The 72,089-nt window shown below is 39.6% G+C and overlaps 2 protein-coding genes across 2 annotated transcripts in view; one reads left to right on the top strand and one right to left on the bottom strand.

The window, feature by feature from the left end:
* The window catches only part of gas8 (growth arrest-specific 8), a 33,403-nt gene extending 4,760 nt beyond the window's left edge, over positions 1-28,643 (top strand). The window contains exons 4-11 of the mRNA XM_060837645.1: positions 4,133-4,339; positions 5,357-5,411; positions 12,379-12,584; positions 14,307-14,474; positions 17,981-18,067; positions 21,010-21,219; positions 22,831-22,896; positions 27,991-28,643. Of these exons, the coding sequence (XP_060693628.1) occupies positions 4,133-4,339; positions 5,357-5,411; positions 12,379-12,584; positions 14,307-14,474; positions 17,981-18,067; positions 21,010-21,219; positions 22,831-22,896; positions 27,991-28,140 (1,149 nt within the window). The 3' untranslated portion in view covers positions 28,141-28,643. The remainder of the gene's footprint in view (positions 1-4,132; positions 4,340-5,356; positions 5,412-12,378; positions 12,585-14,306; positions 14,475-17,980; positions 18,068-21,009; positions 21,220-22,830; positions 22,897-27,990) is intronic.
* Positions 28,644-31,470: 2,827 nt separating this feature from the next.
* On the bottom strand, positions 31,471-64,018 carry uraha (urate (5-hydroxyiso-) hydrolase a). Its single transcript, XM_060837644.1, has 5 exons — positions 64,005-64,018; positions 46,906-47,147; positions 40,639-40,778; positions 32,156-32,291; positions 31,471-31,626 (listed from the first exon to the last, which is right to left on the bottom strand). The coding sequence occupies exons 2-5, from the start codon at positions 46,954-46,956 to the stop codon at positions 31,537-31,539; spliced, it is 417 nt and encodes a 138-aa protein (XP_060693627.1). The 5' UTR covers positions 46,957-47,147; positions 64,005-64,018; the 3' UTR covers positions 31,471-31,536.
* Positions 64,019-72,089: the final 8,071 nt, after the last annotated feature.

Here is a 72,089-nt window from a genome sequence, read left to right as displayed (position 1 = left end):
GTAGGTATCAGTTATATGTTGTAACAGTGATGCCATTAGGAAATGAAGGGAAAGATTAAAATTAAACTAAACTGTTTGTGAGAGGTTTTTTTAATTCCAGACTACTAAAGGTACAATCTTCGAGTAAAAAGTGAGGTCTGCAGATGCTGGAAATCAGAGCTGAAAATGTGTTGCTGGTTAAAGCGCAGCAGGTCAGGCAGCATCCAAGGTACATGAAATTCGACATTTCGGGCATAAGCCCTTCAGGAACAATCTCAGGAATGAACCAAGAGAGGCTAACAGGTTGAGTTCATAAGGAATTTTCTGGGCCGTCTCAAGTCTGTACTTTATCACATCCAGAAATGAAACTGCATTAGAATGTTATTTCCAACAAGCCACCACACACTGCAGCACAGAGAAACTGCAAAGAACAGAGGAAAATCACCTATACAGTGTATCCAATGAATATAGTACACCGATTTCTCAACAACAAACGCAAACAAGCAGACAAAACGCATCCAGAAACCCAGCTACTCTTCGCTACATCAAGGACATCTCGGAACTGATGTCTCAGACCTCTTGGCATCATGTCATCATCACAGGAAATGGTGTCACCGAACCAAGGAAACCTAAACACATACCACCAGTACTTCACATACCACTGATGATGTTACCTAGTATGGTGACAAAATGCCTGAATACAAACCTTCCAGCTCAGCAAGCAAACTTACATCCAGAACCTCAACCTGAGCTACAAATCTTCTCAAAATGCACTCTATAACATCTGCTTTCATATGTTCGTAGCCCCATTTTTTTCCTCTTGATGTAGTTTTATAGTTTCATACCCTTTGCAGGTGTCTTTTTCAAATTATATTTTGAACCTCTTACTTTCTTTGTACCTCTTTTCAGAATTACAAAAAAAATTGTCCATTTGGTTTCACTTTTCAAATTTAAAGTTAATTAAGCTATTATTTGCTACCATTATTAGCATTTCTACACACCTGACAGGTGTAGCAGTCCTGCCCAAACTACTCATGAATTGGTGTTACCAGGAGGGCTGTATACAGCTCATACCAAAATCTGACATTCGTTGCTGTAATTAAACTCAACCCAATTTGGTTTCTGAGCTCAATCTTTGTTGCTAACACCTTCGCAGACATCTCCTCCTACTGCCCCCTCAATCACGACCTCACCTCCCATCACGGAACCATTATCTCCTAGACCATCCACAATCTCATCACCTCTGGGGATCTTCCATCCACAGCCTCCAGCCTCATTGTCCGTGAGCCCCGCACTGCCAATTTCTACCTCTACCAAAGATTCACAAGCCTGATTTCCCTGGTTGACCCATTGTCTCAGCCTGCTCCTGTTCCAGTGAACTCACCTCTTGACACCGTCCTGTTCCCCTTAGTCCAGAAACTCCCCACCTCCTCCAAGATGTTCATTTCTCCAGCCCCCAATGCTTCATCTTCACCATGGACATCCAGTCCGTGTACACATCCATTCGCCATGACAAAGACCTCTAAGCCCTCTGTTTATTCCTCTCACACCCTTCAACCACTACCCTTCCACTGACACTCTCATCCACCTGGCTGAACTGGTCCTCACCCTCCTTCCAATCCTCCCACTTCCTCCAAACCAAAGGCGTAGCCATGGACACCTACATGGCACCCAGCTATGCCTTCCTCTTTGTTGGGTACATGGAACAGTCCATCTTCTGCAGTTATACCGGCACCTCCCCCCCACCTGTTCCCCTGCTACATTGATGACTGTATCGGCGCTACCTCATGCTCCCACGAGGAGGTTGAACAGTTCATCAACTTCACCAATACGTTTCACCCCCAATGTCAAATTCACCTGGACCATCTTGGATACCTCCCACCGCTTCCTGGACTTTTCCATCTCCATCTTCACCACAGACATCTACTACAAACTCACTGACTCCCACACCTGCCTAGACTACAACTCCTCCCACCCTACCTTCTGTAAAGATGCCATCCCTTATTCCAAATTCCTCCACCTCTGCTGCACCTGTTCCCAGGATGACCAATTCCACCTTAGAAATCCCAGATGGCCTCCTTCTTCCAAGATTGCAACTTCCCTTCCCATGTGGTCGACGATGCCCTCAAGCGTATCTCCTCCATTTTCCACACCACCACCCTTGAACCCCATGCCCCCAACTCAAGGACAGAACCCTCAGGTCCTCGGCTTCCATTCCACCAACCTCCACATACATTGCATTATCCTCCGTCACTTCCGACACCTACAAATGGACCTCATCACCAGATATATTTTTCCCTCCCCACCCCATCAGCATTCCCTCCGTGACTCCCTTGTCAGATTCTACCTCCCCCCAACTCCCACCAGCCTACATCCCACTCCTGGCACCTTTCCCTGCCACCACAGGAAGTGCAAAACCTGTGCCACATCACTCCTCTCACTTCCATCCAAGGCCCCAAAGGATCCTTCCACATCTGACAGAAATTTACCTGTACCTCCACCAATGTTATCTACTTTATCCATTATACCGGATGTGGTCTCCTCTACATTGAGTAGACAGGATGCCTACTTGCGGATCGCTTTAGAGAACACCTCTCGGACACCCACACCAACCAATCCCACTGCCCTGTGGCTGAACACTTCAACCCCCGCTCCCACCCAGTGAAGGACATACAAGTCATAGGCCTCCTCCATTGCCCAACCCTTACCACCCGATGCCTGAAGGAAGAACGTCTCATATTCCTAATTCGGACCCTGCAACCACACAGCATTAATGTGAATTTCAACAGTTTACTTATTTCCCCTGCCCCCCATTAGTCCCAAGCCTCCAACTCGGCACTGCCCTCCTGACCTGTCCATCATCTTTCCCATCTATCTGCTCCACCCTCCTCTCTGACCTGTCACCTTCTCCCTCACATTCATCTACCTATGATTTGGGGATGCCGGTGTTGGACTGGGGTTAACAAAGTTAAAAATCACACAACACCAGGTTATAGTCCAACAGGTTTAATCGGAAGCACACTAGCTTTCGGAGCGACGCTCCTTCATCAGGTGATAGTGGAGGGCTCGATCGTAACACAGAATTCATAGCAAAAATTTGCAGTGTGATGTAACTGAAATTATACATTGAAAAACTGATTGTCTGTTAAGCCTTTCATCTGTTAGAATACAGTGATAGTTTACTTCTTTCACGTGTAAATCACAAAACTTTTTTTTAAAGTTGCATTCTCGGGTTAGCTGTTAACAATGGTGATAGCTAGTCAATATGTTGAAGGTGTTAGCCTCCGTGTTCTCTGTCTATGACCTAATGTTTAGATTGATTCTAATCTTAAAAAGTGAGATAACAGAGCTTTACATAAATTCATGCAGTTTTTGAGCTCAGAGTTCTACATGAATGTATGCAGTTTTTGAGCAAAGTGCAATGTAACTCTGCAAGTACAAATTCACCCCACAAAATATATGTGCGCATGTGTGCGTCTACCTATCGCATTCTCAGCTACCTTCCCCCAATTCCACCCCCTCCCATTTATCTCTTAGCCCCCAGGCCCAAAAGTCTAATTCCTGATGAAGGGCCTATGCATGAAACATCGATTCTCCTGCTATTCGGATGCTGCCTGACCTGCTGTGCTTTTCCAGCACCACACTCTTGACTCTGATCTCCAGTATCTGCAGTCCTTACTTTCTCCTAAAACACCATTTAGCCACCCTCCCTGCATTTTGAATAAGTTATCTTGCATTGGCTGTTGCAAATCTTTACAAGTCTGCCAAATCAATATTCATACTTTATTATTCACATACGATGTTCACTAGTTGCATAGTGGTCGTTGGGTTTTACTGTCTATAACATTTTCATTAATAATTTGAGTTTTTGATAAAAGTCGCCAAAAGATGATTAAATAGACTACAAGCATTTAGTTTGAAAAAAATAAGCAGTTTATTAGAAATTTCATTTTTAACCTTTTCCACATTTTTCAACACATGAACAATGTTGGACAGTCAGTATAGTTCAGGATGTTTATCAAAGATGGAGGAAAGCATTATTTCTTGAGAAATATTGTCAGTTCACGAGGAAGAAAATATTTCCGCTAATATTTTAAATTGTAAATTGTTTTATAGTTCCCTTAGCCTAGTTTATATTTTCTTCATCCCACAGGTCTATAAGCAGAAAGTCAAACATTTATTATATGAACATCAGAACAACCTTGCTGAGTTGAAGGCAGAGAATACAGTAGCCATGAAACTGGAGCAAAAAGAACATCATGACCAAGAACATGATATACTAAACGATATCAGAAACTTAAAGGTGCAGCTGAAGGAACAAGAACTCTCCAATCAAAACATGGTGAAAACATTGAAACTGGTATGCTTCAATTAACTTTGTTATTTATCCATAATTATCCTCAAGAATGTGAAAAAAAATTGTGCCAATGGCTAAATGGTAGGATCTTATGCTGGACTCATGTTGGGAGGCAACAGAGTGGAACTTATCTGAACTTGGGGTTCCTTAGGGGACAATATTGGGGTCATTGTTGGTTTGATTATTTTTGAATGACTTTGAAGACAAAGTATTGTCCAAGGGGTCTAGTTTAAAATTTTGCAAGTATTGAGAAATTAAATTTTTGAAACTTCTTTTGTTAAGCTGAATATTTAAAACAAACTTGGTACCCAGCTTAAATCTAATGATATCAAAAGAAAATGAAGTTTAGGAAATACTTGATGCATTAAGAAGTTGATAGGACGATGGACTATGGACTGAGGTGTAGCAGAATAAAATGCCATGGTAGATTTCAAGATTCACAAAATGAATTTCTGTTTAAAGTTAAGAGTCAGAGCTATTAGTTCTAGAATCAACCAAAGAAAACTATTTGGAAATTTGGACAAGTATCCATAATGGAGCAATGATCTCCTTTCCAAAGCACTAGTGTTACTCTCTTTAAATTGAGAGAGATGGAAGACATTTCTTCTTTATTTTAGTTATTTTTGTGCTCAGTACTATTTCATCAAAAATCTACAATTGCTGGTAAGTACTGTTATTTTATTTTAATAACACTCCAAAATGTTGTACTACTAGTTAACGGACATGGGTAGAACAAGTGAAGGGATTATATGAAAAGCTTTGCAAAAATAAAGCAGTTTGGCAAGAGCAAGCCTTCATAAGATAAAGTGAAAGGTGAATTGTTCTAATTCAAAAATAAAATGGGAAATTAAAAATTCTGAAAATTCGAGTTAAAAGGATAAAATGCTGGAAAACTCCCATAAGAAGATCATTAGTATATGTAAATTCTTCACTTGGACACATAGAAAAGGCATCAGCAGCAGTACGTTATGAAACTTCTGTGAGCTTTTAATTAAGATTTCTTTTCATATTCAATAATAGAAAAATGATGAAGAGATTACAAGATTGTGGAATGACTTTGAGAAACAATCACAAGGTTAGTCTGAATTTTGTCAGTCAGAAACTCTTAAAAGCTCATATTGTTATGATCAAAGCTTCAATTCTGATTCCCACTGAATACAAAAGCTTGTATGAAGAACTTGGGTTTGAATTTTAAATTGCCAAGAATTTTCTCAGCCTAGTAAAAGTTGCCATAGTTAAAAGCAAGAGTACACAGAAGGGATACCTAGAAATAGAGTATCCAAACAGAAACCTTGTACATGTTGGTGTCTGTTCCACTTCTGCCAGTTGTGTCAACAAAGCCATCTTCCTAAATGTTGATTGCTAGACAACTGAAGTGTCATCTGAGTCAAGCTGAATATTGTTTCAGTTTCCATATTGATGTCTGAAGGTAAACTCAAGACTCCTATTTCCTTAGAACTTAATTGGGTGACCAAACATAGCGCATGCTGCACAGTTTCAGCTGTAGAGTAGCCTAGAGTGTAAACTTTAATGTACTCCACAAAACTGTGTGGAATTGCTGCTGGATCATTCCCATGAGAATGGACTACCTTAAATCTAAATTAATGCTTTTATCATAAAGTCATAGAGATGTACAACACAGAAACAGACCCTTCAGTCCAACTCACCCATACGGCCCATATCCCTCCAAACCCTTCCTATTCATACACCAATCCAGATGCCTTTTAAATGTTGCAATTGTACCAGCCTCCACCAGTTCCTTTGGCAGCTCATTCCAGACATGTACCACTCTCTGCGTGAAAACGTTGCCGCTTATGTCTCTTTTATATTTCTCCCCTCTCACCCTAAACCTATGCCCTCTAGTTCTGGACTCCCCCACACCAGGGAAGAGACTTTGTCTATTTATCCTATCTATGCCCCTCATGATTTTGTAAACCTCTATACGGTCACCTCTCAGCCTCCAACACTCCAGAGAAAACAGCCCCAGCCTACTCAACCTCTCCCTGTAGCTCAAATCCTCCAACCCTAGCAACATTCTTGTAAATCTTTTCTGAACCCTTTCAAGTTTCAGAACATCCTCTGATAGGATGGAGACCTGAATTGCACACTATATTCCAAACATGACCTAACCAATGTCCTGTACAGCCGCAACATGATATCCCAACTCCTGTACTCAATACTCTGACCAATAAAGGAAAGCATACCAAATGCCTTCTTCACTATCCTATCTACCTGCGACTCCACTTTCAAAGAGCTAAGAACCTGCATTCCAAGGTCTCATTGTTCAGCAACACTCCCTAGGACCTTACCATTAAGTGTATATGTCCTGCTAAGATTTGCTTTCCCAAAATGCAGCACCCTGCATTTATCTAAATTAAACTTGATCTGCCTCTTCTCAGATCATTGGCCCTTCTGATCAAGATTCAGTTATGATCTGAGGTAACCTTCTTCGCTATCCACTACATCTCCAATTTTGGTGTCATCTGCAATTTTACTAATTATACCTCTTATGCTCACATCCAAATTGTTTATATAAATGACGAAAAGTTGTGGACCCAGCACTGATCCTTGTGGCACTCCATTGGTCACAGGCCTCCAATCTGAAAAACAACCCTCCACCATCATGCTCTGTCTTCTACCTTTGAACCAATTCTGTATCCAAATGGCTAGTTCTCCCTGTTTTCCATGAGATCTAAACTTGCTTACCAGTTTCCCTTGGGGAACCTTGTCGAGCATCTTACTGAAGTCCATATAGATCTCGTCACCGCTCTACCCTCATCAATCTTCTTTGTTACTTCTTCAAAAAACTCAATCAAGTTTGTGAGACATGATTTCCTACGCATAAAGCCATGTTGACTATCCCTAATCTGTCCTTGCCTTTTCAAATACACGTATATTCTGTCCCTCGGGACTCCCTCCAACAACTTGCCCACCAGGAACGTAAGGCTCACTGTCTATAGTTACCTGGCTTGTCCTTACCACCCTTCTTGAACAGTGGCACTATGTTAGCCAACCTCCAGTCTTCCGGCATCTCACTGTGACTATCGTTGATACAAATATCTCAACAAGAGGCCCAGCAATCACTTCCATAGCTTCCCACAAAGTTCTAGGGTACACCAGATCAGGTCCTGGGGAAGTATCCACGTTTATGCATTTCAAGACATCAGCACTTCCTCCTCTGTAATTTGGGCGCTTTTCAAGATGTCACCATCTATTTCCCGACATTCTATATCTTCCATGTCCTTTTCCACAGTAAACACTTGTGCAAAATTCTCGGTTAGTATCTCCCCCATCTCTTGCGGCTCCATACAAAGGCTGCCTTGCTGATCTTTGAGGGGCCGTATTCTCTCTCTTGTTACCGTTCTGTCCTTAATCTATTTGTAAAAACCCTTCGGATTCTCCTTAACTCTATCTGCCAAAGCTATCTCATGTCCCCTTTTTGCCCTCCTGATTTCCCTCCTAAGCATACTCCATGGTGGCACAGTGGTTAGCACTGCTGCCTCACAGCGCCTGAGACCCGGGTTCAATTCCCGACTCAGGCGACTGACTGTGTGGAGTTTGCACGTTCTCCCTGTGTCTGCGTAGGTTTCCTCCGGATGCTCCGGTTTCCTCCCACAGTCCAAAGATGTGCGGGTCAGGTGAATTGGCCATGCTAAATTGCCCGTAGTGTTAGGTAAGGGGTAAATGTAGGGGTATGGGTGGGTTGCGCTTCGGCGGGTCGGTGTGGACTTGTTGGGCCGAAGGGCCTGTTTCCACACTGTAAGTAATCTAATCTAATCTACTGCCTTTATACTATTTTGAGGATGTATTCAATCTCTTTTGTGTATACCTGACATATGCATCCTTCTTTTCCTTAACCAAACACTCAATTTCTTTTGTCATCCAGAATTCCCTACATCTACAAGCTTTTCCTTTCACTCTAACTGGAATATAATGTCTCTGGACTCTTACTACCTCTGTAGGTAGTATTTTTGAAGACTTCCCATTTTCCAGCTGTACCTTTACCTGCGAACATCTGCCCCAGTCAGCTTTTGAAAGTTGTTGCCTAATACTGTCAAATAACCTCCGTCCAATTTAGAACTTCAGCTTTTAGACTTGGTCTATCCTTTTTCATCACTATTTTAAAACTAATTGAATTATGGTCACTGGCCCCAAAGTGCTCCCCCACTGACACCTCAATCAGCTGCCCTGCCTTATTTCTCATTACTAAGTAAAAGTTTGCACCTTCTGTAGTAGGTACATCCACATACTGAATCAGAAAATTTTCTTGTACACACTTAATAAATTCCTCTCCATCTAAACCCGTAACACTATAGTAGTCTCAGTCTATGTTTGGAAAGTTAAAATCCCCTACCATAACCATCATATTATTCTTACAGGTAACTGAGATCTTCTTACAAATTTGTTTCTCAATTTCCCTCTGACTATTAAGGGGTCTATAATACAATCCCAATAAGGTGATCATCCCTTTCTTGTTTCTCAGTTCAACTCAAATAAGTTCCCTGAATGTATTTCTGGAAATATCTCCATCAGTACGGCAGTAATGCTATCCCTGTCAAAAATGCCGTGCTCCCATCTTTCCTCTCTCCCTTTCTGTCCTTCCTGTAGCATTTGTATTCTGAAACATTAAGCTGCCAGTCCTGTCCATCTCTGAGCCATGTTTCTGTAATTGATATGATATTCCAGTCACATGTTCCAAACCATGCCCTGAGTTCATCTGCCTTCCCTGTTAGGCCTCTTGCATTGAAATAAATGCAGTTTAATTTATCAGGACTACCTTGTTCTGTGCTTTGTACCTGCCTGCCATGGCTGTTTGACTTGCTTATTTTCTCAACTGTATCAGTCTCAAGGTTGATCTCTTTCCTCACTATCTCCCTGGGAACCCCCCATCTTACTAGTTTAAATCCTCCTGAGCAGCTCTAGCAAATCTCTCTGCCAGTATATTTATCCCCTTCCAATTCAGGTTCAATCCGTCCTTCTTGTACAGGTCATTTCTACCCCAGGAGAGGTTCCAATGATCCAAAAATGTAAATCATTCTCCATACAGCAGATGCTCAGCCTTGCATTCATCTGCTCTAACTCTGTATATTCTCCCTTCAATCCTTTTCCCTTCCTATGTCATTGGTTCCCTTTGAGAACATTCTGCACCCTCTCTGAGACATCCTTGATTCTGGCACCAGGGAGGTAACACACCGTTCAGGTTTTTCACTGCTGACCACAGAAAAGTCTGTCTGTGCCTCAGACTAGAGAGTCCCCTAACACAACTGTTTGTTCTCACTTTTTCAATAAAATCCATAGAAAGAATAAGAATATGAAAATTGATGTTAAATTTGTTTGTTCTTTGTAACATTTTCTAATTAATTTTGATATGTCATTTCTACGCACTGCTGTTGGAAACTTAGTAGGACAGGTATTCATTCTACTGACATGTTAGGCATTTGATCCTGTCCCCACATTCCAAGCTTGATATCATGGAAATATGTCTGAGATTGTGGAGGCACTTTCTCCAATGAAGAAGTGGAAAATTGGAATGTCAACTTTTTCACATTTGTTAAGTGTGTATAAGAACATTTTCTGATTCAGTATGTGGATGTACCTACTAGAGAAGGTGCAAAACTTGACCTAATCTTGTGAAATAAGGCAGGGCAGGTGACTGAGGTTGTCAGTGGGGGAGCGCTTTGGGGCCAACGACAATAATTCTATTTGATTTAAAATAGTGATGGAAAAGGATAGACCAGATCTAAAAGTTGAAGTTCTAAATTGGAGAAAGGCCAATTTTGACGGTATTAGGCACGAACTTTCGATAGCTGACTGGGGGCAGATGTTCACAGGTGAAGGGAAGGCTGAAAAGTGAGAAGCCTTCAGAAATGAGACAACAAGAATCCAGAGAAAGTTTATTCCTGTTAGGATGAAAGGAAAGGCTGGTAGGTATAGAGAATGCTAGATGACTAAAGAAATTGAGGGTTTGGTTAAGAAAAAGAAGAAAGCATATGTAAAGTATAGACAGGATAGATCGAGTGAATCCTTAGAATAGTGTAAAGGCAGTAGGAGTATACTTAAGAGGGAAATCAGGAGTGCAAAAAGGGGACATGGGATAGATTTGGCAAATAGAGTTTAGGAGAATCTGAAGGATTTTTACGAATACATTAAGGACAAAAGAGTAACAAGGAAGAGAATAGGGCCCCTCAGTGATCAGCAAGGCAACCTTAGTGTGGAGCCGCAGGACATGGAGGAGATACTAAACGAGTATTTTACATCAGTATTTACTGTGGAAAAGGATATGGAAGATACAGACTAGAGAAATAGATGGTGACACCTTGCAAAGTGTCCAGATTACATAAGAGGAAGTGCTCGATGTCTTGAAATGCATAAAAGTGGATAAATCCCCAGGACCTGATCAGGTGTACCCTAGAACTCTGTAGGAAGCTACGGAAGTGATTGCTGGGCCTCTTGCTGTGATATTTGTATCATTGATAGTCACAAGTGAGGTGCCGGAAGACTGGAGGTTGGCTAATGTGGTGCCACTCTTTACGAAGGGTGGTAAGGACAAGCCAGGGAACTATAGACCAATGAGCCTGACGTCGGTGGTGGGCAAGTTGTTGGAGGGAATCCTGAGGGACTGGATGTACATGTATTTAGAAAGGCAAGGACTGATTAGGGATAATCAACATGGCTTTGTGTGTGGGAAATCGTGTCTCACAAATGTGATTGATTTTTTTTGAAGATGTAACAAAGAAGATTGATGAGGGCAGAGCAGTAGATGTAATGTATATGGACTTCAGTAAGGTGTTCAACAAGGTTCCCCATGGGAGACTGATTAGCAAGGTTAGATCTCACGGAATACAGGGAGAACTCGCCATTTGGATACAGAACTGGCTCAAAGGTAGAAGACAGAGGATGGTGGTGGAGAGTTGTTTTTCAGACTGGAGGCCTGTGACCAGTGGAGTGCCACAAGGATCAGTGCTGGGTCCTCTACATTTTGTCATTTTCATAAATGATTTGGATGCAAGCATAAGAGGTACAGTTAGTAAGTTTGCAGATGACACCAAAATTGGAGGTGTAGTGGACAGTGAAGTGTGTTACCTCGGATTACAACAGGATCATGACCAGATGGGCCAATGGGCTGAGAAGTGGCAGATGGACTTTAATTCATCTAAATGTGAGGTGCTGCAGTTTGGGAAAGCGAATCTTAGCAGGACTTACACATTTAATGGTAAGGTCCTAAGGAGTGTTGCTGAACAAAGAGACCTTGGTGTGCAGGTTCATAGCTCCTTGAAAGTGGAGTCGCAGGTAGATAGGATAGTGAAGAAGGCATTTGGTATGCTTTCTTTTATTGGTCAGAATATTGAGTACAGGAGTTTGGAGGTCATGTTGTGGCTGTACAGAACATTGGTTAGGCCACTGTTAGAATATTGCATTTCCTTCCTATCAGAAAGATGTTGTGAAACTTGAAAGGGTTCAGAAAAGATTTACAAGGATGTTGCCAGGGTTGGAGGATTTGAGCTATAGGGAGAGGCTGAATAGGCTGGGGCTGTTTTCCCTGGAGCGTCGAAAGCTGAGGGGTGACCTTATAGAGCTTTACAAAATTATGAGGGGCATGGATAGGATAAATAGACAAAGTCTTTTCCCTGGGGTGGGGGAGTCCAGGAGTAGAGGGCATAGATTTAGGGTGAGAGGGGAAAGATACGAAAGAGACCTAAGGAGCAACTTTTTCACACAGAGGGTGGTACATGTATGGAATGAGCTGCCAGAGGAAGTGGTGGAGACTGGTACAATTGCAACATTTAAGAGGCATTTGGATGGGTATATGAATAGGAAGGGTTTGGAGGGTATGGGATGGTGCTGGCAGGTGGGACTAGATTGGGTTGTGATGTTTGGTCGGCATGGACAGGTTGGACCGAAGGGTCTGTTTCTGTATTGTGCATCTCTATGGTTCTGACTAGGCATTATTTCCTTTTGCTCTGGATAATGCAATGTATTTGTGATTGATTTCTGTCACTTTCTGTAAGAAAATCTTCTAATTGGACCTTCACCACTCCCAGATATCGAAGTCAAGTATCAAAAGAAGATGGATGTGCTGCGTGATGAGATGGAATTGAAAAGAAAAACAGAAATTCATGAAATTGAAGAAAGAAAGAATGGTCAGATCAATGCCTTGATGAAAAACCATGAAAAAGCATTCAGTGATATCAAAAATTACTACAATGATATTACTCTTAACAACCTTGCACTAATTAACTCATTGAAGGTTAGATGTTCCACGTTATTAGATAATTACATTCTAGATATTTGTACATGGGTGCAAGTAAAATCACAGGTGTTTCATACTTTGTTGAAAGAATAATAACAAAGTTTTTATAAGGAGACATTCAACCATAGTGGATTTGCACACTGTCCTATCAGCTCTGATATTTCATTTTAAATCAAACTAGGTGTTTCCTCATCTTGATGGTTCTCAGCATCTATGAGAAATAGATGTGGAGATTCTGGCCCGGTAAGTAGGAATGTCATTTCTGAGTATAAAGCTGCTCATAATTGGTGCCACATTCGGTACAAAGGTGCCTAGGTACAAAATAGAAAAATAAAGTTAAAATTCAACATTGCAGTCTTTCTTAAGTATTTAGCCGTGCTGGGCTCACACTCCCCACAAGGGTGCGATCTCCCCCTGCCCAATGCTGCTGCAGATGCCAGGAGATCTTCGGCTGCCTGCTATCCTTGCCGCGGATGCCAGGGGACCTCTATTGCAGCCACGCTGGGCTCATTGTCTCACTATCCCCATGCTGGTTTGCTTTCTTCCCCAATGGGCTCAATCACTCTCTCCCCTGCGCTCTCTCACTATCCCCTACACTGACTCAATTTGTCCAAAGAAGGTAAGTAAAGTACGAAAAAAAAGCTGTTAAGGAAGAAAGTAATGTGAAAGTGGACAATCTGCTTGGGGCAGGAGCCCACATACTGTGCTGCGAATTCTGATACCATCTTGGAGGTCAGAACTGAAATGAGTTAGTTGTAGTTACTTGTGATGTCACTCTACCACTGGTCACTCTGCAAGTAGGCCTCTAAATTAGTTTTTCTGGAGCGCCCAAAATAGTACTGGTTGCTTTCAAGTGGTTGAGGCACTTTTTGCAAAGGACACTTCTGTGGTCATGAGTTGGTTTTGGGGCCCCTGATCAGTTTGCAGTGCTCAGACCTTGCATATGGGATGCAGAAACATTCCCCATAATATTTCTTCATCCTACATGGTTCTTTTAGATAAGTAGCTGGAAAAAATTAACTCTGGTCAGCAGAGGAGCGGGAGTAGATAAGCTGCTCTTGTAGACAGGCTGCCTGAAATGGTAGTCTGAATAATCTCTTATATTTCTAGTACTGTAGTATACTGGCTTCACAAATCAGTTCCTAGAGTATACCTTATTCATTTGATTGGATTGCCACCACAAAACTTACTTTACTCTGCAATGGTAGTCCATCTGGCAGACTGACATATGAAACAATAAGCTGGCAAAGCCTTTTAATATCATGCGTTTTTCTCTTGCTGCATGGATTCTGGAAGTGAAAGCCGTGCAATAGCATGGCAGTTGACATGAGTGTGGCAAAGGAACATGTGCAGTCTGTGAGATCAGCTATCAAAAATCATGTAATTAATCAGTTAGTGGTCTGTGTGTTACTGCACTGGAAACATTGTGACTGTTCTTTAAGGGAGGTGAATTGGCTGATAGCTTCATATCCGAAGATGTTGCTTCTGCAAACGTTTTTGTGATCTTTGTATTAAGTAAAATGCTCAAGTGATGTCATTTTCTGAACAAAGGTTTAGTACATTGTTACTTTGTCACATAATAGATATTAACAACCATCTTTATGTACATATTAAAGTTTTTATTTCTTGTGGTTGATTTACTGTATATTTACTCTTGATTTTGTAAACATAGTTTGTAATGGTAAGCTACGATCATCAGATTTTGCTCTAATTCCTTAGGAACAAATGGAGGAAATGAAGTTAAAAGAAGAACGATTAGAAAAGGAAATGTGGGAGGTTCAGTTTCAAAATAAGCGACTGACAGAGCCACTGCACAAGGCAAAGGATGAGGTGACAAGACTTAATAAACTATTGGCCAACTATGAACAAGACAAAGGTTTTCTTTCTGTAAGTATGGTAGTTACAAGTTGATCTGTAAAATTACATTTTACTTTGCTCAAAAACTGCATGAATCCATGTAAGAATCTGTAAATCCAATTTTTGGATTAGAATCAGTCTGACCATTGTGGCACAGACAGCCTCATACAGAGAAGCTAACACCTTCAATACATTATCTGGGCAGACTTGACATCAATTGTTAAAGTTCACTTGAAAATGTAACATTTGCAATTTACATATGAAAGAACTTAAACCATCATGGTCATCCTAAAAGATGAGAGACTTAACAAACAATCCAGTTACATCACACTATAAACCTTTGCAATAAATTCTGTGTTTTACAATCTTATTCTCCACAACTATCTGATGAAGGAGCAGCTCTGAAAGCTAGTGCTTCCAAATAAACCTGTTGGACTGTAACCAATTAATCTTGTCCATCAATCTCACTTTTTGTTCCACCTAAATTGATGACTACTTAATGTCTCTCCCTGATCATTTACTAACTGAATTCTAAATATTTGCCTTTCTCGGGAACTGTCCGTCCTACTCTCAGATCTTCTGTTAATTCCCAATTTCTTAGAACCCCATTCTCCAAACAACTATATAACTCCAACATCCCTTTAGTCCATGCAGTCCTTAAATGTATTCATGTCTACCATTTTGGTCTTCATTGTTGCTACAACTCCATCTTTAAACCACTCAAATCAGAATTCTTACCTGCCACCACACTGAAATGATTCCCAATTAGTCATAAATGACAATCTGTGATTGTGAGCCTGGTTCACTATCATTCCTTATTCTTCTCAATCCATCTGCAAGTTTCAACATGATTGATTACACCACTTTCCTCTGATGCCCACCTTCAGCTGTGCAACTGATCTAACTAGGTTTCATTCTATTTATCTATTTAAATATTTTATCTATTTAGTCATGACCTCCATCCCAGGCTTGCTCTTTTTCCTGTGGTTGTTCTTGATTTCCACAATGTCACATCTGCATGCTACCCCTGAGCAGCATTATCTGAAGTCAAGCTGTAGTTCCCCTATACATTACACATGCATTCTGCATCATCTCCACTTCATCTGGTGTGTCAGTTTTGAATTGAACCAAACTACACAGCCTGATAAGTTTCTTCAGAATTTTATTTTTTTTTTCAGATTTCATGGATTTGCAGTTTTTTGCTTTAATTTTTTTAACAGATTAGATTACCTACAGAATGGAAACAGGCCCTTTGACCCAACAAGTCCACACTGACCCTCCGAAGAGTAACCCACCCAGACCCATTCCTCTACCCTACCTAATACACCTAACACTATGGGCAATTTAGCATTGCCAATTCACCTGACCTGCACATCTTTGGATTTTGGGAGGAAACTGGAGCACCCGGAGGAAATCCACTCAGACACGTGGAGATGTGCAAACTCCATTTTATTCACAATCTTTGATATTTGACCCAGATATTTGCTGTTTGTCAATTGATAGCACTCTCACTTGAGTCAGAAAATAGTAGATTCAAGCTCCACTCAGCATTTAGGCCCAAAAGTGAAGGTGACCTTCTGTTTATTCTTGAAGGTGCTGGCCTTCAGTTGAGATGTTAAACTGCAGTCCCATCTGCTTACTTGGGTGAACAAAAAGATTCCATGGCGTTATTTTGAAGAAAAGCAGAAGTAATTTCCAATGTCATGGCCAATATTTATACCCCAGTCAATATTACAAAAACAGATTACTTGGTCATTATTAGTATCTGAGCAGATTGCTGTGCCTAAGTTAGCTGGTGAATTCCTGTATTACAACAGTGACTATACTTCATTAGTTATAAAGTGCTTGGGGACATCCTTCAGCCATAAAAGGTATCGTATAAATGCAAGTCTTTTTCAACTTCTCTTGTTGAGGTTTATCTCAAATCTTTTATCCTCAACAGCACAAAGACCTTCAATTCCCATTAATTGTTATGGCTCATCTGTTAACACCATCATTCATGTTATCATCATGTTTAACTGGTCGAATGCTTTCCTCATTGATTTCCCATTTTCCATATTCCGCCATCTTGAAGTCATTCAAAATTCTACTCGCTGCAGATATGGTCTGACCACTCCTTGCCCACTGCCATTGTGCTTGTGGAGCTAATTTGGTTCTCAACCCACTAACTTCAAAATTTTAAACCTTGTTTGCAAATTACTCCATGACTTTCAGCCCTTCTTGATCTCTTTAACCTCTTGAAAAATAACAAACCTTCAACTCTTGTGTCCTGAGCCTCTTGACTGCCTTTGCTCTTAACTTGCCATCAGCCACATATGACAAAGCCTTGGAGCGTTTTTCCCTACTGAATCATTTCTTTCATCCTTCAAAAATTCCCCTGAAAACCAATCACTTCATCTAGTGGCCAAATGGCTGCCTTGGCAAAAGGCCTTGTCATGCTTTCCCTGGCCCACCTACCTGCCTCCCATATGATTAAATTTTTCCAGTCAACTAAGGGATTTTCCACTCTCAAATACACCACTCCTTTCCTCCATTCAGTCTATTCTAAGAATGTGAACCAAGTCAGGGTGGTAGACTACTTGGAGGCATTCGTGTTCGTATATATTTGTTGATTTGTTCCTCATTAGTACTGGATGTTATGGGATTTGGAGATTCTGTGAAATCTTTGTAATCAATGTATGGTTAGCTCACTTGGCTGGGTGGCTGATTCGAAATGCAGAGTGATGCTAACAGTGTGGGTTCAATTCCCACACTATCTGATGTTATCATGAAGGGCTGTCTTTCTTAATTGCTCCCTTGCCTAAGGTGTGTGATCCTCAGGTTAAACTCCCCAACTCTCTGTAATGAGAGAACAGGCCTATGGTACAGCAGAATTATTCCAACTTTATCATCAGTGCTAGATGAAATTGATTTTACGCTACCATTCAAATTAACTATAAGTCAAATATGATGCCAAGTCTTTAGTGTTGGTGTTGCTGCAGACAGACAAATGGAGAATGTTCAATCACGCTATTACTTGTATTTGTGCCAGGCTAGCCACTTTCCTTTTAAGTACTTGATTACTAGAACTATAAGATTATGGTTGGTTTGGTAGATTCAGGTCTGATAGCCTTCATGATGAAGCACTGCCCCATCTTGTTGTGGAAAAACAGATACGTTGTATAATTCTGCCAGTTAATCAAGAAGGTATGAGGAGTGCCTAAATAATAAAAGGTTTGTGGCTTGGATGGCCCATTGTTTGTGTTAATGGCAACAGAGTAAAAAATGAGGTCTGCAGATGCTGGAGATCACAGCTGAAAATGTGTTGCTGGTCAAAGCACAGCAGGCCAGGCAGCATCTCAGGAATAGGGAATTCGACATTTCGAGCATAAGCCCTTCATCTTTCCTGAATTCCCTATTCCTGAGATGCTGCCTGGCCTGCTGTGCTTTGACCAGCAACACATTTTCAGTTAATGGCAACAGGCCTTCTGAAAATAATTCAACAGTCAGTGTGAAAGCCATTATTGTGACATACAGCATGATCTTTCGTTTCACAGAGAGCTAGAGCAAAGCTTAACCTTATGGACAAAGAAATGAAGCAGTTCAGGTGGGAGCACGAAGTATTGGAACAGCGTTTTTGCAAGGTAGGTTACAGTAACAATATTCACTAAATTGCAGCTTCTCAAATATGCAGGAGTCACCCTGCTTCTAAAGCTATGGTGGAAAGTTGGAATGACTGGTTGTGAGACAAGTTGTGAACTAAAATCAGACCACAGGAACAGAAGTAGCTTGCTCTTTGCTGTAGTTTGGATGATCTGTACCTCAACTCACATTAACTGCTTTAACTCAATACTCCATGACATGCTTACCTAACAAAATAAGTCAATTCATCTCAGCCTTGAATTTTAATTGTGGAACATAGCATAAGAAAAATGATGACATCATTATGTTACAAGTTTACAAGGATTTGCAATTTAGCATCCCGAAGATCTGGCAGTTGTGGAATTTAAATCCAATGTATTTAAGAAAAAGTGTTAGCAAGTTAATTTTAATAATGGTGACCATATGACTACAGAATTGTCATCTAATTCTTTAATATCCTTTTTAGGGAAATCAATCTGTAGTCTTGTTCTTACCTCATCCACATGGGTTTCCATACACAGAGCGATGTGATTGACTGTCTCTTAACTGCCCTCTAGACTAGCAAGTCATTCATTTGTATCAATCTATTGACACTGCTCTAATAAGAATAATATTGATTCAATATTGTCCTTGATATTGGATTTGACCACAACAAGTCAAAGGCATGTCCAGCCCAACTGAAAGTATAAAGTTTTCCTGATGAACATCTGGGAACATATCAAAATTGGGAGAGCTGTCCCACACACCAGTAAGCAACAGTACCGTACTCAGAAATTTTCTGAAAATGGCATCCTTTCCCACTGGTGACACAATAGCCTAATGTCAGAAGGGAGTTTTCCTTGGAGCCCTTAACATTGACTCCAGATTCCAAGCAATTTATGGCATCAGATAAAATTTGGACAAGGTGCATTCCTACCGATTATTGCTTACTGACTTCCCTCAGCTGATGAGTTAGTGTAGTCTGGCTGGCATGCTTAAATGTTGATTGCAAAGATTGGTTCAGTTGCATTATAATTGTCAGAGTTGACTGAGTCCTGAATGACATAGCTATTAAACTGGGCTTATAGAAGATGGAGAGAGAATCAACATAAAGGAGAAACCTACTTGGCCTCATCCTCTCCAATCTACCGGTCCCAAATCCCACTGTTCATGACGATAATGGTGGGAATGATAATCACTGCATCTTTGTGGAGATGAAATCCCACTTTTATACTGAGGATACCTTTCATCATATAAAGTAACATGGAGTAGATTAAGAGCAGATCCAGTTAAAATTGGAGATCCATGAGGCTGTAAATGTTTAGCGACAATAGAATTAACTATAATCTCTAAATTTATGGCCTTGCATATCTCTTATTCTACCATTACATCAAGTTTTTTGAAAACACTTCAAATGAGAAATATGAAACAGGAAGGACCAATGTAATGTCAGAGTTCGTATTCACCAATCCAATGGATCAAGTTGTAACTCTTGTCTTGCAATTTTCAGCCCTAGAGGATGATGGACAATTAAACAACTAATGGGAAGAGGTGGATCAATGAACATGTCCATGCCCAATAATGGTGGGGCACTGCATGAGTGCAGAAGTCCAAGCTGAAGTGTTTGCAACCATTTTAGGAACAGAAATGCCATATGGATAATCCATCCAGACATCCATGGAAAACCCAATCACAACAGAGGCCCTACTTCAGCCAAATGAATTCACGCCACATAATATCTAGAAATGCCTTGTGTGCACTGGATATGGCACAGGCTTCTGCCATAACAGGAACAAAAAACTAGCTGCATTTCCAGCCAGGCTGTTCCAATGCTGCAAAAATATGTAGCTACCTAACAAAGTAAAAATTATCTCAGTATGTCTCTTGCATATCCTCAGAATCATTGGCAAAGTGTTGAAAGTGTCATTTATGCTACTACCAAGTGACACTTAATCATCAATAACCCATTCACTAATTCTCAGTTTGGGTTTTACCAGAACAACAGTCCGATACTTCATTACAGTTTTAGGCCAAATGTGGACAAAAGAGCTTCATCTCAGAGGTGAGGAATGAACGACTGCCCTTGATGTCAAGACAGGACTTGATCAAGCATAGTTTTGAGCTGTAATAAAATTGTAGTCAGCAGGAATTGCAGGAAAAATCTCCACTGGCTGGAATTATAATATTTACAGAATGCGCCAAATCAGTAATGCCCCTGCCATCTGGTGCTGTGCCATCTTATCTCACCTCACTTACTATTTGAAAGAAAGCATCTAAACACAACCCCCAGTAAGTTCCAGTAATATGTTTTTAATTAGTGCAGCAATTCCTTCCCTAGTCCTTTTTACGTTTAGTTTGCAAAGAAAAGGAAAAATTAAAAAGATGCAGTCTTGACTTTCCCAGCATGATCCACAAACATCCTGTACCTAAGTTCCTAAAGCAAAGCCACAAGAAGTATTTTCACAATGATGGCAATGGTAAATCAAAATAAACTGAGTGAAATAGACAGCAAGATGATTGCAAATGATAAATTTTAATAACAAGCATGGAATTAAGACAGATGAAGTATGTTCAAGAATAATTTCAAGAGACTAAAAACGAAATTGGAAAAAGATGACTACCAGTTTTATAATATAAAAACAATTATTTAGCTCTTCTGAAACTATGACCATTCACACAGCCATCTATAGATAGTTAATATGTCGATTCATATGAACTTTACAAAATATATAGATAACAGGTGATTTGGTATATGTGCAACATTCCCTATGATACTTTTACAAAAAAAAACAATCTATATTCAGAATGGTGAGAAAAGCAAGATTTCATCATCATAATTTCAAATAATGCCTTCCAACATCCATCAACATCAACATGTGAATGAGTCGTAATATAATTAACTGGGTTTATTTGTTTTTGCCTAACTTTACACATATCTAATAACTTAGATTTTCTTTTTATTGAGGTTCAAGAAGAACGGGATGACCTGTATAACAAATTTGACAAAGCCATTCAGGAGGTTCAACAGAAAACTGGCTTGAAGAATATAATCCTTGAGCAGAAACTTACTGTCCTGTCTGAATGCCTAGAGAAGAAAGAAGCACAACTGAATGAGGTCCTCGCTGCTTCCAACCTTGACCCCACTGCACTCAGTATGATCAGTCACAAACTGGAGGTATTGTCAGAAAGCTTTGCCTTTCTATTTCTCTCTCCTTGTCATAGTGCATTGACTACTTGTAGTTTGAAGGTTGAGCTACAATTGGGAAACTTCAGTGTGAGGTTATGAGGATGATTGGGCGGTATAGTCTTCAGGGCACTGGTCCAGACTCAGTGGGCGAAATGGCCTTTTCTGGCACTGTTTGGATTCCATGATCCATTCTTTAAGGAGCTATAAATACAAACTTTTCAAATTTATACATATTTGCATGCAAGAGGTTAAACAAAATAATTTGAGAGATGACAGCAAATACAATCACATCATATTGGCGTACAAAGTTTCTAAAAAAAAAGGTGAGATTTATCATTTTAATCCTCAAACATTATTCTGATTGACTGGAATATTGGTGACATGGTTAATGAAAGTTGTCATCTATCCATGGCTGAACAATTTGATTTTTCCCCCAAACAAACATGAAGTACACAGACCAGCTGCAATGCCTGCCAATTTTGCCAATGAGGTCAAACCAAATTCAGGTTCTGATCTGATAAATACTGTCGGTGTGTTTTAAGAACCAAATATGCACCGTCAACATAGATCTGAGGGGTTAGAAGGTCACATTTCCCTTCTATAAAGCAGGATTATAGATCAGTTTGAGAGGGAAAGTGAGTACTGGTATCAAGTGGGTGTGTTAAATATGAAAGAGAGCCACTTTTAGTCTTCCCGAACACTCAAATAAAATCTTAAAATCTCATAGCGCTTTAAGGCTGCTCAACATCTGGTACAACTGGTTTGAATGTGTTGCTGTCAGAATATTTGCTGTCATGGCATGTCACAAACATCCATCTTGTTCCATTCTCATACATTCAATATTGCTCTTTTGCAACCACTCTGTGATGTTTTCATCCGACTCTACCCATGTTGATTCTCTTTCTGGAGTGTGCAAAGTATACTTTTTGTTGTATGTCCTGAGGGCACAGGAAACATATATGCAATTTTCGCTTATTGGACAAGATGTATGTTGAACTAAGAAACTGTAACTGTCTGAAATATATGGATGACCTTTCTTTAAAGGTGAAGTGAAACTGCTTTGGGGATGGTAACATAGAGGTAATGGTACTGGAACTTGTGATCCAGAGACTTTGATGAATGTTCTACTGACATGAGTTCAAATCTGACCACAGTTGTGAGAGGGATTTAAATTTAATTATAAAAACCAGAATAAAATTCCAGCCTCAGTAATGGTGACCATGAAACTACCAGGTTGCCTTAAAAACCCAACTGATTTACTCATGTTGTGTGAAGGAAATCTGCAATCCTTTCCTGAACCAGCTTACTGCAGATGCACTGCAGTGTGGTTGCCATCTGAAATGATATTGCATAGTTGTGTCAAACCCACTAGAGAGAAAAAACAATAGATGTAGTTACATATGAACAATAGAAAGTTGCTCAGCTTAAGGGCAATAATTGTTGGAGAATTAATGCTGGTCTTACTGGAATACTTGCATCTCAAGAATGAATTGAAAGAAGTTGCTTCTAAAATTTTGAACTACAAACATAAATTATGTAAAACTCTTATTACAATATGTAGAATATCGCAGTAGCCTTACTTGTTTGGTTATTTTTCAGGATGTCCTGGACTCCAAGAACAATGTTATAAAGGACTTGCAGTATGAACTGGCTCGGGTTTGTAAGGTATGAGTGAAATGTGTAATTGACTTCTACTACTGCATTAAGTTAATATTCTAACGGATTTGCATTTTCTGTCTTGAATTAGTAGGTTTCACTCATTGTATTACATAAAAATAACTTTTCCTCTCATATTGAATATCTACTAAGCATCTTATATTTTTGTACTCTGGGTATCAACTTTCCAATCATTGGAAGCCATTTTACTTGGTCTTAAAAATCTCTACTAAGTACAGTATATTTTTAGCCTTTTATACCTGTTATAACAAAAACAAACCCTGGGCTCTCCAATAGAGGACAACTTCCTTTACCTTTTAGAGGTTTCTTTTGATGATGCAGAAATCGTCCAAGCATTTTGGAAATTATTCAATTTACTTGAATTCCTGGAAACTATAATATTCTTCTTGTGTTACTAAAGAACATTTAGCCTCAAAGTAAAGAAAACAACATCTTGTCATTAGGCTGCAAAACCATATGACACTGAATCATTTCCTGTGATGCAAATAGTCTTATTGGCATATCACACAGTTCGGCTTAACCCCATCACTATCTCCCCCTGACTATTTTTTCCTACAGGGTTGCCTAATGTGGTACCTTGGCTAGTATATCTGAACATGTTCTTAACTCCTTTGGAGGAGGTTGGGAATTAAAATTGCAATGATTGTAATGAGGTCAGCCGGCCATACGATGGGGTTGTTAACCTGGTCCAATGAGGGAGTCCTGGCTGACCAATAGAAACATGAGTGTCAAAGGTTCTGTTCACTCTGAGAAAGCCAGACCAATGTCTAACTACAATCAGTTCTGCTATAACGTGTTACCTCAACGCGAATTGGCTTTAATGCAATTGAAGAATTTAGACCTTATTCGTAGAACGCAAACTCTCCTTACCTTAATGGCTATTAAACGATTCCGGCCCCATGACTTTACATGGCATAGCTATTGCATGATCTTCTTATAATGCGAGATTGCATGAGAACAGAACTATCATATTGTGTCAGAACTGACTGTGCTATGCATATTGTAAATAAAGGGTGACTTGGTGATGGGATACCAGCTTTGGTGAAGTTATTTCACAAGTCCTGTGTTGGACATTGCTGGACAGAAGGAGAATTGCCTGATTCAGCAATTGAATTATCACTTGGATCTCTTGATAAACATATCATCTGTGCTCTGTTTGACTGTTTTGATGACTGCTTCGACTATGGAGAAAGTAGTACATGTCTATTCTGTTGCAGTGTTTCATTTTCAATTGTGTGAGTTCGTACTGTGGATCCTTGAGTTCTATACCACCTGGCCCATTTAGTTTTATGTGTGACTGCACAGAATGTTTATATTTTCCAATCATAGTCAGTATCAGGATTATAAACTGCTGTCCTAAAAGATCTCTTAAAGGAAAGGTGTCACAATATCATCAATATTTTCTGTTTCATGGATCTTGCCACTTGTTGAAGACTTCTTTTACTCATTCCATACGAGCTTGTTGCTATGATGCACAATCTGAAAGCGACCCTTTTTAAAAAAAAGATACTTTTGTGCTGTTTTGTACAGCAATTTTTGTGGCTGTTTTTTTCTACCAGATTGTTTTCAGTTGGTAAGGGCAGTTTATAAATTCTCTTTGTGTCATCTCTGCTTTTGTATCCCATAAGGTGGCTCTGTCCCTTTCCCAAATCAGATTTGTTTTGCTTCCTGACTACAGCTAGTCTGCTCAGTTAAATTGCCTTTGTTAATGTTAAATAGTGCGCTAATTGCAGGGGATCAGATAAAACTTCATCCAATAATTTGCTGCCTGATTAGTTCATCCTTTTAGCTGTCCTCTGTATGTCCGTACAGACCATTGCCAGAAGTATCAATGCTTTTCCCTTTCCTCTGGGTATGCTTCTAAGTCCACTGAACAAAATCTGTTTCTGTAGATTGACGTGAATATCTAATGTTTTTATTACTGCTTCGCACATAGCTTTATTTTTGTCAGTGTCTTTCTTGAGCACAGTGACTCAATGGTTAGGACTGCTGCCTCACAGCGCCAGAGACTCAGGTTCAATTCCACCCTTCGGTGACTGTCCGTGTGGAGTTTGCACATTATCTCCGTGTCTGCTTAGATTTCGTCCAGTTGCTCTGTTTTCCTCCGATAGTCCAACGATGTGCAAATAAGGTGGATTTGCCATACCAAATTGTCCATAGAGCCAAGGGATGTGTAGACTAACGTAGGAGTGTGGGTCTGGGTGGGATGCTCTTCAGAGGGCTGGTGTGGACTCAATGGGCTGAATGGCCTGCTTCAAAACTGTGTGGATTCTGTGATTCTCTAAATATCATTTGCTCAACTATATATTGCTCAATATGTACTGATCTGCTCACTTCATCTTCAGAGCAAGAACAGATATAGTTCAATAGTTGGGTAAACTCTCAACACCAATATAGCTGCACTTTTGGATTGGAAGCCTTGAAGCTTCCCAGTAAAGATGAAGGTAACTCCATATTGTTCTTTCACTCACTGTCACCATATATTTCTGCTCCAGTTGTGCTGTTAAAGAACATATACAGTTTTTGCTGAAGTTAGGGAGATCCTAACTTAAAAAAACATGGCTTTATCTTGCCATGAGGCTTCAAGGGAGATACTGTATCATGTGCTGTTATGATATATTCTGTCTCATTAGTATACCAACAATCAAATTTAAACTTTATACTACAAAGGCCACACATACCTTTGGCGGTTGACCATTTTTCTGAATATTCCCCAATGTTTTGAAGATTGTCCAATTGTCTTTGTCTTTAAAGGAAGATAGCTGGAAGTGGATGGAACTTGAAAAGAAATAGTTCCATATTGTAGGCTGAACTAAAGTAAATATTGGAATATTCTACTTCAGTTAGGAAGAAACATGCCAGTGTCATACCAACAGATTGTTCTAAGTCTGTTATGTTTTGACAAAAGCCACCCTGGCTATTAATAGCTTTATTCTTTGAGATTTATAGACTCTTAAATGGTTATTCTTTGCACAAAGTATATTTCAAAAGGAAACATGTCAAAGTCCGATGGCATCAGCTAATGTTGGTCTCTAACAAAACAAATTGGCCCAGATTTTCTGCTGACCAGACATTAATTAGAGATGGGACTTATACATGTGGACTTTGCGGAATCTCTATCATAGCATACAGTGAATGAACTGCGTAGGAAATACCTCTTAATCCTGAGATACTATTGATTGACCCTGTACTCAGATACCTGCAACTAAACCTCCCCCATCTACTTAAATGCCCACACTGAAACTTGGCACCATCCTCAGATCTGACATCTCCTCTCACGTTTCCCCTTGACCTTACAGGGGCCAACCTGACCCAATCCCTCCTATTAGACTTGATTTCTCCACCACTGGGCCTGAATGACTTTGACCCAATACCAGCCTTCACTGGACCTGATTTCTCCCACATATCCCGACCTACCCTAAAACTGCATCACTTATCTTGCCACCTGGCACCCTGTCCACTTGACATCTTGCCCTGGTTCCCACTTGGCATCCTACCCATTTGACATCTTATTATCTCCTTATCTGGCACCCTGCTCCCTACCTGACAGTTTACTTTAGTGGCACCCAACACTCTACCAATCTGGTATCCTATCCTGGCATCTTATAGCTCCCCAACTAAATCCCTATGCTACTGGTAAGTCTACTCACCTAGCACATTACCCAGCTGACATCCTACTAACCTGACACTCTACCCACTACTCATCTGGTATCCTACCATCATTAACACATTTCCCAGCTGCCATCTTTTATCCCTGACACTCTATCCCCACTACCCTCCCAGCATCGTACCAACACACTTGCCTTGTGTCCTTATGGCTTGACAGAAACTGTCAAAGTGGCTGTCAGGACCTTGACATTTCAGAATACAGCAAGTGAGTGCTGTGAACAGGAGATGTAGTTTGCCCTCCTCTGACATTACTGTATTACAAAGAAATTGTCAGAATTGAAACATAGGTGTGCATTTCTGAGAGAGTCCAGAGCGAAATGGCCCCTAAAAAAATTTTGGAGCTCCTTTCTTTCCTAAAAAAAAACTATGTGGCATTGCCACTCCTCAGAAAATTCATCTGAGAAATTACTGAAAACTTATCGATGGACAATATGTTCGAAAGAGCAAGTTGAATGCCTACCTTCTGTGTTACATTAAGCTGTCATTCTGTACCAAGTCTAATATTGTGATTTCTTCCCTTTCTGTCTCTTTAACCCAGAATCACCATTAATTTGTTGGAATAACAACTACCAAACCGCAATACACTTGATTTTGTGGGCACTTGTTGAAAATTAAGTCTTGTTTTAAATAAGCTTTAGGACTTTTGAATGGAAGTTAATTATTTTCTAACTTGTAGGAAACAACTTGCTTTGCATATGCTGTACCACTGTGATTCATTAATTACCAGCAAAAAACAGTTTGTAATGATGACCCATATCTCAGTGGGTCCTGAATATTAATTGATAGTTAAACCTAAAGTAAAGAAACATTAGCTTTTTAAATTTGAAAATTCTCAAGAGATACAGGAATTACACAACCTTTGGCAGATCATATATCCAAACAAATATCTCAGCTAGAAATACTCTCACCTTGATGTGCTTGTCTTGATCAAAGGCCTGAGTTTATATATTCTAGACTATTAAGTGCCAGTAATTAATTAATAAATGTTCATTGTACTGGGGACAGTGCCAGCTTTTGAATGAGGTAAAATCCATGACATATTCTGATTATTCAGGTAAATTTTAAAAATTTCAAGGTAGGATTTGAATAATGAGAAGATCAGTGTTGTGGCCAAAATTCCTCTCCCAAAAAGCATCACCCATATTAATTTCACACCTGTTTGTGAGAGTCTTCTTTTACATGAGCAATATGGCAGCTATTTTAATAACAGTTGCTGTTAATTCATTCATTAATTTGAGGCATTAATTAGAAATCTGAGGTGGCACCATCCAAATACGGTCTGTTTGCCACTTTTTCATAAAGGTTCTTTATATTTGTATGGTTGTAATATGGAGAAGATAATTTTAATGTAAAATTATAAGCACATTTTCTGTGGGATTACGGAATAAAATTGACAGTCTAATTCTTACACAGGCTCACAATGATTTGCTGCGAACATATGAAGCAAAACTCACTGCATTTGGAATTCCAGTAGATGAACTTGGATTCAAACCACTAGAGACTGCCTTTTGTGGACAGAAGATCGGTCAGGGCCCAGCTGGGCTGGTTGCTGCTTCAACATAGGTCTGAGTTATAAATTACACATCCTAAAGACATGTGGAATACTTGGTTATCAATAAATAAGTTTGGTAACATTCCTAATTATGATGTGATACAAACTGCTCTGGCAAAACCTGTTAGGGGATTTCTTGTAGAAATATATAGAAACTAGAAATTAATGAAGTGAAGTTTGTAAGTACTTCATGGCTTTAAGACCTGCAAATTTTAAAAAATAAGAATGAATATTTAATTATACATTTAGGACCGAGCACTTGCCTCATCGTAGTAAAATCAGCTTGGATTCCTGTATACCAGAATAAACATTCAATTAATTTGAGCAATACAGAATACAACATTTTTACTGTTAACATCAAGATTTCGCTGATTACTTAATTGTGTACAGAAATGTGATAATTTCCCGCTATCTTACCTACCTCAGTTCCATTCAATGCAGCTGAAACATTCAAATATTCTATGCGCACTTATCATGTTTTATATGCATAGCTCTAACATTCTGTAAAAATATAATTAGGGTGGATTAAGTCTAATTTGATTCCAGACTTCTTAAAAACTAAACTCTAGTTATCTTTTGAAATCTCAAACTACGATCTTCTCTCTTTAAGCAACTACTTACCTATGTATTGTTAACAATCTTGCATGTTTAGCGTAAACCTTACTTCCTGTACTGTTCATTTATTCACAAGCTGTTCCGTCAATATTTTTCATTAATTTTGTTATGACAACTATTATAATGAAGTGCATATTCTGATTATTTGGTGACTTCCTGGAGCAAGCACCTAAATTGGTCTCTCAATTCTATTACCAATTTTTTGAAGATAATCATGTTCCACAATTAATTATGCACAGCGCCATAGGCAGTTTATCAATAATAATAAAATTCTTGAACTTCTTCTTCCCATTGTCATGATTTTACTGTATATAATTGAGAAACTTGGTAATACCCATTTCAATTAAGTTTTAAGTTTATCACTCATGCTTGATGCCTTCAAACCTCAGGGCTGCTGTGGTAAGCTCCTTGTGTTCACCTGAGCATTTTTGTATTTGCTATTTCAAAAGTCAAATGAGTTCAAAATAAAATACATTTCAATAATATAAAGAATCTCTTTGAATTGTAACACTTCTGTTTCCTGCCTCCACCGCCAATTTTCAAGCTGCCTTTCTTATTTATAATTTCTTCACCCTGTGAGAAACTTCACTGACAACCAAGCCATCTCAAATTCCGTATCCTACATCAAATTTTGTCTTCTTATCTGCTGCATTAATTTTTTAGTTCCACATAGGGCAAAGCTAATAGTTTTCAGACCACAGTTTTTATCTAAATTTCTGCCATGCTTCAGGAGGCTACTTTGCCACTCAAGTTTACAGACCCTGTATATTATCCCAATTTGATGAAATGTTAGACCCTGTCTGGGATAAATCTGACATTTAACAAGTTTCATCTCCAAGGTGAGTCATGTCACTTAAAATTATATGATGTTTAAAGGTATCTTTTTAAAATCAGATTGACCACAGTATCATCTATATAAGTTTTATCCATGATGTTAACAGAATTCAATTTAAAATTAAGTTTAACATGTTCCACATTTGCAGTAGCAAATATTTTTGTAAATTCAGAGTTTTTGCTTAAAGCTTTTTAATAAACCTTTCCGTGGGCTTCATTGATGGTTTGTCTTAAAGAAAATATCAACTTTGTTCAATTAATTTAGAAGGTTTGCATAATTCCTTATGTATTTTCACCACTCTATTCACCCCCTCACCCCATCCCATTGCAAATAACTCAACTCCTCCAGACATCACCTAAGTTATGAATCTTTGTGAAGGTTGCTTGTTGCTATGATTTCAGCTACAGAGCTCATAGCTCAACTAGACCGCCTTCACAATCCATCAATTGAATGGTCTGCCCAAAAGACTAAACTTGTGTACATTTATTAATTTATGTTCACTTACAAACACAACATTTACATTAAAATGCAATTATCGAATGATACAAAAAAATAATATATTTTCAATGTTCTTTCATTGTTCAAGAATCTACCTATAATCGCTTCAGTTAACTACATTTTGGTAAAGAATCCAAGTAGACGTATCAACAAGGGATGAGCAGTCAGGCACAGTTCATTGAACTCTGATTTCACAAACTGAAAAAGGAACAGATTGTCTTTATAGCCAAAGATTTAAAAAGGTAGTATTGTACAAATGTTTCATTTTTGATAAATGATATTTGCAAAGAATTAGCTAATGTGAAAAAAATGCTATGAATTCAATAATGCTATAAGCAGTTGAAATCTACCTGAATGTTATATCTGATAATTATACAAATGCAAATCAAAACAAACACGAGGAATCATTGTAACTTCAGAAATACATGGATTGGTGGTCGTGTTTCCATTACATCCTGTCAAATACTATTCTTCATTGTCTTCAAATCAACATTGCAGCCTGACAGGAGGGTGAGATAGAAATCGTCTTACTGTCTATGTTTGTGGAGTTTGCTAGTGTTAGTACATTATTCTAAGAATATTTGGCACAGGCAAAGCCCATTCACTCTGAAACCTCTTTTGCCATTCAGTAAAATCATGGCTGACCTGCACCTGCTTTTTGTTTTACTTTTATTTATATGTATTAACATCAATATCTGGCAAAATCCATTAATCTCAAGCTTGAAATCTTCATTTGTTCTCAGAAGCACAGCCTTTGGGGGCAATAGAGTTCTACTAGCTTGTGCATAAGAAAAAATATTGGGATTTGCTCAGTTTTGAAATTGTTCCCTTATTTTCATTATTCTAAAGGAGATACCTTATTCCAATCTGCCCTATTGAACCTTTCTAAATATTTGAAGCACTTTGATCACCCTTCAGTCAACCTCAAAAAGGAAAACAAGTCCAGTTTATGCAATCTGTCCTCAAAGTGTAGGCTCAGTATCATTAATGGTGATTCTGCACTATACCCACTCCATGGCCAGCATATTCTTTCCAAGGTATGGTACCCAAACCTGAATGCAGTATTACTGGTAGAATTTAGGTAAGGTTCCACAGAACTGAGCATAACTTATTCCCTTTTCTTATTCTAGCCCACTTGAGGAAAATGCAAACATTCAATTAATTTTGGAGCAAATTACTGCAGATGCTGGAATCTGTACTGAAAACAAAAAATGCTGGGAATTGCAGCGGGTCAGGCAGTATCATGGAGAGAGAGCAAGCTAACATTTCAGGTCTCGATGACTTCATCAAAGCTAAATCTATCGATTTCTATCTGAAGTTATTATGAGCATTAACAAAATATAACACACTCCCCATTTTCTGAATTTTATTCAAATTTGAATAGTGACACATGATGCTTCCTTGTAGAGTGACTTAAAACTTAATATGTAGCTCATATCAGCTAGAACAATTAGAACGCTTAGGATCCTCGATAGGTACTGTATGAGAAGGGACTCAGGAGAAGAGCAATGTGGTACTTCTGACTTGCATCAGAGATGTTGAAAACAACCTGAAAGAACACAATAAGAGATGTTCAGTTGTAGACTCCAATCAGACAAATTCCTTGCATTTGAAATGAGAAATTTTGATCTGGCACAATAATATAAAATGGAAATATAAATATCAGGAGAGTAATAAATAAGCTGTTGATTCACATCCAATGATTTTATGTTATCAGACAAAGTCAAAAATACCCTAATAAAATTGTTTAAAGCTACACGTCAAAAACTCCTACCCTGTTGTAAAGGAAATTAAGAAATAATTTAATAAGAAAGACCAATCCTACAACATTCTAAAGCAATGAGAATATTTGCCTTACGCGGATGGATGTAGTGCAAGTGAAATACTTGCATCCTCATTATGCCATACTTATGGTGGTTCTATCTTATCAAGTTTATTTTGTTTATAAACCTTACTTGAAGAGACATTTTTCAATTGTCTTTTGATGTCAATGTTAAATATTGTAAGTAAACACTTTTTATTCCTACATTGCATGAGTTCTATTGGTATACTTAGAAAGCATTTTGTATAGTTGTTACCTCTATGTATGGATAGAAACTGGCCAAGTTTAATGATTGCCAATACTCATCTACAGCGAACTTCATCTTGTATATCCCAGGAACAAAGGTTTCTGATGTAAGCAGACCTGGGCACCTGCCATCGGAGTTTGTAACCCTGCAGACACAGAAGTGCAGAGTGAAATCACAACATTTGCTGTGTCTGAACTACCTTATTTCACTGAAGCAAGCATTACTTAATGGTATTACATAATATACATGACTTTTGTTTAAATGACAAATATGGAGAAAACAGTGTACAATATGCTGCTGTTTACTTCCTCATTTCTGCCAAAAATATTTTAATCTGAACAAAAGTTGCAGCAGTGCAAACATGATCTTTTATGTTTCCTTTATAAAGCACTTTTTTAAAACAAAAGCACCACGAAGTAGCAAGTAACATTGGTGCCACTCAAATGCCAGGCAATGGCTATCTCCAATAAAAGATAATCTAACCATTGCCCCTTGACATTAAATTATCTTACCATCACTGAATCCCCAGCTATCAATATCCTTGGATGGTAATGGTGGAGGTGTTTACCACTGACTAGAAAATCAACTGGACTCAATACATGAACACAATGGCTGCAAGAACAGATCAGAGGCTAGGAATAGTAACTCACCTCCTGACTCCCCACAGCCTGTACACCATCTAAAAGGCACAAGTCAGGAGTATGTTAAAATATTCCTCACTTGCCTGAAGGGTGCAGCTCCAACAAAACTCAAGAAGCTTGACAACAGTCAATCCAGGACAAAGCAGCACACTTGATTGGCACCAAATCCACAAGCATCCCCTCCCTCCACCAGCATGTTCAGTAGCAGCAGTGTGTACTACTCTCAAGATACACTGCATAAATTCAAGAAAGATTCATGACCACTTCAATCTAGAAGGACAAGGGCAGCAGATACATGCGAACATCACCATTTGCAAGTTCCCCTCCAAGCCACTCATGATCGGATTTGGAAACATACCAGTGTTCCTTTATTCTCGCTGGGTCAAAATCCTGGAATTGCCTCCCTAAGGGCATTATGGGTCAACTTACAGCATGAGGACTGCAGTAGTTCAAGAAGGCAGTTTGCCACTATCTTCTGAAGGTCAACTAGGTTTGAGCAATAAATGCTGGCCAACCAGTGATGCCCACAAGTGAACAAAAACTAACTACCGCTTTAACAAAGGAAAAGATGTTGCACAAAGGTGCACATTAAAAAAAAAGTGCCAAGCTAACAGAAGCATTACATGAGATGAACAAAGCTTAGGTCAGAGTTGTGTGATAAAGTCTCAAAAGCTATATTGTACTACTCTGAATCTGGGTCAATTTACTCAGTTGGCTGGATGGCTGTTTTGTGACGCACTGTGATGTCAACAGCACGTGTTCAATTGCCATACCAGCTGAGGTTACCATGAAGATCCAACCTGCTCAATCTCACTTTTTGCTTGAAGTGTGTTGATCCTTAGGTTAAACCATCACAAGTCGCCTCTCTGTCTAATGAGAGAGCAGTGTGGACTAAGATGACTTCACTTTTACTCTGTGAATCTGTGATTGGACAGCAAATGCAGAATGTAGAGCCACTATTAACAGGTTAATAGAGAATTTGGAGGAGGAATTTTTGATGAGTGGTTGTTGAGCTAGAGGAGGTTATACAGACCGGGGTAGACCATTCACTCTGAAACCTCTTTTATCATTCAGTAAAATCATGGCTGACCTGCACCCATTTTTATTCTACATTGGAGGCACAAGGCAATTAAAGGATTTAAGCATAATGAGAATGTTAAAGTTAAGGCATTGGGGATCCAAAAACAAAATAATTCAATGATAATGGGATGAAAGACTTTAGTGCAGGATAAGTTACAGATAGTCAAGTTTGAATGAGGTAAGGTTTATGGAGGTCAGAGGCTGGCCTTGAACTTGGGATTAATGAGTTTGGGAGCAACAAAGGCATAATTGAAAGGCAGAAGATGACCTATAGCGTTAGAAGGAAACAATGCTAGAAGTGGAAGTCATCAGTCTTTGTGACACAAGGGTTTGGAAGCTCTGTAAAATATGATAAAATTGCAAACTAGATCGAGACTGTGGCTCTGGAGGTGTATAGATTTTGTGGAATTGGAAGAACTCATGGTGGATGCTGTAGACAAGGGTTTTAAATATTTTCTAATTAACCTATTCAGAAGCAGGAGGGATCTGACACGGGTCTCCTGGCTCAGAGGTAGGTTCGATACACATTACCACAAGAGTGCCAGTGCGATAGTTTTAGATTCCCAATGTTTAATTAGACAAAATTGAAGCTGATCCTGAAACTACCAAGTAGGCATGGAGTTTGTCAAGGCTTTGCAAAAATAGAGTTGGGTGTCATGAGTGGACATGTGAAAGCCAGGTGTGAAATCATTGCCATTGATGAGTAAGACGCATAGAGCTAGAGACAATTTGTGTGGGGATCTCTGAAGGTACTGAGCAAGGTTATTTGGTTACCAAGAGTGAGTGTGGAAGCCAGTAGCACAGAGTTCAACAAAGAGGAGAATTATCGGAGGTAGCTGGTTTGGTTCATTGTGCCAAAAGCTATATAGAGCCAAAGTGAGTCAGAAAGGTGTTGTGAAACTTGAAAAGGTTCAGAAAAGATTTACAAGAATATTGCCAGGGTTGGAGGATATGAACTATAACATAGGCTGGAGCTGTTTGCCCTGGAGGGTAGGAGGCTGAGGGGTATCCTTATAGAGGTTTATAAAATCATGAGGGGCATGGATAGGATAAACAGACAAAGTCTCTTCCCTGGGGTGGGGTAGTCTAGAACCAGAGCGTGCAGGTTTAGGATGAGAGGGGAAAGATATAAAAGAGACCTAAGGGGCAACTTTTGCGTGCAGAGGGTGGTACATTAATGGAATAAGCTGCCAGAGAAAGTGGTGGAGGCTATTAGAATTGCAACATTTAAAAGGCTGGGTATATGAATAGGAGGGGTTTAGAGGAATATATGCCGGGTGCTGGCAGGTGGAACCAGACTGGGTTGGGATACCTGGTCATCATGGACAAGTTGGACTGAAGGGTCTGTTTTCGTACTATACATCTCTATGACTCTATGACATCCTGTCCCTCAGGATTCCCTTCAACAACTTGCCCGTCACTGACATCAGGCTCAGCGGTCTATAGTTCCCTGGCTTGTCCTTACCAGCTTTCTTAAATAGTGGCACCACATGAGACAACCTCCAGTTTTCGGGCACCTCACTTGTGACTATTAATGATACAAGTATCTCAGCAACAGGCCCAGCAATCATTTCCCTACCTTCCCACAGAGTTCTAGGGTACATCAGATCAGGTCCTGGGGATTTATCCACTTTTATGCTTTTCAAAACATCCAGCACTTCCTTCTCTGCAGTATAGACATATTTCAGGATGTCACCATCTATTTCCCTACATTCCATATCTTCCATGTCCTTTTTCACAGTAATCACTGATGGAAAATACTCATTTAGTATCTCCCCCATCTCCTGTGGCAAGCATGCAGGTACAGCAGGTAGTGAAGAATGAAAGCAAGCATGCAGGTACAGCAGGCAGTGAAGAAAGCTAATAGCATGCTGGCTTTCATAACAAGAGGAATTGAGTGTAAAAGCAAAGAGGTCCTTCTGCAGCTGTACAGGGCCCTGGTGAGACCGCACCTGCAATATTGTGCGCAGTTTTGGTATCCAAATTTGAGGAAAGACATTCTGGTTATTGAGGGAGTGCAGCGTAGGTTCACGAGGTCAATTCCCAGAATGGCGGGACTATCTTACACTGAAAGACTGGAGCGACTGGGCTTGTATACCCTTGAGTTTAGAAGGCTGAGAGGGGATCTGATTTAGACATATAAGATTATTAAAGGATTGGAAACTCTGGAGGCAGGAAGCATGTTTCTGCTGATGGGTGAGTCCTGAACCAGAGGATACAGTTCAAAAATAAGGGGTAGGCCACTTAGAATAGAGTTGAGGAGAAACTTCACCCAGAGAATGGTGGGTGTATGGAATGCTCTGCCCCAGAAGGCTGTGGAGGCCAAGTCTCTGGATACTTTAAAGAAAGATAGAGCTCTTAAGGATAGTGGAATCAAGGGTTATGGGGATATGGCAGGAACAGGATACTGACTGAGGATGATCGGCCATGATCATAATGAATGGTGGTGCTGGCTCGAAGGGCAGAATGGCCTACTCCTGCACCTATTATCTATTGTCTATTGTCACACAAAGGCCGCATTGCTGATCTTTGAGGGGCCCTATTCCCTCTCTAGTTACCCTTTTGTCCTTAATGTATTTGTAATAACCCTTTGGATTCTCCTTAACCCTACTTGCCAAAGCAATCTCATGTCCCCTTTTTGCCCTCCTGACTTCCCTCTTAAGTATACTCCTACTGCCCTTACACTGTAAGGATTCACTCGATCTATCATGTCTATACCTGACATATGCTTCCTTCTTTTTCATAACCAAATCCCCAATTTCTTTAACAATCCAGCATTCCCTACACCTACCAGCTTTTCCTTTCATCCTAACAGGAATATACTTTCTCTGGACTCTTGTTATCTCATTTCTAAAGGCCTCCCATTTTCCAGCCATCCCTTTACCTGCAAACATCTGTCCCCAGTTAACTTTTGCAAGTTCTTGCCGAATACCGCCAAAATTAGCCTTCCTCCAATTTAGAACTTCAACCTTTAGATGTGGTCTATCCTTTTCCATCACTATTTTAAAACTAATAGGATTCTGGTCACTGATCCCAAAGTGCTTCCCCACTGACACCTCAGTCACCTGCCCTGCCTTATTTCCCAAGACTAGGTCAAACTTTGCACCTTCTCTAGTAGGTACATCCACATACTGAATCAGAAAATGTACACACTTATCAAATTCCTCTCAATCTAAACCTTTAACACTATGGCAGTCCCAGTCTATGTTTGAAAAGTTAAAATCCCTTACCATAACCACCCTATTATTCTTACAGATAATTGAGATCTCCTTACAATTTTGTTTCTCAATTTCCTACACTATAATACAATCTCAGTATGTATTTCCAGGAATATCCTCCCTCAGTACAGCTCTAATGCTATCACTTATCAAAACTGCTACTCCTCCTCCTCTCTTGCCTCCCTTTCTGTCCTTCCTGTAGCATTTATAGACAACCGAATAGACAATAGGTGCAGGAGTAGGCCATTCTGCCCTTCGAGCCTGCACCACCATTCAATATGATCATGGCTGATCATCCTTAATCAGTATCCTTTTCCTGCCTTATCTCCATAACCCTTGATTCCACTATCCTTGAGAGCTCTATCCAATTCTTTCTTAAATGAATCCAGAGACTGGGCCTCCACTGCCCTCTGGGGCAGAGCATTCCACACAGCCACCACTCTCTGGGTGAAGACGTTTCTCCTCATCTCTGTCCTAAATGGTCTACCCCGTATTTTTAAACTGTGTCCTCTGGTTCGGCACTCACCTATCAGCGGAAACATGTTTCCTGCCTCCAGAATGTCCAATCCTTTAATAATCTTATATGTCTCAATCAGATCCCCTCTCAGCCTTCTAAACTCAAGGGTATACAAGCCCAGTCGCTCCAGACTTTCAGCGTAAGGTAGTCCCGCCACTCCAGGAATTGACCTCATGAACCTACATTGAACTCCCTCAATAGCCAAAATGTCTTTCATCAAATTTGGAGACCAGAACTGCACACAGTACTCCAGGTGTGGTCTCACCAGGGCCCTGTACAGCTGCAGAAGAACCTCTTTGTTTCTATACTCAATCCCTCTTGTTATGAAGGCCAGTATGCTATTAGCCTTCTTCACCACCTGCTGTACCTGCATGCTTACCTTCATTGACTGGTGTACAATAACACCCAGATCTCTCTGTACTGCCCTTTACCTAAATTGATTTCATTTAGGTAGTAATCTGCCTTCCTGTTCTTGCCACCAAAATGGATAACCATACATTTGAAATAAATGCAGTTTAATTTATCAGTCCTACCTTGTTGTCTGCTTTGTCCCTGCCTGCCCTGACTGTTTGACTTGCTTCTTTTCTCAATTGTACCAATCTCAAATTGATCTCTTTCCTCACAACCTCCATGGGTCCCTTTCCCCATTCTTACTATTTTAAATCGTCCCAAGCTGCTCTAGCAAATCTCTCCACCAGTATATTAGTCCCCTTCCAATTCAGGTGCAATCCATCCTTCTTGTACAGGTCACTTCTAGCCCAGAAGGGATTTCAATGATCCAAAAACGTGAATCCTTCTCCCATAGACCAGTTCCTCAGCCATACATTCATCTGCTCTATCCTCCAATTCCTACCCTCACTGGTTTGCAGCACCCGGAGTAATCCAGATATTACTCCCCTTGAAAACCTTTTTAAATTGCTGTCTAGCTCTCTACAACCTCCCTTCAGAATCTTATCCTTTTCCCTTCCTATGTCATTAGTTCCAATGTGTACAATGGCCTCCTGCTGGGCCTTCTCCCCCTTGAGAATATTCTGCACCCTCTCTGAGATATCCTTGATCCTGGCACCAGGTAGGCAACACACCATTCTGATTTTACACTGCTGGCCACAGAAGTGTCTATCTGTGGCTTGGACTAGAAGTCCCCTTTCACAATTGATCTCTTGGAACCCGATGTCCTCATTGCCTTAGAGCCTGTCTTGATACCAGAAACTTGGCTGTTTGTGCTACCTTTTCCTGAGAATCCATCACCCTCTACAGTTTCCAAAACAGCATACGTTTTTGAAACAGGGTAGTCACAGAAGTCTCCTGCACTACCTGCCTACCTCTCTTATCTTTCCTGGAGTTAACCCATCTATGTGACTATATCTGCAACTTTTCTCCTTTCCTATAACTGCATCCATCACACCACCTTGCTCTTGTAAATTCCTCATTGCCTCTGTCTCTCCAACCGATCCATTCGATCTGATAGGGTTCACAATCAATGGCATTCATTGCAGATATAATCCTCAGTAACACATAAACTCTCTCTAAACGCCCACATCTGGCAAGAAGAGCATATCACTGTATGAAAGGCCATTTTTCCTTCTTTCAATCTACAGACCCAGAAATAGCACTGTCTTAGTACTCTACAAAACACTGCTCCAGGCTAACTTAATACCTATGTCTTATATTTTTAAGTCTAATCAAGAGACATATCTCAATGAAACATATAATCAAGAAAGAATCCACTCTACTCACTACTGCAGACTTCATGTAAGACCACACTTAAAACTATTTACTTATCTTTTTCTGTGCTTTGACCTTTCTCAAACAGGTTCCTCCAACATTTCACTGCTTGTTAATTTTCCCAGATGCACTCCGATGTCCAGTGATACATGAGTTCGAACAGCAAAGGCAATAACTGTTCAGGTTCCCTGCTGTGTCAGTTAGCAATGTGAGTTTCTTTCTCTCTGTCTCTGTCTCTCTCTTTTGCTCTCTCTCTCTCTCTCTCTCTCTCCGCTGCATTGACCTCACCACGTGCTACCTTTGTCTGTTCCTCTCCCTTTTAAAACTGCTGTTGTTTTGACATTTTTTTTCTCCTAAGTTCCAAAACAATGCAACAGCATATAAAACAGTAATTGCTGCTCCTGGAGTTCAAGGAAATCACCTCCAACACCTAAAATACCTTTTAAAAAAAAAGGAGCAGCCTGTTCCAGTCAGAAATTTTTCCCATCCTCCATCTTGGATTACCCATGCTCAATTTCAAGTGTTCATATCACAGGCTTTGTCTGTGTTCAGAAATTGCTAACTGTAATTCATAATATGTAAAGTTTAAAGGGCTTCCCAAATTAGCAGAGATGGAAGGAAATTGTTTTCACATTATCTGAATTTGTTTGATTTTTTTTAAAGGAAATAATGGTAGACCACCGCTGCTACTGTTACTGCTTCTTTCTCAATGAGCTGTTGAAACTACTGTCTCCTTTTTCTTTGTATTTAGTGTGGTATATGGACCCAGTACAAACAACAATATTCCCAGAATAAACTTGCAAGATATGATAAGGCTGGCCAAGAAATTTTATTCTTAAGCAAGCATCCCAATAAACACAATATATAAAGAAGTTTCATGTGCCATTCTGGGAGGCTAGCATCCTTGAAGTCAACTCTTGAGTTCCAATTATTTGCTCACTTGGTTGCTGTACAATTTTACTTACAGAATTCAATTTAGTTATTAACTCCTCTGTCATAAATCTTTCTACTTTATCCTCACAGTTGTGTGAAAGCAATATTTTCATGAAGCTGCGAAGATCTACCAAAAATGGGAAGTAGGCTCACATCTCCTTAGAGAATACATGAAAGCAACAGAGGAATGTTTCCTCATTTAGAAGTTGAATTGTGACGGATAATCATGTCTATTGTCATACCTGTTCATTATTCCACCACATGAAGATATAAGGGGAGGATCAATTAGCTTAATAAAATTAATTCAATAGCTTTTACAATTGTGTTTATTTAAGAGTAATGGACTTTCCAAACTGTTAATGGTTAAATTTGACTTACCCTCTTGCAATCTCTCTCCATGCTTTGTCCTCCAGTCTGACGACACTGACTGTAACATGTGCAGCAGGGATGCCTTGTGCTGTGTTGAGTATGTGGGTAGTTAGAGGGCTCTGTGACATTTTGTGGTCTGGAGAGTTATTCTGTTACAGAGGAGTTGTTCAAATGTTAATATCAGACATCTTACAAAACAAATTACACAGTCAGTTCTGATATAACGCGATATTCCCGTTCTCGTGCGATTTCACCTTATAAGAAAATCACTCAATTGCCATGCCATTTAAACTATTGGAGTGGAAATTGTGTTATAGCCAATACAGGTAAGGAAAGTTCACGTTCTACAATTAATGGTCTAAATTCTTCAATTGTGTTAAAGCCAAATTGCGCTGAAGAAACACACGTTATATCCTTAATTTATACTTAAATACAGTTATATGCTTATATATTTAAATCTATTCATCCTTTGTTAATTCTAAATATATGTCCTGGTTTGACATTTGGAAGTTTCTCCTCAGTTATAAACATGTATATTTAGCTGCCAGCTAAGTTATTTTACCCCTCTCTCTAGTGATCAGGTAAGAATTATTCAAGTGCTCCACTCAGCTGCATGTGATAGATATGCTGTCATGTTCTTCTCAGTTACAAGACACGGAATTATGTGGTACCGCTCTCTAATTTGCATAAACAGGGAAAAACAGCAAGTTTTGGAATCTGAGCTTTCCTCCTCAGCCAATGATGCATTCTGCCATATGTTAAAAGAATGTGAAAATGGACTTTTTGAAAAGAAAATCTTTCTTGGGATTATTTGTGTCACTAGCAAGGCTGATATTTGCTGCCCACCCCTGGTAATCTCGGTGCAGTGTAAATCTTGTTGAACAGCTGCAGTCCATTAGGTGAAGGTTTGCAGCAGTTTCAATAAGTAATGAGACCCAGGATTTTTGATCTAGCTATGTGGGGGGATTGCTGTTGTATGTTCAGGTTATAATATGCGATTTGGAGTGAGAATTTGAGTTTGTTATATCCTTATGGGCCTGCTTTTGTTCCTGTAGTTTGAGAAGTAAGCGTGTGGACCATGCATGCTACCATCACATCACAGACTACACCAGCATTCAGTGGATTGCTATAATCTTTTACCACGCATGTTGCTCATCAAGTTGCTTCATCTTTTAACAGAGTCTGGTTTATTCCTAGAATGGATCAGAACTTGTTACCTGCTCATAGAACACAACGTGTGTATAAGGATGTATAAACAGTTATGTTGTTTTGAGGTCATTACTGTGATCTCCTTTCTGGTTTCTTCCAAATGAACCCTTGCCAAACAAGTGTATAACTTCTCTCCAGTTTCTCTGCCAACGCACTCAATGAAGTGAACAACTTGCTTTCTAATTTCCCCAGATACCATTCCCAGACAATCAAAGTAAGATGATACTTGACAAAAAAGGGTTAAAGGGTGACTGATGTGGTGGAGGAGTGAATTGTAGTGGATGCTGTGTAATCGGACTTTCAGACAATTTTTGCTAGTACCGTATTAGAGTTTACAGGAGACAATTAAAGGTTACTGATTAGGATGGAGAGTTAATACGATGTACTTCAATGATTTGGATATAAGACTGGAGATAATTAAATCCAAATTTTAATATAGTAAAATAATAAAAATGGTAAGTTATTCTGAGAACCAAAAGAAGCTGCACCTGGTTATTAATAAGATGGTGGAATGAAATAAAAGTGGCAGATCAAATTAAGTGTCATGATGAAATAGTTCAATTTGGTTCAATGGAAAAATAGCAAGAGGTAATGAATATAACATTTATACTAAATGGTAAATTTGTATAAAGATAGTATTAGCTTCCACAAGATATAACATTCTTTCATCAACCCAAAACTGTCACTACACATGATGGCTTTCTGCCTGACCTTAAGACCTGAATGAAATATACGTTTTCCCCAATAGATTTTGTCATAAAGTAGAAGAACAGAACATTAAAGGAACATTGATAACTTGGATAAATAATTGGCTAGAATATAGGAAGCAGAATGTAACCGTTGCTTTTCTGGCTAGAGATGATTATATCGTGGGCACCTGAAGATCAGTATTTAGGGCTATTTTTTCTCTTCTACATAAATTACTTAGACTCGAATTTAGAGTGTACAATTTCAAAGTTTCCAAATTATATAAAATTTTAAATGCAGCAAATAATAAGCAGGATAATGACAGGCTTTGGAAGAAATTAAAAGTCACACAACACCAGGTTATAGTCAACAGGTTTATTTGGAAGTACAAGCTTTCGGAGTGCTGATCCTTCTTCAAGTAGCTATTGGGGCAGGATCATAGGACATAGAATTTATAGTAAAAGATCGAAGTGTCGTACAATTGATGCGAAGTATTGAACATATCAAGATTGCTGTTAAGTCTTTAATCACACACTCACGCAAACACTCTATCAAGCATGCACAAACACAAACACATAAGTCTATGGGGTGAATTTGCATAGATTTGTATTTGCAGAAACATTCTATTTTATTCAAAAAGCATACAATCTGTAGGCAGTCAGTTTATGTGACATTTTATTAATTCCTACTTCGAAAATAGGATCAGTCTGACTTAAAGTTGGGATACAGACAGACTCTAACCTCATACCTTCAATACATTGCCTGAGCTGAGATGCCACCTTTCTTTTACAAAACCTTAAGTTATCTCGGGACTGTGACTTGAAAGAAGTTCTGGATTTACATATTAATCACTCAAAACCTGCATAAGTGATTAAAGATTTAACAGAAATCCAGGTTTCTACAGTACTTTGCATCAGTTGTATGACACTTTGATCTTTTATTGTAAATTCTGTGTCCTATGATCCTACCCCACTGGCTATGTGGCAAAGGAGCAGGGGTCTGAAAGCTTGTACTTCCAAATAGACCTGTTGGACTATAACCTGGTGTTTTCTGATTTTTAACTTTGTCCACCCCAGTCCAACATCAGCACCTCCACATCAAAACTTTGGAAGGATGCAATGGACAGATATGATTTAATGTGGATAAATGTGAAGCAATGCACTTTGGGGGAAAAACATAGAGAGGTAGGATAATCCAAATGAATTTATTTTGATAGAGTGAAATTCAGAGAGACTTGCAAGTGCACACTCAAACATTTATAAAGATGATGGGGCAAGCTGATTAAAATGATTAGGAAAGCATTTGGGATAATTGTGTATATAAACAGGAAAATAGAATACAAAATCAAGAATGCTTTGCTAAATCTCTGCTGAGCCCTCAGCCTACCCATTATGACACTTCTAGGTAACACGGTTAAGGAAGGATATTTTTTCCTTCTGTAACATTCAATTGTCTCCTGTAATGGGAGCTCTAATAGGGTTGAGAAACTTCACTTAAATAAAGAAATTAGAAATGCTTTCCTTCAAGCTGAAAATATTAAGCAGAGATTTAACAGAGGTATTCGAAATTGTAAAGGGTTTTTATAGAGCAGTTAGAGAGAAATTATTTCCTCTGGCAAGTGGTTGATAACCAAAGATTATAAATTTTAGAAAGAACTAAAGAAGAAATATTGAAACTCATCACACAGAGGATTGTTTGTTCTGGAACACATGATCCCAAAGGATAGTGAAAACAAATTCCTGAGCAAATTGTTCATTTGTTTTGGATAATACATGCACCCATTTTCCATTTTCCCACAGTTTAACAGGTTAATTATCAACTTTTTGATATGGGAACTTTCAAAAGGACATGTACTGGAAGATTTACAGGCACACAGATTAAAAAGCTGTAGTATGGCATTCAGTTAGACAACTCTTTCAAGAGTTGGCACATACATAAATAGTATGATACTAACATGATATGATTAAAATCAAAAAAAAGAAAGTTCAGGATCACATTGAAATGCTTCATCCTATCTGAACCTTGAGGTTGTCCCTCCTTCATTCTGCAAATTAGAGTATTCTCTGTAACTTCTGAAAAATTGCCTTCACTTCAATCATCCTCAGCATCATTACTGCACAGTATATTTTCCATTGTTTATCACCATAATCTGGATTTACATAGCACCTCTATTATAAAATGTCTGAATGTGCTTCATAGGAGTGCTATCAAACAAAATTTGACACTGAGTCCCACAAGATAATGTCTAGATAGGGACCAAATACAAAGGTCTTAAGAAAATTCTTAAATAGAGACACATACGTAGTGAGATAGAGAGCTTTGGGGAACATATTCCAGAGTTTAGCTACAAAGCAGTTATGGCTGCCAATATGAAGAAGTAAAAATGGGAATATTCAAGAGGTCAGAATCAGTTAAGAGCCAAGGACCAGAAACTTAAAATTGAGGAATTGTGAAATGTGTGTCCACATAAGCCAGCACAGGATCAGAAACGAACGGAGTTTGTGCAAGTTAAGATATGGGCAGAGTTTTGAATGGGATCTAAATTGTGGAGGTTGATAGCTGGGCGACCAGTGAAAGCTTTGGAACTGTCAAATCTAGAGGAAGCAATGGCAAAGATGAGGTTTCCAGCAACAGGTGAACTGAGACAGAAAAGTATAAGGTGATGGTGTGGAGGTGGACTTGGAAATCTTTCATAATGGTACTCCTTAAGGTTCTTTAATACTCCACCATGCTCCCATATTCCACAAACTGCTTACCCCAAACATTTCAATTCATGTCATCACTCACACAAGATTGCATACATAAATCATTTCCCACTTCTACAAATTGTATTTTTGAGATTACCTTTGGCTTCTATCCTCATATTCAGATTCCTACAATAGACAAGCTTTGAAATTTTCCTGCACCTTTTTACACAAGAACAACCTATGGAGCACTTACAGTGAAACAAAACATTCAAGGGCACCTCACAGAAACATTATGAAATATAATCTAACACTAAGCCACAAGAGGAGGTGTTAGGTCAGATGACTGAAAGCTTCAAATAGGTAGGTTTTATGGAATGTTTTGAAATAGAAATGTGAACCTCTGAGATTGATGGATGGGGAAGAAATACAAGGCAACTGAAGCTACAGCCACCACTGAGGAATTAGATAAAATTGGGAATGCTCAAAAGGCTAAAATTAGTGGAGCACAGATATCTCAGAGGATTGTGGGATTGTAGAAGTGCGGGAATGATGATGCAATGAAGGGACAACAACATCTTTCATTTATATAACACATGACATACACGAAACTATAGCATATCTCAAATCATTTCACAGAAGCTCACCAGGCAAATCACCGAGGCTTCTTTGAGAACACCTTCCGAACCAGCAACTTCCACCATCCAGAAGGGCAATGACAGCAGATACATGGAAACAGTACCACCTGCAGACTTGACCCCCTTCCCCCTTCCCCGCCCCCAAAAAAAAATATCAGACACTATCCTGACTAGATCACTATTTCTCACTCCCACTAGGTCAAAACCTTAAAACTCCCTTCCTAACAGCACTGTGAGTCTACCTACACCAAATGGACATAAGCAGTTCAAGAAAGTGGCTAATCACCACATGGGATTGGCCTAGCTGATTATGTCCACATGCCAGAAACAAAATAAAAAACATATTTGGACTGAGCTAAAGAAGAAATTGAACTAAAAGTTATGTGAAAAAAAAGTTGTTTTACAGATTGTTTCAATGACACAATGCATATTAGCAGAGGAAATATGATCCTTTGAGCTCATTTAACTATGTAATCCTTCTTATTGACTTAAGTTTTATGAATACTGGAATGCAAATTAAAAATATTTTCCTTTCATCTTAAATACAGCGTTTGTGTACAATATTTGCCTGTGATAAATGTAAGTGATGTGGGTTGAGGGTTTTTAGCAACAGAATCTTGTTCTCCAGCTTCATATAATGGATTATATGGCTTCATAGTCAGCAATGAAATGTGGTTATAATTGCTGTCCCAGCCAACAAGAGATGGTCAAATTGTGTCGTGTCATATAATTTTGAGTGAGGTGGAGAGTGAATGGTATGAACTGTCCTTTGCTATTGTGATAACCATAAAAATAATGATTATATTAATTAATAACTATAAAAGAACTATAAGATCTTAAATCCAGTAAATACCATTGATACAATAAATACTCTTCAAACTTTTAAACCATGATTGCATTTTTACATTTAACCAGATAACTTACAGTGTAAAATGTTTACTGCAAGTCTACCACAAGTATGTTCAAGAAAACTATATAATTCAAAACTTTCCAAAGATTCAATTGCAGAATTTTAACTATTACAAACATCTCTTTTTTGGTAGACCTCAACAACCCACCTTTTTTATTTTGAGATGATCCTGAATATGCAAAAGGCGTTGTGCACTCATTTAATCCAATGTTCCAGGGATATGTGATGCATTCCCAGGTTGCTGATTATCAATAGCTGAATATCCAAACAGTAAACTTCTGGTGTTCAGCTTTGTAGTGACCTTGAGATTGTAGTTCAAATCCAACATGTTTGCTTTTTTCACAATGACAGCTCTATCAATGTCCATGTCCTTATCTAATCCTACATAACCTGCATTTTCAGTGAAAAGATAAACCCAGTTAATAATTATTGTTAACGTAGTGGAGAGTGGAAAAATCAGTAGGTTTTGAGGGGAGGAATACTAGATGAAGCGAGAGAAATTGGCAGTTTTTCAGTTAACTCTTCATCCCAACAGGGAGAACATGGAGACAAGCATTGGATAGAGAGGAAACAGCAAAATGGTAATGTCATTTAATATTAATCCCTCTAGTTAAGAAAATGATTGAATTTTTAAGACTTCTGTTGGCATTTTTATTCAATTAAATGAAACGAAATGTGGATTGTACAAAAGCCAGCCAATATTGAGCAAAACTTTACTGGTGGTTGAGAAAATATGTAGCAAAAACACAAAATAAGTTCCACAGATGTGGACACGATGTCAAAATTACAATAGTATCTGGTATGTAATTGAAAGATCAGCTTTCTAAAATTTGAATTCTATAGGACTCTTAGAAAATGTTGACATCATTTGCAATAAAGTGCATTCAGTTGGCATCATATGCTCACATTTATGATAATCTACACTCAATAAAGATCACTTAACCATTGCTTTCATCATCTGTCCTCCGAAGTTAATCATTTGCCAAAATGTGACAGACCAAGTGATGAAATAGCAATCGATTGACATAGTTAATTATCAATTGATGTAAAATGAAATCACAGAAACAAGATAAATTGTGATCATTTAACAAAATTCAATTATCAATAAGTTGTACAGAAGCATATAATCACCACAAAATTTGACTAAGTTCTAAATATCTGTTGGCATCAAAAATTATTATGCCATGATTTTTTGTATGTCCCAGCTGATGCAATTTGTTCTGCATACAGTGTGTAGACCCTTTAACATTGAATTAGTTGTTATGACATGGGGTAAATCATCCTGCTTAATTTAAAACCAGCAACACAAAAGATTTATCCTGTGCAGTAATCTGTGAAAATTTGATAGGCTAAGAACTAGTTAAAGTAAAAGTTAACAACTTTATTTCTTGAAGTATGAGAGAGAATAATTAATTAACAACTATTTACAATTCCTTCCTCGAACCTATCTTTTACCTTCCCTTCTATAATACTAATATGATAAAACCCGATTACGATTTGTTAAACAAAACTTATTATCTGAAAACCAGACAGCTTTTGTTTTCTCTGACTTTCAGTCTTCTATTCTTCTTCTTGGGGATTCTGCTTTACAGATTGCTTATCGATAAAGGTACCTTTTAAGAGAGTTTTTTTTGGGCAGTCTTTTTACATGCTGGTAGCTTAGCAGTTCTCCTCTCAACTGTTCAATTATCCCAGTCTTAAACCCTCAACGCATCGGATTGTGTCATTAGCTTTTAAGATTATCAATATACTAAATTCAAACTGATTGGTGTTTGGTGTTTTTCTGGGTAAAATTTAAACTGATTGGCCTAATCCGCATCTGTTTTGTCATTTCCAGGCAACCAGCTAATTTAGCTTTTGACTAAGTGTTACATTGTTACCTTATTGAGAACACTTGGTGCTGTCAGGTAGCTCTACCAGCTTTTAACTCTCTTAAAAGTACAGTATACCCACATCTTCATAACATAGTGCACAATATGCTTTCTTTTTCATTTTTCCAATTACTATGTATGAGTGGGCATGTACATATAGTTTATAATGATACATTCCATTCTACATAGAGGAAAGTGCCCTGGAAATAATATAGTTGACTACTTGGAGTTAAATGACAAATATTTGCTCCATAATTAACAATTTTTTGTTTCTCAAGTGGTTTGATTTTAAGGTGCATGCATAAAACATAATTTTAACAAATAAATGAGCTTGTGCAATTTGGCTTTGTTAGACTATTTTGGGCAAGTTCCATGAAGGTTGACTTGTGAAGAGAAATTGATTTGGATTCCAATAATTCAGGACTTGAATTTTGAGCTAGCTTAAGCTAATTGATGAATTTCAAAATGGCGACTTTCTAAGCCCATCCACGGTATGGTATGCTGTGATATCTTTCAACTGTCCATACAGAAAATACAAAATCTGAATTTACACGTTTGAGCTTTCCCAAGTCTCTTCAAGGATCTGGAGGAGTAATGCATTAAACAAATGTGGGCAAGTTTACAAAACACAATTTTAAGTGGTTCCATAACTTATGCACAGTGTTTATTTTCAGTTGCTCTAAGAGCTTGATGTATTTTGGTCATCATAACATCTAACTTTGTCTTAGGTTTAATAAATACAAAAAAGTTATAAAATTTCATATGCAAAAAGAAAAAGAACAATAAACCAAAGATTAACAGTGTAAAACTAGTAACAATGTCCCCAGTTGCTTTGTCCAGATTGTTAATGTATAATGTGAATAGCTGTCCTCTCAACAGTGACTCCTGCGGAACTCCACCAATCACTGACTGCCATCCTGAAAAGATTCCTTTACCCTACTCTCTGCCAGTCAGCCAATCCTCTATCCATGCTAGAATCTTGTCTCTAATGCCATGGCTCTTATTTTATTTAGCAGCCTGCTATGACATAAATTGGGGCTTGAGTACTGATGGCTAGTTATAGTTAAGGAAGGACAGAAAGCTGGGAATAGGTGTGGGGTGTCACTGTTAGTGATGATATTAGTCCCACAAAAAGGGATGATCTAAGTTTAAGAACCAGAATGTAGAAGCAGTTTGGGTTAAGATGAGAAATGATAAAGGCAAAAAGTTATTGGTGGAGTGGTGATTGTTTAAAAAAAAGGCTAAGCTGAGATGTCACTTTTTTTTAATAAAACCTTAACTAATCTCAGGAACGTAACTTAAAAGAGGTTCTGGGATTTACATATTAATGAACCGAAACCTGCAACCCATTAAAAAGATGAAAGCCTTAACAGCAATCTAGGCTTGTTCAATATATCATTCCAGTTGCCTGACACTGTAATCTTTTGCTATAAACTCTGTGTCTTATGATCCTGCTCCACAGCTACCTGCTGAAGGAGCAGCACTCTGAAAGTTAGTACTTCAAAATAAACCTGTTGGACTATAGCCTGTATGAATTCAGATTTCTCCAGTTTCCTCATTTCCCCTCCCCCCACCTTGTCTCAGTCGGTTCCCTCAACTCAGCACTGCCCTCCTAACCTGCAATCTCCTTACTGACCTCTCCGCCCCCACCCCACTCCGGCCTATCACCCTCACCTTGACCTCCTTCCACCTATCCCACCTCCATCGCCCCTCCCCCAAGTCCCTCCTCCCTACCTTTTATCTTAGCCTGCTTGGCTACTCTCTCTCATTCCTGATGAAGGGCTTATGCTCGAAACGTCGAATTCCCTATTCCTGAGATTCTGCCTAACCTGCTGTGCTTTAACCAGCAACACATTTTCAGCTGTTATCTCCAGCATCTGCAGACCTCATTTTTTACTCTATAGCCTGGTCTTGTGTGGTTTTTTAACTTGTCCACCCCAGTCTAACACTGACACCTCCACATCATGGAAAATTTAGACTGGGAAATTCAGATGAGCTAAACGTGGATGAGGAGTTTACAAAATGTTTTTTTGATAGTTTCTCAGTGCGGCATATTGTGGAACCAACTAGCTAGCAAGGTACACTAGATTTACTGCAATGAAACAGGATTAATTAATGATCTCATTGTGAAGACACCTCTTACGAGGAGCAACCATAATATTATTGCATTTTATATTCAGTTTAGAGAGAGCAGAGTGGGTCCTAGATTAGAATCTGTAACTAATGCTCATGGATACAGAAAATCCAATGTGGAATGATTAATAATGATGACTTTTTTTAGATTACTTACAGTGTGGAAACAGGCCCTTCGGCCCAACAAGTCCACACCGACCCGCCGAAGCGCAACCCACCCATACCCCTATTACCTAACACTACGGACAATTTAGCATGGCCAATTCACCTGACCTGCACATCTTTGGACTGTGGGAGGAAACCGGAGCACCCGGAGGAAACCCACGCAGACACGGGGAGAATGTGCAAACTCCACACAGTCAGTTGCCTGAGTCGGGAATTGAACCCAGGTCTCTGGCGCTGTGAGGCAGCAGTGCTAACCACTGTGCTACCGTGCCGCCCCAAATATACTTCTCATATATTAAACTATAAGCTGTAAATGAAGTAGAGACTGCACCCAGGCCTAGCCAGCATATGTGGTGCTCTACCAGTTTGCCTGATCATTGAAATGGAAATGAACTTACCAGGTAAGATAAATACACCATCTGGTCATATACTGCCTACAGACATTGTAATAATATCAGTAAGTCATGGCAGTGGTTACATCTCATTGTCATCCAAATTCCATTACTCACTGAGTAAGGGATGCTCAGTGAGGCAGTGGAATACTGAGCACTTCATTGTGTCACAGTTTCCAGCTTAAGTATTGAGACTGTAGGGTTCAGGCCATGGAATCATGGCCATCTTGTCTAACTGAATCAACAGATGCCTCCTTACGCGTCTTGTGCTGTATGGCCTGCTGCGCTATGACAGACATCCAGAACACATGATGCAGCTTGTAGTAAGGCTGCCTTGGCATGTTCTGTAAGCCACCATTTTGTTTTTCTTGGTGGAACAGAAAGCAGATCTTCATTTCTAAACTGTTTGCCATAAAATCCTCTTCGCTTCCTTTGGACATGCCTCTGTTGAATAAGGTAATGACTCTGAAGGAATTAACATTCTTGTTGTATTGAGATCTATTTCTTGTGATGATATTACACACAACCTGTGGAGGGAGACAGAAAGCTCTACATTAGCGTCAGTAGAGCACAGATATAACTGGTACAGCTCCCGAGAGTCCTAATAATTATGCCTAACTTGTAATGTTGTTGTGATTATTGTTTTTGATAAACCATCTTTTTAACTAGGAACAGTCCCCTTTCTGTGAAGACTCTCTTGCTCTATGACAATGTATCCTGTACCACTGATCATTAGACAGGTTATGGACAAAGCATGGACAAAGGGGTATTGTTGGCGATGTATGCCACATACTGACAGATTCTGTGAGATGCTAATAGTAGCAATCAGAGCAATGCTAGACTCTCCACTTCCATTGAACCAGGCAGATTGAATCAATATGCACCTTAGATATAAATTAGTACAGGAATGAGAAATCTCCCCCAGACTCTGAAACTTGTATCACGCGATGTTAACATTTTACATTGTTCCCACCCTCTGACTGGCCTGGGAAAAATAATGGATCAGCCCTTGCCTCTATAATCATTCACCATTCTGACCTATGAACTGGGAGATAGCAAAGACACTGTCTCAGTATCTGCTGCTTTACCTGCAGCCTCAAAAGGTGCTACAATGGACTTCCTGCCTGATGTGGTGGTTTATGGAAAATATTCAGCCTGGACTCCGGTTACTAGTGGTGTGTCACAAGGATCTGTTTTTGGACCACTGCTGTTTGTCATTTTTATAAATGACTTGGATGCAGGCATAGGTGGATGGGTTAGTAAATATGCAGGTGACACTAAAGTCGGTGGAGTAGTGGACAGTGTGGAAGAATGTTGCAGGTTGCAGGGGGACTTAGATAAACTGCAGAATTGGGCTCAGAGGTGGCAAATGGAGTTCAATGCAGATAAATGTGAGGTGATTCGCTTTGGGAAGAATAACAGGAAGGCAGAATACTGGGTCGATAGAAAGATTCTTGGTAGTGTAGCTGTGCAGAGGGATCTTGGAGTCCATGTACATAGATCCTTGAAAGTTGCCACGCAGGTTGATAGTGCTGTTAAAAAGGTTTTATTGGTAGAGGGATTGAGTTCCAAAGACGTGCTGCAACTGTACAAAATGCTAGTGCGGCCGCACTTGGAATACTGTGTACAGTTCTGGTCGCCCCATTCAGGAAAGATGTGGAAGCATTGGGAAAGGTGCAGATGAGATTTACCAGGACGAGGGAAGGTCTAATGAGGAAAGGTTGAGAGACTTGGGTCTGTTCTCATTGGAGTGAAGAAGGCTAAGAGGGGATTTGATAGAGACATACAAGATGATCAGGGGATTAGATAGGGTAGACAGTGAGAATCTTTTTCCTAGGATGATGACGTCAGCTTGTGTGAGGGGGCATAGCTACAAACTGAGGGGTGATAGATTTAAGATAGATGTCAGAAGCAGGTTCTTTACTCAGAATGATAAGGGCGTGGAATGCCCTGCCTGCCCACGTAGTTAACTCAGCCACATTAGGGGTGTTTAAACAATCATTGAATAAGCACATGGATGATGATGGGATAGTGTAGGGGAATGGGCTTAGATTAGTTCACAGGTCAGCGCAACATCGAGGGCTAAGGGCCTGTTCTGTGTTGTAGTGTTCTATGTTCTATGATGCCAGCTGATTGGGTAAAAGGAGATCAGGGCTGAGAATTTGAGTCAGGCTGGTGTTGGGGAGGGGGAAGAAAGCCCAGTGCTGAGCAGTGGGTGGGAGAAGCTGAGAACGTAGCTATGAACAAGGCTAAATTAGATATGTTAATGGCCAGTCTTAAATTATCTATCCAACCAACTCTCCTAGTCATGACAGCATTTTGTTTTGATCATTGAGCATTTGTCTGGACCTTCATGCAAGTTGGTATTCAGATACCTTGGCATCAAGGCTACACTTTGACTACATTATACCGTAAAACCCATCTCCTAATCCCATGATCTTCTGTCTTGTTGCTTATGTTTTAAGATAATTTTGACAAATGAAAGCCCATCCCCTAACACTGATGTTACCTGCTGAGGTTTTGATGCCTCACCTTCTGTTTTTCAGCTTTAGCGACATTATGGTTACTGCCAGAATTTTACTGAGTCATGGCCATTTCTCCAACACCTTTCACTCTTATGCCGACTTCCAGTTTTGCTATTGTTTTCAGCTCCATGATCAATCCTATCTGCCTTCTCATTCCCACAGACATCCTCCCTGTAATCTGTCCTTTCTTGATAATCTACCTTTAAATAGATTCTGCCTTCTGTTCCACTCAACATCTTATCTCAGAATCTGAACAGCATTTTGTTGATGCTCTAACCCTCCTAATCCATAGGAGTTGGAACTGAACTCAGGCTTCTGTCCAATTGCTCCCCCACCCACCCACTTTTTACTTATTCCCAAGCCATATCGATCCTAATCTTTCTGTGCAACCACCATATGACTGCAGTTTCCCAGCAACTTTGCATGAACATTTCAGCTGTCAGTCTAGACTAGAACCCATCACTTCTATTGATTCTACTTGCATCTTTTCTCCTCATTCCACCCAAACCCCTCTAACCTGTTACGCCTCCTTGCATTTCTCTTCTTGAATCTCTACACCAATTCTTCAGTACGCCTCAGACTGCTTTATTGTTGTTTTCAAATTCCTCCACAAATTTGTCCCTCTCTATTCTGTAATCCCCTCTAATAGTCATATAACTGTTGTGGTTACAAAAGCAAGTCTAGGGATTCTGTGGTGAGTAACTCACCTCCCTTCTCCCCACAGACTGTCCATCATCTACAAGGCATATCAACATCCTGTTAAAAACACCACTATGCTTTGGCCTTAACCGCTTCCTGCGGTAGTGAATTCCATAGGCTCACACTCTCTGGGTGAAGAAATTTCTCCTCCTCTCGGTCCTTAAAGGTTGACCCCTTATCCTTAGACTATGACCCCTGATCCTAGATTCACCCCACCATCAGAACATCCTTGCTACAACTAACCTGTCTAGTCCTATTAGAATTTTATAGGTTCTTATGTCATTCCCTTCATTCTTCTAAACTCCAGTGAATTCAACCATAGCTGACTCAATCACTCTGGATACACCAGTTCTGTCATCCCAGGAAACAAACTGGTAAACCTTCACTGCACTCCTTCTATAGAGGAGAACAAAACTCCACAAAATATTCCAGGTGTAGCCTCATGGTGGGCGGCACGGTGGCACAGTGGTTAGCACTGCTGCCTCACAGCGCCAGAGACCCGGGTTCAATTCCTGCCTCAGGCGACTGACTGTGTGAAGTTTGCACGTTCTCCCCGTGTCTGCGTGGGTTTCCTCCCACAGTCCAAAGATGTGTGGGTCAGGTGAATTTTTTTATGCTAAATTGCCCGTAGTGTTAGGTAAGGGGTTAATGTAGGGGTATGGGTGGGTTGCGCTTCGGCGGGTCGGTGTGGACTTGTTGGGCCGAAAGGCCTGTTTTCACACTGTAAGTAATCTAATCTCACCAATGCCCTGTATAATTACAGCAAGACATCTTGGTTCCTGTACTCTATCCTGCTCGCTTTGAAGGCCAATATGTAGATTGTCTTCTTTACTGCCAGCTGTAACTGATACACGAGGACACCCAGATCTCATTGAACATTCCCCTCTCCTAATTTACAGTCATTCAAATAATAATATGCCTTCTTACTTTTGCTATTAAAGTGGATAACCTCACATTTATGAGAAAGTGAGCACTGCAGATGCTGGAGACCAGATATGAAAAATGTCGTGCTGGAAAAACACAGCAGGCCAGGCAGCATCCGAGGAACAGGAGAATCAATGTTTTGGGCATAAGCCCTTCTTAAGCCCTCACATTTATCTTCATTATACAGCATTTGCCATGTATATATCCATTCACTCAGTCTGTTGAAATCACATTGCAACGCCTCTGCATCCTCCTCACAGCTCAACCTTCCACCTAGTTTTGTGTCTTCTGCATATTTTGTGATATTACATTTAGTTCCCACATCTAAATCACTGACATATATTGTAAATAACTGGTCGTTGTACCGACCCTCTCATACCCCACTAGTGACTCTCTGCCATTCAAAAAACAATGCATTTGTCTCTTGTCTGCTGACCAATTTTCAATGCATTTTGAAACATTATCCCCAATCCCATTTGCTTTATTGTTACACATTAATTTCTTATATGGGTCTTTGTCAAAAGCCTTCTGAAAATCTAAAGAAACCATATCCGCTGGGTCCCCTTGATCAACTCTACTAGTTACATTGTTAAAGAATTCCGATAGATTTACCAAGCATGATTTCCCTTTTGTAAACCCACACTGACTGTGTCTTATTCTACTGCTGTTTTCCTTGTGCTATGCTATTAAATCCTTGATAATGGACTCTAGTATCTTCCCTACTAATGACATCAGATAGCCTGGTCTATAATTCTCTATTTTCTCTTGTCTTCTCTTTTTAAATAGTGGGGTTATATTAGCTATCCTCAAATCTGTATCTACTGTTTTGGAGTCAAACGAATCCTGGAAGATGGCCACCAATGCAACCATAAGACCATAGACCATAAGACATAAGAGCAGAAATTGAGCCATTCTGCTCATCGAGTTTGCTCCTCCATACAATCATGGCTGATAAGATTTTCAACCCCATTTTTCTACTTCCTCCCTATAACCTTTGATCCCCTTGACAATCAAGAACTTATCTATCTCTGTTTTAAATATACTGAATGACCTGGCCTCCACAGCTTTCTGTGGCAATGAATTCCACAGATTCACCACTCTCTGGCTAAAGAAGTTTCTCCTTATCTCCGTTCTAAAGGGTCTTCCCTTTACTCTAAGGCTGTTCTCTCATATCCTTGTCTCTCCTGCCAATTGAAGCACCTTCTCAATATCCACTCTGTCCAGGCCATTCTGAAAGTTTCAATCAGATCTCCCCCTTATCCATCTAAACTCCATTGAGTTGAGTCCCAAAGTCCTCAAATGCCATTAGTCCTCGGGCCACTTCCTGAAGTACTCTGGAATGTAGATTATCAGGCCTTGGGGATTTTCAGCCGTAAATCTCATCAATTCCTCCGACACCATTTCCCTACTAAAACAGATTTGATAAACCATGTGTTCCCCCACACTTGATAGCTCCCCCCAATTCACACACCAACCTTACATAGAACTATATCAGTGTTCACTATCACTGGATCAAAATCCTGGGGCTCCTTTCCTAACAACACAGTGGGTGCCTCCACACACCAAGAATTGCAACTCAAGAAGGCAGCTCACCACCACCTTCCTCAGCGATGGACAATAAATGTTGCTTTAACCAGCAACATCAACACCCCTTGAATGAATAAAAAAGTCCTATTAGATCTGCCAAATGTGTACATTTGATTTTCTTTCTTTACCATTAGTGGTCCTATGTCTAACTGCCTCTTCCCTCAGCTCTGGAATTTTATCCCTAAACCCCCTTGCATTTGTTTCTTTAAGACACTCCTCAAAACTGGTTTCTTTGATTAAGCTTTTAGTCATCTGTCCTAATAGCACCTTAGTGACTTTTTGTCAAATTGTTTTGGGAACACCCCTTTAAAACATATTGGTGCATTAGGTGCTATATGAAGGCAAGATGTTGGTGATTAAAGTTTTTGGTGGTCGGGGTAGCTATATGGAAAACAATAATGGTCAGTGTATGAGATACTCGTTACGCATAATGTTCTGTAAACTATAACTGGATATTACCTTGGGGCATGCTGACAAGGTTTGCCTGGACAGTTGAAAGTAGATGGAGTTGGGACTGACCAATGCGAATGGATGGCAAATAGAATTTTACAACAAGCTAGTAAAATAACTAAAAATGTACCAATGGAATCAATGTTTCTAACCTGATATTGCACTCTAAATGTGCCCAGGAATACAAAGAAGTGGCATTTATTCAACATCAATAGTCACCCCCTTTTAAAAAATGTGTATTTTATAATTGGCAGCTGCTGGGCTTTGAGTTGAAAAGTGTGGTGCTGGAAAAGTATAGCTGGTCATGCAGTATCCAAGGTGGAGATGTTTCGAGCATAAACTCTTCATCAGGAATGAGGGGGTGGCCCAAGGTGGCTGAGATATAACTGGGAGAGGGTGGAACTGGGGTAAAGTTAGCTAGGAATGCTATAGGTAGATGGAGCTAGGGGGTGATGGTGGCCCTTGGCCCCAAATGCCTCATCTTCACCATGGACATCCAGTCCCTCTACATATCCATCCGCCATGATGAAGGCCTCCAAGCCCTCTGTTTCTTCCTCTCCCATCGACCCAAACAGAACTCTTCCACTGACACAAACATCCGATTGGCTGAAATGGTCCTCACCCTCAACAAGTTCTCCTTCCAATCCTCCCACTTTCTCCAGATAAAAGGGGTAGCCATGGGCACCTGCATGGTCCCCAGCTATGCCTGCCTCTTTGTCGGGTGTGTGGAACAGTCCATTCTTCACAGCTACACCTACAACATTTCCCACCTTTTCCACTGCCAAATCGATGACTGTATTGGCACCACCCCTCGTGCTCCCGTGAAGAGCTTGAACAGTTCATCAACTTCACCAACACCTTCCATCCTGACCTCAAGCTTGCCTGGACCATCTCAGATACCTCCTCCCCTTCCTGGACCTTTCCATCTCTATTTCTGGTGACACACTCAACACGGACATCTACTACAAATCCATTGACTCCTACAGTTAACTGGACTACACCTCCTCCCACCCTGCCTCCTGTAAAACCACTATCCCTTCTTCAAATTCCTCTGCTTCCACTGCATCTGCTCCCAAGAGGACCAATTTCATGATAGAACATCGGAGGCCTCCTTCTTCAAGGACTGCAATTTCCCCTCCCTTGTGGCCCTCCAGCACATCTCTTCCACTTCCCGCACCACTGCACTTGAACCCCACCCCTCCAATCACAATGAGGACAGAACCCACCTGGTCCTCACCTTCCACTCCACCAACCTCCGAATATAACACGTCATCCTCAGCCATTTGCGCCAACTATAAATAGATCCCATTACCAGGGATATATTTCCCTCCCCATCTCTATCTGCTTTCTGCAGAGACCATTCCCTCCATGACTCCATTGTTAGGTCCACGCCCCCCACCAGCCTATCCTCCTCTCCTGGCACCTTCCCCTGCCACCGCAAGAAGTGGAAAACTTGTGCCCACACCTTCCCTCTCACTCTACCCAAGGCCCCAAAGGATCCTTCCACATCTGACAGAGATTTACCTGTACTTCCATACATGTCACCTACTGTGTCCATTGCTCTCAGTGTGGCCTCCTCTACATTGAGGAGACAGGATGCCAACTTGCGGAATGTTTCAGAGAACATCTTGGGATACACGCACTAAACATCTCCACTGCCCAGTGGCTGAGTACTTTAACTCCCCCTCCCACTCCGCCAAGGACATGCAAGTCCTGGGCCTCCTCCTCTGCCAAATCCTAGCCACCCAACGCCTGGAGGAAGCACACCCTACCTTCCCCCTTGGGACCCTCCAACCACATTGAGATCAATATGGATTTCACCAGTTTCGTCATTTCCCCTCCCTCCATCTTATCCCGGAGTTAACCTTCCAACTTGGCACCGCCTGCTTGAACTGTCCTACCTGTCCATCTTCCTTCCCACCTATCCGTTCCACCCTCCTATCCCCCATCTCCATCTACCTATTGCATTCCCAGATACCTTCCTTCCAGCCCCGCCCCTTCCCACTTATCTCTCATCCCCCTTGGGCCACCCCCTCATTTCTGATGAAGAGCTTATGCTAGAAATGATAATTCTCCTACTGCTCGGATGCTGCCTGACTGGCAATGCTTTTCCAGTACCACACTCTTCTACTCTGATCTCCAGCATCTGCAGTCATCACTTTCTCCTAGCTGTTGGACTTTAACTACCTTCAGGCTTAAGTCTCAATTACAAAGGATAATCCTTCAGCTCCCCCAAAATGTTTCATCTTGCAGTTACATTCTAGTTATCACTGCTGTGGCCATAGTTACCTACTTCCTTCAGTGTTGTAATTGCCCCTTTAAAACATGCCAGGTTTTATATCATGATGCCGGTGTTGGACTGGGGTGTACAAAGTTAAAAATCACACAACACCAGGTTATAGTCCAACAGGTTTATTTGGAAGCACTAGCTTTTGGAAGCTAGTGTTTTTCAAATAAACCTGTTGGGCTATAGCCTGGTGTTGTGTGATTTTTAAGGTTTAATATCTGCATCAAGTTTCCAGATCCTTCCTGTTCAAAGGACTGGAGCAAAGGTATTTATGAACTTCACTTTAAGGCATATAATAGCAAGAAATTGTTTGCTTAATGTTGTCCTTGCAAATGCCCAGTAGAAAGGTAGCACAATACAATATTAGCTGCAGGCTTTGGCTTGGGTTACTACCTTTTAACAAAACCACAAGTGAGTGCAGGAATGGAGCTTAGTAATACTCTCAAGAGATTTATAAGCCACTTCCCTCTCAACCAGTCTCAGATAACAAGAAACCTATTTGGGAATAGTTTCTCAATAGTCCCATCTAGCTCATCAAAAAAAATCTCATAACACTGCCCAATCCAAGAATTCAACAATTTATAATTCAAATACATTTTAATGTCTCCAAATGCATTACACAACTTAAAATAAATTGCGTCTTTATTTCTTGCTTGACAATCCTGTAAGTAATTGTCTGATCTTAAGAGGGATTATTAGAAACTAGGAGCCACTGAAATAAACATTGCATTGATTTTGGATTTGTATTGACACAGCAACTTTTTTTCTGACTCACACAGAACTAATACCTGGTTCAGAAAAGGTGCTAAGTAGTGCAGTCTTGCGAGTCATGCTGAGGAATAATTTAGATGCTGACGCCACATAGACAGACACATGCATCCAAGCACACATTTCAGGCGACTTGAAATGTTGGACTTGGCTTCTTACCACAGAGGAAGCAAATGGTTTTATAAAATGAACAGTGCTGCATTAGTGAAACACTTCCATTAAAAATTAAGAAATGTGGTTGGATGTCGTTTCCTCTGTAATGATTTCTCCTATGCAATGAATGGCTTACAGTTTAGGAGACTGCAAGTGACCACACTAATGTTCTTTTGTATTTCAAGGTGCTTCAGATGTAAGGAAATACATTTTTGCTAAACCAAAGGAGGGGGCTATCAGGAGAGGTGACAAATGTCTTGATTATAGGGAAAAAAAATTATAGAATGTCTAAAGGACAAAGAGGGGTTTAGGGAAAGATGTCCATGAGAATCAGGAGAAATAACTCCACAGAGGCTGGTATCCCTTTATTTACACATGGAGAATCCTTGACACTGATCCAGTTGCCAGACTGAACAGGATATCTGACACTATAAGACAGGGCTCACTGATTGGATAACCTGAATCAGGGAACTCATATTCTATAAGTTCCATAGAACTGACCTCATTACAATCACAACATTAGGATGTCTGAATGCATGGTCTCCAATGATGGGTAGAGTAGGGCAGTGAAGTGATTATATGCAGCATTGCAGAGGGTAATAATGATAATTCCATAGATTGCTCTTAAAACAAGGATTCTAAATTTGTGCTACTGAAGGATCTGTGGCCAACATGGGATGGCAAGGACAAGGATGATGGGTGAACAAGCCTTGGTGCAAGAGAGGATTAGGTGGCAGACATTAATTGTACAAGTAAAATGTATGGAGGATAGCGATAGGAGAGAAACCAGGCGAGCATCTGAATGCCCTGATGTAACATATGCATGGAGGAGCCTTTCAGCAGCAACTGAATTGAGATAGAGGCAGAGGCTGACATCTTTACTACGGTTGAAGTAAATGACTCTGTGATGGAGGGTATGGGGTTGGGATGAGACATCTGATTGAATAGGACATAAAAGTTGCCCACAAAATGAATCAGTATATAAGTGAAGTTTGAGAAAGCTTAAGAATTTATGTGAAGAGGAGTTTTTGGTATGGGAAATGGACAGAAGTATTAACTTTCCCAGTATTAAGCAGTTTCAGAACACTAGAGTGGAGGAGACATGAGAGGTGAAGGAAAGATAAGACAGTCACTAGTTGGCAATTGGAAACCGACCCTGATGTCTGCAAGTTATGTTGCTGGGAGGCTGCAAATAGATAATGCAAGGTGGGCAAGGATAGGACTCCTTTAGAGACTTCTAAAGTACATGGTTGGAAAAGATTAGCTTCAACAATAATATCCTATCTGAATAGTATTAGGAACAATTTTAAAAAGAATCTCACTTTTTACATTAGGAGATGTTTTAATTGACTGTGATTGAATTTCTAACCAAAACTAAATGTGAGCAGTCCGACCAAACCAGCAACATTGAAGCATTATGGAGCAGATTGTGCAGTTCACAGTCTGAAAGAGATACTTGTAAAAAGTGAAAAATGTTATTTATAACAGTTGTAGAGAACTTAGATTTAGGACAAATTTGATGTGGTAGGGTGGTGGGGGAAGAAATGTAGTGGAGAAATTGAAGCATATGAAAGGCAACAACTGTGAAGTAGAGATTTTTTTCATTATGGGTTTTCAAAGCTTTACATACATAACATGCCAAGATGAGTGAACGTCTCACCTTCTGGTGGCATTCAAGATGGTTATCTTTCCACTTTATCTGTATTAGAAAATACTACTGTATCAAAATTAAATACATACACCGTTACTTCATAAAAGGGAACGCATAGGAAGCACTAAACTTTGGACAAATGAGTGTTCCTTTAATGGTCTGGTCGGGCCAGAGTTCTTTAATAATCTGCACCAACAAGCTCCTTAGTTGTCCTTCTCTATCCAAATTTCAACATATCCCATTATTGTTGTTAAAATGTTGTTAAAATGTCAGACTTAAATTATATTTCATTTAAAGGATCAATGGTATTTGCTGTAATTCCATTGCCAATAGCATTAACTTTTGTTGTGGTTCTGTTCGCCGAGTTGGGAATTTATGTTGCAGACGTTTCGTCCCCTGTCTAGGTGACATCCTCAGTGCTTGGGAGCCTCCTGTGAAGCACTGAGGATGTCACCTAGACAGGGGACGAAACATCTGCAACACAAATTCCCAGCTCGGCGAACAGAACCACAACAACGAGCACCCGAGCTACAAATATTCTCACAAACTTTGAGCATTAACTTTTACTGGTAAATTCACGTCATTAAAATGCTATTAGCTTCCAGATCACTTACGGTCAAATGCTGTAATTAGCTCACATTATAATGAGTATTAGTACAAAAGAAGTTTTGAAAACCTTTTGCTAAGATTCAACTAAAACATCCAGCTACTCACCTACCAATTCTTCTCAATCTGCATATTCATTTCACTCTAATTGTTTATGTATACAATGTCCTTGCAATAGGTCAGTTTTTCACATATTGTACTTTAACAATACCAGGTGCGAACTTAAACATGCATGAATTTGATTTTCTCATTCCCACCCACCTATGGAGTGGTGATCAATTAACGTTGTCATGGTAGAAAACAGATATAATCGGTCTTTATCTTTGTTAACAGCAGGTATTAAACTTAATTTGTTCTGTGTCAAATCTAAACTGCATTTTCTCTAAATAGATTAGTCCTTGACCATTGGAGAGGATTTGAAAGTATAACATTCTGGAGGGTTAAGTTCTCTTCTCCTTTCATTCTCAGAAAAGTTTCCTTTCATTTCAACCATGCAGAGAAGGATCTTAAAGGAATATAACCTTTTTCCTTGAACCTTACTCTTCCATCAGCCTGTGACTGACATATCAGCCCTCTTTAATTCACAAATCCTTGCTACCGTATATAATTAAGTTTTGTTACTATTTGATTTTTTAAAATAATCACATGGTAGATGGAACACTTTTACCACACATGGAGCTCCTTCACTTTGAAATGTCAAAGCATCATCCTAAGTTCTGAAGAAATTTTCACTTTAGGTTCAAATGGAAAGTTCAAACATGATCCACCATAGACCCCCTTGACTTTCCCCTTTAACAAAGAAAACAAAAGCGAGACAGAATGTATAGTCGTCGCTGATCCAAGATTTTCACTTACTCTCCAAATAGAAATCATGCTCCATACAACACCAAACAATTATTATCAATAACATATGACAATACTTATGTATTGGATTCATCATGTCGATTTTATAAAAATGTATAAGAAGTCCCATTGACAGTGTGTTACATACTTATTTTACCTCTGAGTTTTTCATCATTCTTTTATGGGATGTTACCTTTGCTACCTACTCTTAGTTGCCCTCTCTCTGGGCAACTAATGTCCCAGGGCAGTTAAGAGTGGAGTACATTGCATGTAGGCCAGACCAAGTAAGCATTGTAAAATACACCTGTAAAACAGATGGAATTTTATAACAGTAAAAAATGAGGTCTGCAGATGCTGGAGATCACAGCTGCAAAAGTGTTGCTGGTCAAAGCACAGCAGGTTAGGCAGCATCTCAGGAATAGAGAATTCGACGTTTCGAGCATAAGCCCTTCATCAGGATATAGTTCAATGATCAATATCATTGAAACTAGCTTTACAGTCCAGATTTTTATGAACTGAATTTAAATTATTTCTGTGAATCCATGTCCACTGAGCATTAGCCCAGGTTTCTGGATTAGTACACGAGTTAGGAGTAGGAGTAGGCTACTCGGCCTGTCAAGCTTGTTCTGACAACAACTAAGATCATGGGTTCCCTGCATTCCCACAGATATCCTTTCATCATTTTGCATCTCAAGAATTTGTCCACCTCTGCCTACAAAATATTCAGGACTTTTTCTCCACTATCTTTTGAGGAAGAGAATTCTGAAAGTTCATAACATAGAGAAAAAGAACTCTCATTATCTTTGGCTTGAATGGATGACCCCTTATTTCTAAACAGTGACACCCTTGTTCTAGTTATGAATTTACCAAATATTTCCATGTAGAGGATTGGACTTTAATGACCTGCATGTGTAGAAGCTATTTTTTATCTTACTGGTTTTTAGATTAGATTAGATCCCCTACAGTGTGGAAACAGGCCCTTTGGCCCAACTAGTCCACACCCACCCTCCGAAGAGTAACCCACCCAGACCCATTCCCCCTAACTAATGCACCTAACTCTACAAGCAATTTAGCATGACTAATTCACCTAACCTGCACATATCTGGTCTGTGGGAGGAAACCAGAGCACATGAAGGAAAGCCACACAGACACGGGGAGAATGTGCGAACTCCACACAGACAGTCATCCAAGGCTGGAATCAAACCCAGATCCCTGGCACTGTGAGGCAGCAGTGCTAACCACTGAACCACCGTGCTGGGCACATACTATTACCAGTTGCATCATGACCATCAGCTTTTCAATTCTCCGATCTGCACACCAGATGCTAGTGTGAAAATATGAAAGAAATTAATAAAGACATTTTACCTTCAATGATGAGATACAGAATACACATTTGAATATATCCATGTGGATTTTTGGATTAGAAAACTAAGACAATGGTTTTCTCATAAAAATTGATGTTGCCCAAGGATGTTCAATTGTTGTAATCTAAAGCACTAGATTTGTACTAGATAAGAAGTGATATAAAATGGCAGTTCTCCTTGTCTAGAAAAATATGCTCATTAATCTCTAATCTGGGAAGTAATATCCTGACAAGTCAATTTACAAATACTAACTTTAAGGCTACAGCCGCTGAATTCAGAATGATTAGTACAAATAGGAATTTGTTGTGGATCAAACTTATTTGATTGGGATGAGGATACGATTCCTTTCTTGATACTTTCAATATAGGTTCAATTTTGACAAGAAATTGCAACCTTTGCATTCACCTCCCCCCACCCCACCCTATTAAATACTGCATTTTCTAAATAGAAGGTAAATTTTAATGTGGATGTTTGATGAAATTCCACAGATGTCAAAATTCCCACTTGTTCGAAGACACATGCGCCAAAAGAATGTCTGCTACAAAATTCACATAATCTTTTCATTGTGATACCTGGTTACTGTGATGAATTTACACTGCATATAGAACAGTCTATGCTGACAAATGGAACTGGACTTGTTGAAGATATCTGGTTGGCATGGACAAGTTGGACCAAAGGGTCTCCTTCCGTGTTGCATAGCTCTATGACTGTGACTCTTACTCCTGCATTGTACTACCTTTTCTGTCCACTGAGTGATGCTATACACGCAAAGCAATGCTATTGAATTTGTATATGGTAATTCTGTAACAGAACCAGGCGAAAAAGACAAAATAGTTTTATTGCATCACCATCTCATTTTTCAGGAATGACTAAACAAATCTGAAACCTTTGCACTATTTAAAAATGGAAGGGCAAGTTAATAAAGCAGTTGGAGTCCTTGTCATCAATGCAATAGGAAGGGTTTTATACTGGACCTTTATCAATCACCCAATCAATATCAGCTAGGACATTGCATTCCTTTCAGTGCACCACCCTTTTAGCTGGATTTCAAGGCTTTGGAGGAGTTTTACGAGAACGGTACCAGGGATGGGAACATGAAATACTTGGAAATAAAGAAAATTAGATTGTTTCCCTTCCAACAGAGAAGGTTAACAGAATATTTAGAGGCGGTATTTGAAAATGTTCAGCAATTTTGATAGAATAAATAAGGAATGATTATTTCTACTAGGAGGGGAAGAGAGGTTTTTCATGCAGTCAGTTATAATTTGAGGTGCATGGCCTGAAAAGCAGACTTCCTGGCAATTCTTAAAAGGAAGCTGAGACTTGAAAAGGTGAGATTTACAGGCCTACGAGGAAAGCAGAAATGGAGACTAATTTGATGCCTCTTTTGAATCAATATAATGAGTGAATAACGTTCTGTAAAACCTCTATATTTTCTAATGTGTTTAGTTCAAGCTAGGGAGCTGTGTCATTAGCTTCCTTGGGGTTCTCCTCAGTTATTGTAGTTAATGTTCCTCAGTATTAAAAAATGGTTGAGTTGACAAACTATGTAATTTGCACAGTTTCCTGTGACAGTTACTGGAGAAACCTGGAGAACATTTTGAAACATTCAGGGAACTTTATGATTATCTTGCAGTGTGCTTACACTGCGCAGCAATTTCATGTAGCACAGATCCAACAGGTACATTTTATTATTTGAGTCTTAAAGTGGCAGGTTGTATTTAAACATATAACTCGGAAGCAGGAATAGGCCATTTGGCCCTTTGCACCTACACCACCGTTCAATAAGATGACTGATTTAGTTGTTGTCTCAGGACCACTTCTTCTCTGTCCCCCATAACCTTGACTTTCAAAAATCTGTGCAGCGTAACATTGAACAGATTTGCAGACTCAGCCATCACCACATTCTGGGGAAAAGAATTCCACACTCTAATGACCCCTTGGAGAGAAAATGTTGCTCCTGATCAATGGTTTAAATGGGAGACCTCTTATTCTTAAACTATGCCCCATTGAATGAAATGCCATTCAGGTTTCCACCTTCTGTAGCCTCTGCAATATGTTATATATTTCATTACGATTATCTTCCATTCTTTTAAACTCCAAAGGAGGCTGAAAGAATGGGGCACACATTTAACAGTCCAGGAAATTAATCAATGTTGTCATAGTATCTGATTTACATGAATACTCAATGTTTAATGGCCTTCAGAAGTGTCCACGAGAACAATAACACTAGGATGTTCTGGTTCAGGTTGACTTCAAATTTTTTGTGTTACTGCTAAAGGTCAACGCAGAAAATATTTCTGACCTGTTAGACTGTTTGTAAACAGAGTATCTCATTCCCTAGCACAGAGATATGAATGCCCAAGATAGCACGTACTTAGTTCTTGGTGAAGATGCAAATAGAAGCTTTTGTAGGTTCCATTAACATTGGGAGAGAGAGTAAATGAACCTTGTTGTTGAATATTGTGGGCTGTTTTATATTGAATATTGTTGATTGTTTGCGAATATTCATTGTCTCAGTTGTTGTAGTTTAATTTGTAACAACTGTTAAAATACAGGCAGAGTATTCACAGCAGATTGTTAGAGATGGGTTAACCTGAACCCTCCCTAATAAGATGCAAGCTCTTAATAAAAAGATTTCTTATCTCAGCTTTGCAGTTACAGAGCATTAACCAGGTAGGAAAAGGTCTCAAGGGTCTCAAAAAATATAATGAATTTGATTTAACAGTCTGACAGTGATCTGCACTCTATTTAGTTCTCTGTTTACTTTTTTATACAGCATTCATGGCAAAAAAGGCAGTTTCCCAAAAGTAACTATATGCTGGCATGATATCAGTATGAAACATGTTGTTACAGCTGGATCAGATCTTAGGACCATATTTATAAGACAGCTGGATGCGTTAAACTTGTACATTTGTAGAATCATAGTAGAAACCCTACGCACTTTGGAAGCAGGCTATTCGGCCTATTCCAACCATCCAAAGAACCTACCCAGACCCACCCTTCCATTACACCAACCCTGTAACTCTGCATTTTCCCATGGCTAATCCACCAAGCCTGCACACTGTGGGCAATTTAGCATGGCCAATGCATATAACCTGCACATCTTTAGACTGTGGGAGGAAACCCATGCAAACACGGGGAAGAATGTAGAAACTCCATGCAGGCAGTTGCCCAAGATGGAATGGACCTATGTCCCTAATGCTGTGAGGTAAAAGTGCTATCCAGTGAGCCACACTGTGAGAGATTATGGTAATGACCTTCCTGATAGATTTGGTTCAGCAAGCGAAAAAGAGGAACAGAGAATTGCTTTTCTGTACATCTGCCTCTGTATTTTAAGTGTTGTCCATAATTAGAATTACACAGTCTAAGGTAATGCTGCTAGTTATTGTATGCCAGTCAGATAAGATTGGAGCTGAAAGCATTTTGTTTTGGCATGAAATGTGTATCATAATTCCTTTACAGTAAAACCTTTGAGCACGTTCTGCTGTAATAAGATTGTGCAGACAGGAGACTTTGGGAGAGGAAGCCCAGTTTGAATACAGACGATTTTATGATGCACTGGGCACACATTGCATTACTGTTTGAATTCTTCTATTACCATGTTTTTCTCCTTAAAATGTTCCATTTTCCTGCATTATGTCTCAAAGAACATCAGTCACCCTCTGGGATTTAACACAATCATTCATTATTCATGACTTGATTGTGAATCTTGTCAGTTTGCACAACAGGATATACCTGGACCAGGAGCATTCTTGAAGTATCGCTAAATTGCTTCAAAATCAACTTAATACATAAAATTAGGATAAATTATTTTTCTTATTTACACCTGTGTTTACATCTAGGGTTCACTTACTTCTAGAAGAAACTATTAGTAATACTGTCTGGGTTGTTTTACACGATGTGGGCATCACTATGCCATCATTATTACCCATCACTAATTGCCCAGGGGCCAGGCAAGCGTCACCCACATTGCTGTGCATCTGGAATCACATATAGACCCAACCAGAGAAGGGCAGTTTCCTTCCCTTAAGAACATTAATGAACTTGGTCTGTACATCCCAGTTTCTCCTCTCCTAAAGTGGATATGGCATTCCTTCCTAAACATCTGCCACAAGTTAATTGCAGATTAATCATTTGCATTTATTGCCCTAAAATTCCTGTGCCTGTTCAGGTTTCTTCCCTTCTGAAGACAGCTCTACAAGTTAGTGTATGTTTGCATAAGGAGATCTGGAAAACCTAAAAGAATCATGCTCCCAAGATGTCATTTGATAATCAGAAGTTAATGTACCAGGATAATATTAGTTGCACATTCCATTTCTTCTCAAATGCAATTGGGTTAGTTTGGCTGTTGTGAGTAGCCCATCAGTGCTGTCTGCAATTGCCATTTCTTCCTCCATGCGGTTAAACAGTGAGCATTGATACATTGAAGGGACAGTGGTGGAGCCTGTCCTCACCACACACTTGCATATGAATATCTTCAGGTGGGATTGTTGAGGACTGGGGCTCCTGACCTAAACTCTGAAACCCCAGGGAGTCTATTTGGGAGGGTCAGGGGCAGTTCTGCTTCTAATCAGTTAACTCAGTTCAATCAGTAATTACTTCATTGACTGTTCTGACACTATTAAGTCACTTGTAAAAATTCCATAGAGTCTGCTTCTAAAGTACTTGTTTCCTTAAAAGGCTTAAATCCTTTGTTCTTTTTGGATTGATTAATCTAATCTCATGAGAACAATAACTATTGGAATCTGAAGGTCCTGATTGCAAACCTCCTCCTGCTGCAGTTTTCATTGCTAGGACCTCCACCCATTTTAAATTACAGCATACATCGGCATTTTGCAGAATTGGCCATTTCTTTAGTGCTGTTAACTGGCATGTTAATCAATTTTGTTTGCAATGCTTGTTGACCACACCAGTAATTGGTAGTCTGAGTAAATCCTTTATTAGCAGAACCTTGCAGGTGAAATCAAAGGATAATTGGAAAAAATGCAATGACGTTCAGACAGAATGACATACCATGTACCAGCCACACCTGTATTGGGGAATGTGGCTAGTAGTTTTCACAACAGGAGGTGGCCCGAGGCACAGAACATTCTTTAGTTATTTTCAATAGTAGTTTCCTACCTGAGTAGTATTTAGGAACTATTTCAAAAAGATTTTTTCACAAGAGTAAAGGAACATGTTGCTAAAAACTGATTATTTTCTGATATTTGCATTTCTAATTCTGGTAAAGTAGAAATTGATCCTTTTGACATTAGGAAAGTTTCCTGTTTAAAAATAAGGTAATACGCTTTGCAAACCAATGAAATCACTTCCTGTTCTGATATAGATTCTCGACTACTACAGAACTGGAAAAGCAAGAAACAGCTTTGTAGACACAATATCTTATGACTCACCACTCTCCGTTTCCCAGGTTCCAGGTATCTGACAATGTGCCTCTTTTATGTCTCTCTTCCTCCTTCACCCTGTTCAGTGCACTGATTGTCACTAGTAAAAACTGTATCAGTATGTTACAGAATGTGCTTCTGCTTTAGGAGATTGTGAGAAAGCACTGGACATCCATGAGGTGCTGTGGGCCAGTAACAGTGGCAGAATTGCACTCATAGTCTGTAACTTCACAACTTGGCATATCTCCCACTTTATCATTACCATCAAGCCAGGTGATCAACCCTAGCTCAATGAAGAGGGCATGTAATAGGATAACAAAATACTGGGCATACCTAAAAATGAGGCGTCAAACTGGAGAAGCTATATCACACAGGGTGACATGCATTCCAGACAGCATAGCAGCAAGAGATGGACATAAAATAAGCAATCTCACAACCAAAGAATTAGAGGTAATCTCTATAGAAACTGCCTGTTGTCATGTATCAGGATTTCAGTATTTGCTGAGACCCATTTCTAAAATGTGAGCATTGAGTTAAATGTAACACTCAGGAATCTACATTTACAGACCTGAATGCAAATTAAAATGCAAATAGTATATTTGAATTTGCATTCTGGAGACAATACTTGAGTACAACCTTCTGGTGATTACGTCCATACATTTGCTGAATGTACAATATTCATTTTCATCAGTGGTCCTGTCCAAGGTAAATCTTTGAGTGGTTGGATGGATATGGGCGATAGGTGGAAGGTGACAGAGAAATTGCACAATCATTTTAATGAAAAGCTGAGACTGGGCTGAGGGTAACAGAACAGAAGATGGGAGACGGCAGAGAAACAAGACTCTCCCTTGAGCTGTGTGATTCTGTTGAAATAGAAGATGGAAGTGTATCAGGTTCATAATGTACTAACAAGTGATGCTAAATATAATCCTGTCACTGTGAAATAAAACAGCTTGCTGGATAAAATCAGCAATGTTTTGTGGCCATTTAAAAATTTGAACAAAGGTTATGTTAAGTAGTTTCAGTTGGCCCCACATTTTTTTCAGATCTTGTGTGCATATGGATAAAGAAGAATTCTATAAAACCTAACTTTGCCTTGGGCAGAAGCAATGGTCGAAGCATTTCACTTTAATTTGAGAAAGGTTACATTGCCGAGTTGAACCACCAAAATATAAATGTAGTCTTTGATGATTATTTTAAATAAATCTATCTTAAATTTGACATTCCACAGAGGGAAGAAGTGCCAAATTGGTGAGTGACACATGGGGCTGAATTTCACCACAAATTGTCTGAATTGTCAGTTTCGTCAGATTTCATGAAGGGTATTTTTTTCGCTGTGAGCCTGAGCAAATTTTGTCATATTGGAGTCTCATTACCTGCCACATCCCCAGAGTACCCCTCTTGTCAGCCTGATTCTCTCATGCACCATTACTGAAAATATTTGCTGCTGCTGGACAGCCCAGGATCTCATGCACTAGCTCCATATTTAAAAGGCTGTCAGTAACCTCGTCAAGTGCTGGCAGTCCA

Source organism: Hemiscyllium ocellatum, chromosome 17 (genome assembly GCF_020745735.1).
Source record: "Hemiscyllium ocellatum isolate sHemOce1 chromosome 17, sHemOce1.pat.X.cur, whole genome shotgun sequence".
NCBI lineage: Eukaryota > Metazoa > Chordata > Chondrichthyes > Orectolobiformes > Hemiscylliidae > Hemiscyllium > Hemiscyllium ocellatum.
The sequence above is the reverse complement of the archived record's forward strand: the minus strand, read 5'-3'. Positions and strand labels throughout refer to the sequence as shown.

Excerpts from the sequence above, each read along its gene's own strand:
- uraha (XM_060837644.1), bottom strand. The coding sequence starts at position 46,956 with ATGAGTGCACAACGCCTTTTGCATATTCAGGATCATCTCAAAATAAAA. Across the intron at positions 40,779-46,905 it reads ATCATCTCAAAATAAAAAAG|AATAACTCTCCAGACCACAA; the intron begins GTGGGTTGTTGA and ends CCTCTGTAACAG. Across the intron at positions 32,292-40,638 it reads TGGAGAGAGATTGCAAGAGG|GGTTACAAACTCCGATGGCA; the intron begins GTAAGTCAAATT and ends CTGTGTCTGCAG.